Source organism: Eubalaena glacialis, chromosome 13 (assembly GCF_028564815.1).
Source record: "Eubalaena glacialis isolate mEubGla1 chromosome 13, mEubGla1.1.hap2.+ XY, whole genome shotgun sequence".
Classification (NCBI taxonomy): domain Eukaryota; kingdom Metazoa; phylum Chordata; class Mammalia; order Artiodactyla; family Balaenidae; genus Eubalaena; species Eubalaena glacialis.
The window spans coordinates 28,331,521-28,402,298 of NC_083728.1; the positions used below are offsets into that span (position 1 = coordinate 28,331,521).

The window sequence follows — 70,778 nt, forward strand, 5'->3', positions numbered from 1 at the left end:
GCCCCTTTTGCCCAGTGAACTTCTATGCATCATCCTTCAGACCTTGGTTTAAACTGTCACATTCTCAGGGAAACCTCTCTTGACCCTCCAGACTCCTCTCTGTCCGGGCTACACTCTGCCAGGGCCACATCCATACCTCTCCTTCAGCAGCTCTGGGGTCAGTTGCAACGGGACATTTGTCGGTGGCTCGTTATCGATTAATGTCTGGGCCCCTCCTTGGCTCCATGGTGGCAGAGCCAAGGGTTGCTTGCACTCACAGTGCCTGGCACTCCATAGGCACATCATAAATTTGACAGTACTTTTTAAGGAAAATAAGAGGAGAATGAAGAATAGGAGGTAGAGGAGGAGGAAGGAAAGGGAGAGGAAGAGAAAGAGATAGACATAGAAGCTAAGAAGAATAAAAATAATTTGCAGATGGTAAGATCTGCCCCACATAGAGAGGCATGGCCTGGTGGGATCCTCACCCTCAGACCCAGAGGGCCTGACCCAAGGGAGGGCAGGCAGAGAACTGGTTTTGGAAGGAGGGAAGTCCTTCCTTTGGGGCCCAGAATTCTGCCCCACAGAGAGAACACCCTTCTCTCCCTGCAGTGTGCCTTCCAGGCCATTCTTCTCTGGAGCCGACCACCCCACTCAACACTGTCTTCCTGAACACCCCAGGAGCTTAGGCATGTACCCACTTGGTTGAAACGTGGAATCTGGAATTGGAACGGTCCAGAGAGATTACCTAACTCAGCCTGCTGTGCAGAGATGGGACACTAAGGCCCAAAGATGGGAAAGGTCACATCTGCTACACAGTCAGTGGCAGATCCAAGGCAAAAACCCAGCCTCCTGACTTCTCCACCAGGCTGCCTTCCCCGAGAACAGAGAGCTTCTTCGAGTCCAGAGCATGGCTAGTTTAAGAGGTAGCTACACAAGGATCACATACTTGGATCTCCGAAGCAGAATGTCCGCAAATACAATCTCTCGGGGTTCCCAGATCTGAAACTGGAGCTGTTCCATCTCAGCCCTTAATATGGGTATTTCCTCCTCAAAATGGTCTATAAACTGAGGAGAGCAGGGGAAAGTGAGAAACGAAACATTCCCCAACCAAAGGGAGAAAAGGGCAAAATGAACAAGGATTATTCCTCATTCATCTATGGAAATGGCCTGGGCTTTGTCACTTTTGTCACTGGGACTTCTGGACTCCAGAGGTGGGGGGGGGCCTCGCTGTGCAGGGCAGGGCTGGCTCACAAGTTACTGACGATGTTTGATGGTGCTGGAAAGGGTGAGGGGATTGTGGAGAATGGAGACAGGTTGCAAATGGGTGGCAGCGCTTGACAGTGAGAATTAATGGGGGCTGGTGGAGATGATGAAGGCCATTCACTCGGATAACTGATGAAGGTGCAAGATAACGAAAATTACCGCGAGAGGGTGGTGATGGTGGACTTCATTAACACTGGTCGTGAGTGATGGTCAATGACAAGAATTAAGAGGTGAAGACCGGGGTTGGGTAGTGAAATTAAAGTGATGGTCGTGTGGTGATGCTTGGTGATGTTGCTGATGGGTCATGGCTGCTGGTGTTGGTTAATGAGGCAAACCCTAGGCCAGCACGAATCCCCTTCTCAGATGAATGACAAGTGGCATTAATGTCACTGCCAAGGAGGAAGGCTAACACCAGAGTCAGAGACCTCATGAGCGCCAGATCAGGACAAGTCTGACTCCCACAGGTCCTGGGGACCACCCACCCTCCTGCTCTAGCACAGGGGTGACGACCACCTTTGCTGCCCACTCACTTCTCGGAACTTGTCCATGTATTTCACTATGGCCCGGCCATTCCAAGTCTTCCGCAGGAGCGCCTCCTGATGAGGATGCTGGACTTTCTGCAGAGGAAGGAGAGGTCTGGCCCCCAAGTCTGGCCCCAGGGGCTACCATGCACTGGGTAGCATGGTGGGTGTGTGGGGAGCCTGGAGGCAGAGGACAGGGAAAAAAGCAGGGCTGGGGGCAGGACCTGGATACCTGCCACAGTGGCTGGCTACTCACCACCACCAGAGACCTCAGAAGGTTTTTTTTCTTATTCTGAATCTGGTTGGACATAGACGCCAGGACCATTCTGCACATCTCACTGAGGTCATCCAGCTCATCCTGGGGGTCAGCAGGAGGGTGTTGGCCACCAGCCCTGCCTCCCACATGGTCTGGCGAGGCAAGGCCATGGGCTCACCTACCTGCTGGCTGTCCTTCACCTGCTGCAGCTGGCGCACAAGGTTGGCAACCTGGACCGACTTGATGGCATACTCACGGTCCTTGTAAGTGCTCACGAAGCTCACTTTCTCGTGGACCTTCTCGATCTTGGCATCCAGCTGTTCCACCTGCTGCTCCAGGTCTGAAGAGATCAGGAGGGACAGAAGGCAGGATCCTCCCTCAAGAACCCCTCTGGGGAGACCCAAGAGGCAAAGCTCTCCAGAACCAATGAATTGGGGTCTGGGCTGAAGCAAGTTCACACAAGGCTGGGAGGTGGTGGACAGTTAAGCCCCTAGAGAGCTCTTTACCTTCACAGGAGAAGAGGCAATGCTGGGTAGGAAAGAAACTATCCCAGTGCAAGATCCCTAGGCAAGCCCCGGCTCTGCCACTGACACTGCATGACCCTCACCAAGACCCTCCCTCTCTGGACCTCAGTCCCCTCATACACATGCTCCCAAGGCAATGAGCCCAGTGAAATGGGCAACACTGGCTCCCAAGACATGACCAGGGCAGGATTAAGACAGTCTATCCTGCCACCCTCCATGGAGGGGATCCCCAGCGTCTGAGGCTGCCTGACACACCGCCCCTCCCCTCAGAAGGCTTCTAGTCTGCTCAGGGGAAAGAAACCACAGGCTCAGCAGGTCTGTGGCCAGTGACCTGTCCCAGCCACTGACTCCCAGAGGGACCCTGGCAAGAAAGAGGGAGGCTGGGATTGGATGCTGGCTCCTAGCTGTATAACCTTCAGCAGGCTACTTCACTTCCCTTACCCTCAGTTGTCTCATCTGTAAAATGGGAGAAAAGAAAAACTTCCCTGCCTTACAGGTAGTCGGAATGACGGAGAGTGAGCCCATAAAAACAAAGCACATAGGGCCTGCAAGTGCTAAGTGCTTGATAAGTAAGCTGTCAGCTGTGCATCTTAGCAGTCCCATCGGCCTCAGAAGGGATGTGATGGGCCTGATGGTTTCCGAAAGGAAGGTGCAAGGGGAATGCCCAGCAGCTGACCTCCCCAGAGGGCCAGGCGAGGGTCAAGGAGTCAGCCCCAGGGATTCTTACTGTGTATCTTGGATTCCTCCTTCTCCTCCCATTCCTGAAGCTCACACTTCATCTGGTGCAGCTTCTTCTTGTTTGAGTACTCCCAGATGTCAGCGATGGTCTGTGGGAGTGGGGGGTGGGGAGGGGGGTCAGCTCACCCCAAGCCTCCACTGGTGCGGCCAAAGCACAGACAGTCAGAGGACTCAGCACTTCCTCAGAGGAGTCTCCAAACCCAACCCCACACATACTGTGTGCCAGGCACAACTCCTCTTCGGGGTGGGTGCTGTTGTGCCCCAGTTTTACAGGGCTCAGAGGTTAACTCAAAGTCTTCCAGCTAATAAGTGCTGATGGGGATGAGTCCCCACCCCCAGTCTGATTCCAAAGCCCAGGTAGGTGGGCGGGGGGGAGGGGGGCGCGGAGTGTGTAAGAGATGTATCCTCCACATGGAGGAAGCAGCTTGCGCAACGGGCCGGGAGAGGCCGGGAGAAAGCAGGAGAGGGCGCCCAAGCGCTCAGGAGGGCGGCGTCGCGGGCTGGACCGCAACGCAGGGCAGAGGCAGGGCTGCGGGGCCACGGTGGGGGGCTCACCGTGAAGACGTCCTGCTGCTGCAGCATCACCCGCACTTTCAGAGCCGAGCTGTCCTCCATGTCCTGGATGGTCTTGATCAGTTCCCCACAGAGCTTGGTGAGGAAGTCCTCGTGGTTGCAGAGCTCCTGGTGCGCGGTTCGTCGGTTCCTGAGCATCGTCTGCAAGCGGAGGAACAGGGAAGGGGGGCAGTGTTCCGTGATGCGCGGAGCTGGCCGGAACCTCCGGGAGCCAAGGGACCACTTCCCTCCCGCCGCAATCCGCCCCCTTTCGGCCTCGACTGGTAAATGCCACCCGAGCTGGGCGGCGGTTCCCCATTGTCTGCGGGTCAGAGCACCTTGAATTATTTCATCCTTTCTGAAACACCCATTTTCCCATAATTTTACACTCTGAGGTGGGGATATATCTTACAGTTGGTGGCGTGTTACAGTCTAATTGACAAATATTTTATTAGTGGGTAATTAAGATAAAGGTACGCCTTATTATCAATGGCTTCTTAGAATCGATGAACTATAGTACTAGCAATAATAGAAAACGCCCAAGTAGGAAAGAAGATGGCCGAGGAGACGGGCCTTGTCTCGAGAAGAAGCAGGAGAGGCAGAATGGATGATAATCGCTACCATTTCTCGTCAGGCAGCTGAGCTGAGTGAGGACTGTTTCATACAACACAACAGCCCCTGGGGAAAGAATGAGCCTCTAAGGGATTAAGGGACTTGCCTAAGGTCCCCCAAGCAGGTACACATAACCTACAATAATAATAACAACAAGAACAATTGCTGAGGGCTCCTCACTCAGCAGGTGGCTCAGGGTATCAGCTTACCCTCCAACAACCCTACGTTCCCCAGCTCTATTTTACTGATAGGTGGGTGTTCAGGCAGGTTACATGACTGCCCCAAAGTTGCACAGCCAGGAAATAGTGGCACCGGAACTCGAAAGGCAGACTTCTGACTCCCAATGTCAATCTTTCCACTACACTAAGAAGAGGAACTGAGTAGGCCTAAAGCTGCAAGGCGTGGCTGAACCTCACAGTGATCAAGACTTGGATGTTAGGCCTCGACACACCTTGGTTCAAATGCCAGCTCTGCCACTTCCCACCTAAGGGAACCTGGGCGAGTTAGTTAGCCTCCCAGAACCCTGCTATACTCATTCTGTAGGTTAAGAAACTAATACCAGCTTCAGAGAGCTGCTGCTATAAAAAACAGATGAGGTAATATTCACAATCAAGCCGCTTAGTGGCACACCTCACACACTCAGTGACTAGTCACCGTTGTCACCGGTTCTCACTCTCCACCTCTGCCAGGCTATGCGCTCTCTTCTTTATTCCTTCTGTTCTTCCTCATTTCTCTGTCCTTTGCTAGAAACTACCTCTTCCTAGCCCTCAGCTCCCATATTCCTCACACAATAATGAGTAATAATGCAAATGCATAGAGTACTTATTATGAACTCTAAAGTATGCTAAGCACTTCTCATGCACTACCTCACTTGGGACTATTATTATCCCCACTTTAGGGAAGCAGAACTTGAGGGTCAGAGAGATGCAGTACCTTACCCAAGGTCACACATCGCACAGCCGTTGTCCTTGAAGTCTGGGCTCCTAGCCACTCCACCATCTTGCCTTCACATCTCCAGACCAAAACATCTCCAAATATGGCCCACAGGGACCAGAAGCATCTTGTGAAAAATGCCAGTCTCTGAGTCTCGGGCCCACTGAGCCCCACTCAGTGATTCTGATAAAGTGTAGAATTAATGACCTCTGCTCTAGAAATGGATCTTCCCTGACCACCAGCTCTAGGGTAGAAACCCTGCTTTGTGTTGGTCCTGACCCTTACCCAATTTGTAATTACAAAATTACAGTTTGTAATTATGTCTCCCCTTTTCCCAATTTATTTTTCTCCTAGGACTCATCACTACCAAACATAACATGTTTTTCTTATTATCTTGTTTCGTGTCTGTCTACTCAACTAGAATTTTACAGCCAGGAGGGCAGGGGCTTTTGTTGTTTTGTCACAGCTGTATGTATCTCCAGCACACAGGACAGTGCCTGGAGCTCCATAAGTATGGGTTGAATAAACTGATGAGTACTATTCTTTGGGGGTTTTAATTCATTTATTATGTGTCTCCCCACTAAAGTATAAGCTTCATCATAGAACATATTCTAAGGGCCGTGTTCACGGCTGTGTCCCCAACACCCGGCTTGGTGCCTGGCATATCGTAGGCATTCTCTCAGGAGTTGTTGATCGACTAAGTGACTGTCCTAAGGCTGAGGGGCAGAGTCAGGATCCTACTTCATATCCAAGAACAAACCAACTGAGTCATTTCTGCTCCCTTGCTCTGTTTCCCCCTTGTCCCCACAGCCTGTTCTGCACTCAGCAGCAGCAGCCCAAGGACTCCTGTGAAAATCTAAGTCAGATCATATCCCCACTCTACTCAGAATCCGCCAGGGTCTTCCTGCCTTACTCTACACAAACACAAAGCCTAATCATGGACTACAGGGCTGTATACAAGCTATCTCCTTCCCCCCACAGCCCACCATCTTTCTTCCTCATCACCTGGCCCATCACTGACCTCACACCAACCTCAGGGCCTTTGCACTTCCAGTTCCTCGGCCTGGAACATTCCCCCTCAGATGTCACCACCTTAGCAGCCTTCCCTGACCACCCTCCTAAAACAGTCATGGCCACTCCCTCCTCTGTGCCTCTTTAGCCCCTAACCTTATTTTACACTTCTTCATAGCTCTTACCCTCACTACACGTATTACGTTTTTATCTGTCTTACTTATTGTCTGTCTCCCCCAGTAGAATGTGAGCTCCCTAAGGTCAGAGGCCACATCACTGGTGAATCCCCACACCTAGAACAGGCTCTGGCACATAGTAGGTGCTCAAATATTTGTTGACTAAACAAATGAATGATTGATTACAAGAGACAGTATTAGGAACTGGTTAGGAGCACAAGTTTTAGAGCCAATTGTCCAAGTTCATGTTTCAAACAAAAACACATAAACCCTTCTAAAGTCAGGATAAAAATAACATCAGAAATATGAGTTCCTACTTTACAAATGCAGGGCTGCCTCTAAACCATTTTTGCAAAATTGAAGGTTAAAGGAAAAAAAAGGTTTCAAGGCAAATACATTTTTCCCTATTTCTTTATATAACAGTCATTGTTCATTGACTGATCATATTAAAAACTTTCCTGAAGAAGTTAAGAGTTCTTCTATAGTATTTTGTAGTATTTATAGTATTTGGTATTTTACTTTCTCCTATGGACACAAAAGCCCCCTCTTCTTCTAGTCATTTCAAATACTTTGAAACAATGTTCAGAAGCCATAAAAAAATAATGGATGGTAAGAAAATCAATTATCAAAAGTTCTATTAGTTGATGTGAAAATTTTTAATAGTAAGCTCCTAAGCCTCGCTTTAAGATGCACTGTATTCCATGAAAGGCTAATTTACTGGAAATTTTAAAATGAACAAGCCACTAAATTGTGTTCCTAATGCAGTAAAATAAAAAGTGATTCTGCTCAGAGGGAGCACGGTCCTGCCAACACTTTGATCTTGGACTTCTGGCCTCCAGAACTGTGAGACAATAAATTTCTATTGTTTTAAGTCAAAAAAAAAAAAATTAGTGATTTGTTTCCCTGGGATCCTCCAAAGGTGAACAGCGAGTTGGTTTTATTTGTTCTTTCATAAATGTTCATATATTTCATGTTTTAATGCACTGCAGTCATTAATGTTAAAAAAAAAAAAAAAGTGATTCTGATCATTTTCCTGAGTCGTAAACACAAAGGCAAGGGACTTCCCTAGTGGTCCAGTGGTTAAGACTCTGTGCTCCCAATGCAGGGGGCGCAGGTTCGATCCCTGGTCAGGGAACTAAGATCCCACATGCCTTGCAGCGCGGCCAAAAAATACAAAAACAAAGGCGAACTGCTGTTTGCCTAACTGGCTTTGACCCCTGGTACTGCATTTTCTAGCTGCGTGGTCTGTGTCATCTCCCTGCACCTCAGTTTCCCCATCTGTAAAAGAGGGATGATGATAAGCGTGCCCACGGGGTTGCTGTGAGGAGGAGGAGTCAAGTCAGGCATCCATGAAGTGCTCAGTGCATGTTTGCTATCACCATCCCCCGCCCCCTGCCCTGGGCCCTGGTGCCTGTGGAAAGATGCCCCTCATACTCTCATTAGTCGGATTTTGGTCTGTGTCTTCCCCAAGTCCAATTTTCCTCTGCGCAGTTCTAGTGGATTCCTCGGCTGGCTTGTCATCCACAAGGTGGGCTTGGATTGCAGCCCTAGGGTATAGGAAAGGACAGAGAGAGTGTGAGGGTAGAGGCAGATCTGGGGTCAGGTCCCAGGGGATGCACCAGCCATGAGAGACCCCAATGCCATCCACTCACGTCCTTATAATGTACGACAGTGAGACTGAGGAATGAAGCTCACATCCATCAGTTAGCTCCCAGGCCCCACTCTGAGCCTTGTTATTTCTTTTTTTTTTAATTTATTTATTATTTATTTTTGGCTGTGTTGGGTCTTTGTTTCTGTGCGAGGGCCTTCTCTAGTTGCGGCAAGCGGGGGCCACTCTTCATCGCGATGCGCGGGCCTCTCACTATCGCGGCCTCTCTTGTTGCGGAGCACAGGCTCCAGACGCGCAGGCTCAGTAGTTGTGGCTCACGGGCCTAGTTGCTCCGCGGCATGTGGGATCTTCCCAGACCAGGGCTCGAACCCGTGTCCCCTGCATTGGCAGGCAGACTCTCAACCACTGCGCCACCGGGGAAGCCCTGAGCCTTGTTATAAAGGACAGAGAAGCCTAGGAGACTTCCACATACCACAGTGACTGTGGGATTGAACAGAGGGGAGGAGAGGGGTAGCAGCAGGAGATGGCCAGACATCCCCAATCTCTCCCACCAAGCTGGCCGGTGGCAAGCTCAGAAGGGGTAGAGGTTAACAGCAACAACTAAAGAACCAGACAGCCTGGGTTTGAATCTGGATTCTGCCTTCTACTAGCTATATGACCTTGGGCAGGTCACATGGCCTCTCTGTCCCTCAGCTTTCCCATCTGTAAAACAGAAATAATCATCATGCCTACCTCACAGAGTTGTAGTGAAATTAAATAAGAAGTTACTATAAAGTATTTGGAATAGTGCCTAACCCATATTCAGTGCTAAATATAAATTACTAGTTGTCACTGTTATTACCAATGACCTGAGAATTGGGATCAGGACCACAGCATCAGATAAAGGCACAGGAGCTGTGCAAAATGCTAACCAGCTGTCTCCAGAATACCTGTAAAAGCTGTGGTCCTGCCAGATGAGAAGTACACGAAAATAATTCAGATCAGAAAAAGGCATTTGGAGGGCATGTTCTGAGAATCCCTGCTTCCTCTCCACGCGTCCTGCGCAGTTATGAGGCAAATCACATAGATCATCACAAACGCTGCTGCTGCCTTGTCAGCCCCCGCCAACATCTCTGTTGGAGGTGCAACCCAGTTCATTTTTGAAAAATATTATTTCTTTTATGGATCAATATCCTTAATTTAGTATTAAGTGTTGAAGTGACAAAGTAAATTAGAGTAATTTTGTGTTAAAGTTATGAATTATCTGTATGTATCTGGTATTTAATTGCATTGTTTGAGAGATGGAGTGATTAATAGATTAATTTTGTGGTTCTAATTTAAAATGTGTAAGTGAGATTTTGATTTAGATTTGTTTTAAGTTGAAAGGTTTAATACATTCTTATTAAATGTGTATAAATTACCACAACTTTTAAATGAACATAAGATTATCCATATTTAGAAGTTTATTTATTAGATATACAAGAATTACATTAAATACCCAATGGTTCTATTAATCAGAACAAGTGAACTTTTTGAAAATGAAAGTGAATATATTAAATTTTAAAGGTGGCTTAAACGATTTAGGAGAATTTAATTAACCAACTCCAAAACCCCCTTCACAAGGGTTTTTAAAAATTATAACATTTGTAAGCTGAACTTAAATACTTAGGAAGATTTGTCGCTTTAATAAGGAGTATTTCTTTTCATTAATGGTGGTAGCCCTGATTTATCTTTTTTGTAATTAAATTTTTTATTTTTAAATAAATTCAGATTACATTTACTTAAGAAATAATGCAGAGAAATCCTATGTTCCCGTAACCCAATTTTTCCCAACCGTAACATCTTGCAAAACTAAGTACACTATCACAACCAGGACATTGAAAGACAGAACAGTTCCACAACCACAAGGATCGCTCATGCTGCCTTTTATTGCCACACCCACTTCCCTCCCCTTCCATGCTCACCCTACCTCTGTCAATCACTAATCTGTTCTCCATTTCTACAAATTCTGTCATTCCCAGATGGTTATACAAATGGAATCATACAGTATGTCACTTCTGAGATTGGCTTTTTTCACTCAGCATAATTCTCTGGAGATTCATCCAGGTTAGTGAATGTATCAAAAGTTCTTTCCTTTTTCTTGCTGAACAGTACTACATGCTATGGAATGGATGTACCACAGTTTGTTTAACTACTCACTCATTAAAGGACATCTGGATTGTTTCCAGTTTGGGGGTATTATGAATAAGGCTACTCTGAAACTTTCATGCACTTTTTTTTTTTTTCACTTTTTTAAATTGAAGTACAGTTGATTTACAAGTTGTCTTAGTTTCTGGTGTACAGCAAAGTGATTCAGTTATACATATATATATATATATATATATATATATATATATATACTTTTCATATTCTTTTCCATTATAGTTTATTACAAGATATTGAATATAGTTCCCTATGGTATACAGTAGGACCTTGTTGTTTATCTATTTTATATATAGTAGTTTGTATCTGCTAATCCCAAACTTCTAATTTATCTCTACACCCACCTTTTCCCTTTGGTAACCATAAGTTTGTTTTCTATGTCTGTGAGTCTGTTTCTGTTTTGTAAATAAGTTCATTTGTATCATATTTTAGGTTCCACATATAAATGATATCATATGATATTTGTCTTTCTGATTCACTTCACTTAGTATGGTAATCTCTAGGTCCATCCATGTTGCTGCAAATGGCATTATTTCATTCTTTTTTATGGCTGAGTAGTATTCGTGTGTGTGTGTGTGTGTGTGTGTGTGTGTGTGTGTATACACACCACATCGTCTTTTTTTTTTTAACATCTTTATTGGAGTATAATTGCTTTACAATGGTGTGTTAGTTTCTGCTGTATAACAAAGTGAATCAGCTATACATATACATATATCCCCGTATCTCCTCCCTCTTGCGTCTCTCTCCCACCCTCCCTATCCCACCCTTCTAGGTGGTCACAAAACACCAAGCTGCTCTCTCTGTGCTATGTGGCTGCTTCCCACTAGCTATCTATTTTACATTTGGTAGTGTACATATGTCCATGCCACTCTCTCACTTCATCCCAGCTTACCCTTCCCCCTCCCAGTGTCCTCAAGTCCATCTTCTACGTCTGCATCTTTATTCCTGTCCTGCCCCTAGGTTTTTCAGAAGCTTTTTTTTTTCTATAGATTCCATATATATGTGTTAGCATACGGTATTTGTTTTTCTCTTTCTGACTTACTTCACTCTTTATGACAGACTCTAGGTCCATCCACCTCACTACAAATAACTCAATTTCATTTCTTTTTATGGCTGAGTAATATTCCATTGTATATATGTGCCACATCTTCTTTATCCATTCATCTGTCAATGGACACTTAGGTTGCTTCCATGTCCTGGCTATTGTAAATAGAGCTGCAATGAACATTGTGGTACATGACTCTTTTTGAATTATGGTTTTCTCAGGGTATATGCCCAGTAGTGGGATTGCTGGGTCGTATGGTAGTTCTATTTTTAGTTTTTTAAGGAACCTCCATACTGTTCTCCATAGTGGCTGTATCAATTTACATTCCCACCAACAGTGCAAGAGGGTTCCCTTTTCTCCACACCTTCTCCAGCATTTATTGTTTGTAGATTTTTTGATGATGGCCATTCTGACTGGTGTGTGGTGATACCTCATTGTAGTTTTGATTTGCATTTCTCTAATGATTAGTGATGTTGAGCATCCTTTCATGTGTTTGTTGGCAATCTGTATATCTTCTTTGGAGAAATGTCTATTTAGGTCTTCTGCCCATTTTTCGATTGGGTTGTTTTTTTAATGTTGAGCTGCATGAGCTGCTTGTAAATTTTGGAGATTAATCCTTTGTCAGTTGCTTCGTTTGCAAATATTTTCTCCCATTCTGAGGGTTGTCTTTTGGTCTTGTTTATGTTTTCCTTTGCTGTGCAAAAGCTTTTAAGTTTCATTAGGTCCCATTTGTTTATTTTTGTTTTTATTTCCATTTCTCTAGGAGGTGGGTCAAAAAGGATCTTGCTGTGATGTATGTCATAGAGTGTTCTGCCTATGTTTTCCTCTAAGAGTTTTATAGTGTCTGGCCTTATATTTAGGTATTTAATCCATTTTGAGTTTATTTTTGTGTATGGTGTTAGGGAGTGTTCTAATTTCATTCTTTTACATGTAGCTGTCCAGTTTTCCCAGCACCACTTATTGAAGAGGCTGTCTTTTCTCCACTGTATATTCTTGCCTCCTTTATCAAACATAAGGTGACCATATGTGTGTGGGTTTATCTCTGGGCTTTCTATCCTGTTCCACTGATCTATATTTCTGTTTTTGTGCCAGTACCATACTGTCTAGATTACTGTAGCTTTGTAGTATAGTCTGAAGTCTGGGAGCCTGATTCCTCCACCTCTGTTTTTCTTTCTCAAGATTGCTTTGGCTATTCGGGGTCTTTTGTGTTTCCATACAAATTGTGAAATTTTTTGTTCTAGTTCTGTGAAAAATGCCAGTGGTAGTTTGATAGGGATTGCATTGAATCTGTAGATTGCTTTGGGTAGTATAGTCATTTTCACAATGTTGATTCTTCCAATCCAAGAACATGGTATATCCCTCCATCTGTTTGTATCATCTTTAATTTCTTTCATCAGTGTCTTATAGTTTTCTGCATACAGGTCTTTTGTCTCCTTAGGTAGGTTTATTCCTAGGTATTTTATCCTTTTGGATATCCTTTTGCACTGGTTTTTGTGTGGCCATAAGTTTCACTTCTCTGGAACAAATGCCCAAGAGTGCAATTGTTGGATCATTATGGGAAATGTGTGTTTAGTTTAATAAGAAACTGCTACATTCTTTTCCAGAATGGTGACTCCATTTCACATTCCCACAAGCAATGTATGCATGACCCAGTTTCTCCTCATTGCCAACATTTGGTGTTATTACTATTTTTCATTTTAACCATTCTGATAGGTGTGCAGTGACACCTCATTGTGGTTTAATTTGCATAGCCCTAATGGATAATGATGTTGAACATCTTTTCATGTACTTATTTACCATGTGTATTTCCTCTTTGGGTGAAATGCCTCTTCATGTCTTTTGCCCATTTTCTAACTGAATTGTTTTTCTATTGACTTTTGAGGGTTCCCAATATATTCTACAAAGCAGTCCTTTGTCAGATATGTGGTTTGCCAACATTTTCTCCAAGTCTGTAGCTTGTCTTTTCATACCCTTAACAGAGTCTTTAAAAGAACAAAAGTCTTAAACTTTGATGAAGTCCAACTTGTCCATTTATTTCATTTTTCTTGTATGGATCCAGCTGTTCATGTAAAGTTAAAGAACTCTTCACTTGGCCATCAGTCCCAAAGATTTTTCTCTCCTATGTTTTTTTCTAAAAGTTTTACTGTTTTACATTTTATATTCATTTTTTACTTCATTTCTCCAGTGGTTGACTGTGGGTCCTGGAGCCAAACTGCCAAATATCACAGCCTGGATGTGCCCCTCCTACTTGTGACCTTGGGAGTTACACCTGTCTGTGCCTCAGGTTCCTCATCTGTAAGAGGAGGTGATAACAACAGCACTCACCTCATGGGGTTGTTGGGAAGATTAAATGAAGTGATAGGTGTAAAGTGTTGAGAACAGTATCTAGCACATAGCAAGTGCTTGGTATATGGTAACTGCTCTTGTTCTGGTTGTGGTTGTGTCTGTTACATACCTCACCGCTTCCCCAGTGAAAGAAAAGGGCAAGAGTTTCCTTGTAGATGCTGTTTGAATAGGGTCTAGGACCAAAGACAAAAATTCTGTCACTACCACCAGGTCTTGTGATCATCACTTTATATCAATGACTCTCAACAGGGGTGTTTTAGATACATTGGCAGGGGGAGATCTGTGGGTTCTCATTGGGGGCCCAACTGGCATCTATAGGTGGGGGCCAGAGACACGAGACATCCCCCAGAACAGGACAACCCCATAGAACATAGAATTCTCCTGTCCGGCATAACTCTCCTAAGTCCTACTAGATATGACATAGGTAAAACCCCTATTTATAACAATCTGATCCCAGAACCTGACTCTGTTTTACATATAGCCACAAAGAATATTTTTCAGGGTTTTACTATAACGCTGAATTTTCCAAGAAAGCAGCTACAATCAAGGGAAAATTGTGCTTTTTTTGTTTAGAACTTTACCAAGAGATGGGCACCACTTTGGAAATCTCAGTTGCAATGAAAAATCCCTCTTGGTATTTTATTTGAGTCCCTGATTTCCCACCGTGTGTCACTCTGCATTTGCAACTGTTATGTTCACCATGACTCCACATCTATGAGTAAGCTTCTGATGACTTTCTAATGTCTTCTAGTGGACTCTATCCTGAGCATTTACATACTGAAATATACTTTATTTAACTATAAATAACTTTCCATTTCCTTTACAGTTATGGTAATAAATTAATTTTTAAAAATTATATATGTAGGTAGGTTATATTATCTATGAAGTTTATTTCAGGATACTAAAGGAATATTACAAAATATTTGTAATATTTGTCATTAAAAGGAGTGTTGGGTCTGAATAACAATGCTTTACACAGATCTTCTCATTTAATTCTCACAACAATCCTATCAGGTAAGTATTAGTGTCCTCATTTTACAAATGAGAAAACAAAAACTCATTCATCTCTCTCAGTTTCCCAAGAGAGTAGATGGCAGAGCCAAGGTTTGAACCCATGTCTGCCTGAGCCAAGGCCTCAGAACTCCCCTGGAAGGCATGACAGTGATGTGGCAGAGATTATCCCAAGTTCACCAAACCCTGTTTTCTTTTCCTCCTGGACACACAGCTGGATTATATTTCCCATCTTCCCTTGTGGTTAAGGGTAGGCATGTGACTGAGTTATGGACACTGGAATATGAGTAGAAGTGATGTGTGTCACTTCAAGTCTGTGCCCTGAAAAAGAACTACCCACAGATTCATCCATACTCTTGCTCTCTCTCTTCTCTCTCTGCTGGATACAAACGTACCCAGCAGAGGAATTCAAGGCCTTAAAAAATGTCATTGCCACAAGGCGAAGGAGCCTAGATCCCTGAATGATCATGTGAAAAAGATTACTCCCTCCCCGCTAGATCCACAAACGTACTTCGACATAAATGAGAAATACGTTTCTGTATTAATACTTGAAATCTGGGGATTGTTTGTTATAGCAGTTAGCCTACCCTGATATAAATGTTGTCACCAAGGGCCAAGAGCATCCACTCCATCCTGCCCCCAACTCCACCAGCACCCAAGTGCCTCTGCCCACCTGGCTGGACGGTAGTCCAGGTCTTCATTTTGCTTTTCTTAGTGTTGACAGTTCGTGGGATTGGAGGCAGAGTAGATGGCTTGGCTTTCTGCTTGGACTGCTGCCATGGAACATAATCCTACCAGACATAACACAAATCAGTCACACAGCTCATGGGCTCAAATCCCAGCTTCCCCCCTTACAGATATCTGTAACCTTGATCAAGTGGATTTACCTCTCTGAGCCTCAATTTTCTCATCTGTAAACTGGATCTAATTATAAAAGCTACCTCCACAGGTTGGTGCAAAAATTCCAAAAGATGATATTTGTAAAGCATGTGGTAAGTGTTCCGTAAGTGTTAGCTATCACTTTTTCAGCAGCCAGCCAGAATTTACTAAGCACATCGGCTAGGAGGTGCTAAGAACTGTGAGAAACAGAAGGCATGGAAAAGACCCAACAGGAAAGCAATCAGAGATAAATAGAGAGCAGTATAATACACCCTTACATCCTGATAGGTGGTGAGAAAACTGAGCTTCAGAACCACGCCCTGGGTCCCACAGCAAATGCGTGACAGAGCCGGGCCTGGAGCAAGCTGACTGCAAGCCCAGGGTCAGCAAGCCCCACCCACATACCTTCCCTAGCCCTCCTGGACTCACCAGAACCTGGAACTGGGGGACTGTGGAGCAAATCCCAGCGTGGTTGAGTCTGGAAAGTGTTGGGGCGGGAAAGAACTCCCATCATTCCCAACCCACGGGATGCAAGCAGCAAACATGAAACTGGCATGGGGTCTCGAAGCCGAAACCTCACCCACTAGGGACACAAGCCAAGCAGGAGCTGGAGAGCTCGAGGGAGAGGCGGCTCTAGGGAGATAAGGGCGGGGGGGGGGGGGGGGAGGGCTGGGGGGAGGGCGGGGTCAAAAGACCTTGGGACAACACCCGGCGAGGACCCAGCCAGAGATAGGTTGGGCGCACGCATGCGCGGTCCACCGCCCCTCCATACGCCTTTTACGTACTTCGGCAAGACGCGCGCCATTAGGGAGAATGGAAGAAGAGTCCGGAGGCCTTGGGGACCCGATCTTTTGGGATGCCTATTTGTTCGGCTTCTCCAACTTCCTTGTCTCAGCGTGGGTCGCGCGGTAACCAAGGCCACTCAAACTTCCCAGCGAGACCTGCCGCTTTCTTGCCTGTCTTGGTCTCCAAGGAAACGGACGCAGACTACCGAGCGCCTAGAGGAACTAATATCGCAAGGGAAAAAGTAGCGCTCTCCACATTTTTCTCATCGTGGTTTCAAATTCCCCTCAGCTGGCCCAGCCTATCATGCTAAAGAATTATGTCATATTTCTCCTCTCAGCAAACTCCTTCACTTCCTTCTCCATCCTTACTCTTGGCTAATGACGTTGCTTCCTATTTTACGAGGAAAATCATGGGGCTCAGTAAACTCACAATTTCACATCACTTCATTTACCCACCTACATGCCTCCCTCCTGAGACTATGTGTAAACTGCCTACTGACACCGATTCCTACAATTGTGCACTGAATCCTGTCCTCACTCATTTTCTCTAAGATATTACCCGGGCAATTCTCCCCGTTTTCTCCATCACCCTTTCCTCTGTATTATTCTCATCGCTTTACCAACATATTTTAATTTCTCCTATTAAAAAAAGTGACCACTTACCATCCAGCTACCCTCCCGTTTCTGCTTCACTTTACAGCAAAACTTCTAGAGAGGTTTGCCAACTGTTTCCCATTCCTTTCCGCCTGTTCAGTCAGGCTTTCACTCTCCACCTCTCCTCTGGAACTGCCCTTGTCAACGCTACCAGTGACCTCCGTTTTGCTAATCCCCACGGTCACCTCTCAGTCCTCATCTTACTCAGCCTGTCTGCAGCATTTGACACAACGGATCACTCCCTCCTTGACACACTTTCTAAACTGGTGTCCAGCAAACCACTCTCTTGTGTTGCTTCCTACCTACTTCTCTAATCCTTTCCTGGTTTCTCCTCTTCTCCCTTTACTCCCAGGTCGCCCCAGGACTCAGACCGAGCCCTCTCTTTTTCTCTGTCCATTCTCACTACATTTGTGCTCCCTTCCGGTCTTGTGACTTCAGATGCCAACTCTAGATGCCTCCCAGACTCACTTCTCTAGCCTCTCCATCGAATTCCAGACACATACATCCAACTGCCTACTCAACATCTCCACTTGGGCGCCTAAGAGGCAACTCTAACACTGAATATTTCCCCAAAAGCATTTTTCCCCAACTCAAAGTGGCAACTCTCTTTCTGGAGTCATTCTTTTTCATTCTCCACCCCCACTCTCCCGCACCACATGGCATGAGGGATCTTATTTCCCCCCACCAGGGATCAACCATGCTGCCTCCAGCGCGGAGCCCTAACCACTGGACCTGGACCTCCAGGGAATTCCCCCGCAGTCATTCTTAACTCATCTTTTGACTCATCCTCATCCCACAACCAAATCTGTCAGCAATACCTTCAAAGTAATCTGGAATAAGACCGCTTACTACTACCACCACCCATATAAACATATACCCCACTTTCACTCTGGGACTACAGTACCAGCTTCCACCCTTACCCCACTCCAGTTCTCTCTCCACACCCCAGATTTGCTAGATAGAGCACAGATTTTAAAGTGCATTCCAGTTTAAAAAATAAATTGGAGGGAGCAAATAATTTGAAAGCACTCACACTTCAATAGGGGAATGTTACTATAGAACACAAGGCCAGAGCTCCCAACCTTCTCCCCCTCTTAAAAATCATAGGAAAATGTTATAAATAGCACTGCACGCTGTGGTCAACAGAAGGGACTGCTATGGCAAAAGCAATCAGCATGAATACTCTGGCCATTTAAGACCCTCCCAGCTGCCCCTAGGGCTGAGGGAATCACTATGTCAGGCACCCCATTTGCAGAGCCACAGCACTCCAGCAGAGAAGCTCTGCCAGGAAACCGATAAGAAGTAGGAGGTAGCAATATGTGGTAGACCTGGGGGGTTGTCTACCCAACAGCCATTCCTCCCCTTCATCCCAGCTAATGGACCCTCATCTTGTTCAGGTGCTCACTTGCTTTAGAGGAGGCAGGTCCCAGCTCCAGCCCCAGTTCCAGCTCCAGTTCCAGCTCTGGTAGTCATGATTGGTCTGAGCTAGGCTTGGTGGGCCCATTTCCCTTGCCATTACAGGTTTGGTCATAGGCATGGGATAAAAGTCTGACCAAGGAGACAGGGTGCGAAGTCTACTCAGCAACTTTGGGGAAAGACTGTCATCACACTTTTATAAAAAGACATTGCAGAAAAACATTCCCTTGTCAATTACTAGACATCATCATATCTGTGTGACATTGCTGGAATTGTGGGACTGTGAGGAGAGTTAGCTGAAGAGGACATCCTGGAAATGGAAGAAGAAAGTTAAGAAACCTGTTCCTTAATAGCAATGCTGAGTCATTAAATTAACCAATCCTGTCACCTATCTAGAAAGTACTGAAGATTAAATAACAAATCACCTTACTGAGTGTGCCATTGTGAGTTGAGTTTTCTGGTACTTTCAGGCCAAAAACATTCTAATGAAAGCTACATGTGAAAGAACACCATTGAATTCACTCCCAGGTCTCATCTCTCTGTTGTCTTCTTGTTGCACATGGATGCTATTCTTCAGTTGTCTCTGTTCCCTCTTCAAATCGTATCCAGTCTTAAGTGCGAGCATAACTTCCTGGGGTGACTTGGAGTTGCCAGGCCAAGCTTGGCTTTGCAGACAAACATGGCTTCATGGGGGCTGTGGCAGATAACCTTGTGGTAAGTTGAGTTTTTCATCATCTGAACAAACTACAGACCCTGGGGCTAGTGCTGTGTGTCATTGCTCTGCATCTAAGCAGTCAACAGTGCACTGGGTTGAATGGTGTTCCCCCCCAAATTCATGTCCTTCCCAGAGTTTCAGAATATGACCTTATTTGGAACTAGGGTTGTTACAAATGTAATTAGTTAAGAGGAGGTCATACTGGGAAAAGGCTGGGCCCTTAATGCAATATGACTAATGTCCTTATAAGAAGATAAGAGACCCAGACACAGTGAAAATGCCATGTAACGAGAGAGGCAGAGATCAGAGTGGTCCGTCTACAAGCCACGGAGCCCTGTCATATTCATGGGCCATCTTCAGCTTGGCCACATCTGTGTGAGCCCTTGTCAGTCTGGATGAAGAAATATCATCAATACTAGTCTGCAAGACTCTGGGTTCCCTGAGCACAGTGAAGATGTCCAACAGGGTGTCCTCCTGGACCCACTTGGTGGTGAGAGGATATAGGAGGACAAACTTAGTCAAGTAGTCCTAAAGAGCCAGAATCAATGTGCATAGCCTGATAGGATTTGCTTGCATGCTGATGAGATAGATTTGGCATCTTCAGTTGAGCATCTTGGAAACTATCAGTTTGGACCCCAAGACATACTCTACAAGGTGCTCCTTTGCTGGCAGGGTCTGCTGAGAGTCCAGTACAACCTGACGATATCACAGAAGGTGCTCTTGTACCTGTGTTCCAGCTCACTCTCCATGCACGTGCACCAGCCACACCCAATGCCAAGACAGGTCTCAGAAAAATGTCAAAGAGTTTGTCCACGTGGACATAATACTGGGCTTCTGATCATGTCCCCTTCATGGACTCTACCAGCTTCTCATTCCCATGGAATAGGCTGATGTTGATCCAGGGCCAGACCCTGAGAGTCAAGTGGCTCTTTCTTCTCTTGGCCTTGGCCTCCTTCTCCTGAGTCAGCTGGCTACACTGCTCTTTCATGAAGAGGTTGCAGTTTATAGACTTGCTTTCCAACATCTGTTGCAAATACTGAAGTAACAGCTCACACATGTGGCCCCACGGCACCCAGCCTTTGTAAGTCCACTATCTTCTCCCTCTGGGACATGATTATTATGCCAGAGAATAAGCATTTAGAGGAAGGCTCACAGCCCAGAGAGTGTAGACATCCATGCTAACATTGCACTACCGAGTGAGAAGGAAACAAAAGAGAAGCAGCAAAACTCACAAAGGAACAATTTCACTGGGGAGGGAGTAGAACATGGTGAGTCAAACATGAGTCAGGGTTCCAATCCCAGCTCACCCTTAAGCAAGTTGCTTCATTTCTCTGAACCTCAATATATTCATCAGTAAAATAGGCATAATAATGCCTACTTCACTGTTTCGTTTTAAAGACTGACTAGCACCATCGTGGTAAAGGCTGCTAATGGCTTCCAATATCCACTCTACCTTCTTCTGTAGTATTAGAATTTTTACTGGGCACATGGGCTGACCATTTCACGATCTCATTTCCATGGATGGACCTAGAGATGATCATACTAAGTGAAGTAAGTCAGCCAGAGAAAGACAAATATCATATGATATCACTTATATGTGGAATCAGAAAAAAAAAAAAAAAGATACAAATGAACTTATTTACAAAACAGAAATAGACCCACAGACATAGAAAACGAATATATGGTTACCAAAGGTGGGGGGGATAAATTAAGAGGATGGGATTAACATATACACACTACTATATATAAAATAGATAACCAACAAGGACCTACTGTATAGCACAGGGAACTGTACACAATATTTTGTAATAACCTATAAGGGAAAAGAATCTGAAAAAGAATGAATATATGTATATGTATAACTGAATCATTTTGTTATACACCTGAAACTAACACAAAATTGTAAATCAACTATACACCAATAAAATGTTTTAAAAATTTAACCAAAGAAGTGAAAGATTTGTACAATGAAAACTACAAAACACTGATGAAAGTAACTGAAGAAGACACACACATGGTGTGTGTGTGTGTGTTGGAGGGAGGGCAAAGTTTTCCCAAAGTTAGGAAGACTATTTAAAAATAATTATATGGATAACTTCTCTATGTGGAGGAAACCCCAGGGGAAATACTTTTATGACTGTAACAGTTGAAACCAAGTTTTTTACCTGAACAAATATTGTAATAACGTATGATGGAAAATCTTTATCAACAGGCTCCTAATAGCAGTAGTACCTCAATGTGTCTAATTAAATAAGTTTCAACAGCCTTTCTTGTCAGTATCTGGCTATCAGAACTTGGAGGACTTTCTCGTGTTAGGCAGACTCTATAAAGTGATGAGGTTAATAGGTGAATCCTGTCCATCAGGCGGTGGGTGTGGCTCTGTTGTCCTGAACACAGTCTTTGATTTGTATGTGCTAGTTATTTACCTGACGACCTCACCATAAGGCCCTCCTTGATTCTGGGTCCCTAAACATTGACTGACAGTTTATAGTTTTGTCTCAATTGTCAATATAAAAATAGCCCAATTATCACCTATCTTAACAAATGTTTTTAACCTGAAATTTATCTGAGTATTGAGTCTCAATATTGATTAGTACCACCTCCCTGATAGAAACACCTACTGGTCTATTCTTATAAACACACCCAGCCCTTTCCTGTCCTCCCAGATCTCTCCCAGAAAACAGAATAATGTCTACATGCAGTTATTTTTGCTGGAGATTAAAATTTTTCAACAAAAGTACATTAATATGTCTATATGTCCAGAAAAATAACTTCTGGTTGAATATCATTGCATAATTTCTTTATAATTGCTTAGGCTCTAATTAGCAATGATTTAATAAAGTACATTTGAAATGTATCTGTTATAATGAAACCTTTTAGTTTTAAGGAAAAATTTTTAATGAAATATCAAGTGCATAATGTAACAGTTTTCTCTGGACCATGTCACCCTGTTAAAATTGCTGTATTGTTAATTAATTAAACAGGTGTAATCAGCATCTGCAAAAAAAAAAGAAGGAGCCTAGCTTGTGTGCTAATACAACCATGAATGTAAGTTGTCAGTAAACAGTAACTTTGATGTAGGCATGGTTATCTCCATTTCACAGACATAAGGCAGAAGCACATAAGTGGCTAACCATTTAAGCTTTAGAGTTGGGTTGATAGGGGTTCAGATTTTGACAATCACTAAGCTACTACAAGCTTTGTGACACTGGGCAACTCACTTCCATGATCGAGCCTAATTTCCTCATCTGTGAATAGGAACAATAATTCTAACCCACAGACTTTTTTTCTCTCTTGCTCTTCAGAACCTGTTCTTTCAAAGTCCACCTCAAATCATGCCTCCTCCCCAGTCTCCCAACTAGCTTTTTAAAAATAGCGCAAATTCCAAAACTCTGTCCATAAGAACCCAGACTGAGATGCCAAACTGACCAATTCTGATAACCCTCTATGGTGATAATCTGCCAGAAATGAGTAAAGGCTGCCATCTTCAGATGGCTTCGGTGCCCATCTGCACTGCTTTGCTCGCAGGATACCTGCCTGGCCCCGCAGCTCCTGGTTCAGTGATCTCTACTAATAGACCAAAGTGACTGCTGGAGCACTGCTGAGGAGAATGGCTGACAATTTTTGAATAAATTCAGTGAGAAATAAATATAAATGTTCAGTCTTTTATCCAATTCACAGTGCTGATAGTGATCATCAACAAGAAATAAAAGTAAAAAGAGAATATAGAAAACCTGGATCTGCAAAAGTTGACTTGAGAAAAATGGCATTGATGGAAAGAATGGCCATACCCATACCAACAAAATCTTATGATAGAAGAAGATATGGTTAGTAAAATTGAGATGGAGCCAGACCCCAGTCCACAGATCAAACCTTTTCAAAACACAAACAGGTATCTTAATAGTCAGAAACAAAACAAAAATGCCTAATATATGTTGGTTACATGAGGGGTCCTGTCTAGTGCAGTAAGACAAGAAAAAGTGTAAGATCTAAACAGAAAAAGAAAAAAACCTTCGTTATTTGCAGACAATATGATTGTCAACATAGAAAAGCAAATTGATTCCAAAAGCCATTGGAAATCTTAAAAGATTTCAGCATTGTTGCTAGATATGAGTTCAATACAAAAAATTCAATTGTGTTTCCTTTAAATACCAAAAACAAATATGTGATTTCTAAAGATACCATTTACAACAGCAACCAAGGCACCTTGGAATAAATCCCCCCCCAAAATTATACAAAGTCTTTAGGAAGAAAACTATAAAATGTTCTTGAAATTCATAAAATAAGACTTACATAAATGAGAAATCCAGGAGGGTCACTAATGGGGAGAATCAGCATTACAATGTGGCAATTCTGTATAAATGCAATGCAAACCCAATTAAAATCCCCAAAAGTGGTTTCCTGGAATTTAGTAAGCTGGTTCTAAAATTTATACAGAGGATCCAAATATAGCTGAGACAACCTCGAAGAAGAAGGAGAAGGAAGAATGTTTCCCATTAAAAAAAAAGAAACTAGAGTTAGGCTTCACTTTAAAAACAGGAAAATCTGGCCACAGTGGGAACGATAATTAGCTGGAGTTGACTAGCAGCTGCCCCTTCAGGTAGAATATGTGCCCTCCAGTTCTCCCAGCACTTTTCCTTATTTAAGGTACCTGCCTTGTAGATATTTGATTGTGTGCTAGTTACCTGGGGTGGGGAGTTCGGGTGAGAGGAATAAAAGAGATTATTTAAAATACATGGGTTCTGTTTGGCTATGTAAATACCCTCACCATGGAAAGATCTGAGCAGGCAAGCAGAAAGAATAAAAGAGTGGAATGTGTGAAACTAAGACTTTGATGCTTCTGGTTAATGATCCCAGTACGATCCTGGGGATGTGTGGCAGAGAAGGGATGGATGAGAGCACGTCAGGAGTTATAAAGTGAGGGAATCGGAAGGTCCAAATAGCACAAGAGTTGGAGATGCTGTCTTCCTGAAACCAGTACTGGAATCGGAGTAAAGGGAAAGATCTTAAGAACTCACAGGGACTCCCAGATGCTAAGCAGAACTGCAAGAGAAATAGGAAAAAATCCAACACCGGCAGTAAGGAAGAATAACCTTCCCTGGAATCCCATTGTGGACTAAGCTCTTTGACACAGGTTATCTCCTTGGACCCCCCTCATTCGTCCTCTGAGAGTAGATATTAATATCCCTTTGTTATGGATGAGCAAATTGAGCTATGAAAACTGAGGTCATTGGCCCCACGTGACAAAGCTGAGATTTGAAGCAGTCAGATTCAAACTAGGGTCTCCCTGACTCCACAATCCTTTTCTTTCACTAAACCCAGAAAGATCACTGGAGCACCCTGAAACACAAGCAGCTATGGTAAAGAAAACAAGATGACAAAAGGTGGCATTAACCCCACCCCCTCAACTACCTAAATTTTATCAATGCTTCTGAAGCACCAGTTGAGACAGATGAGGGAGGAATAAGGATTGTGTCCAGTGCTAACTTTAGTTAGGGAATCTGTGTGAAGGGCGTTTCCTGGAGAGTCTGATCCAAAGAGTCTATCCAAAATGTCAGAGCAAAGAAGTAGAAGAAGTATAAGCCACCTACGCGTGGAGGCTGCCTGTTAACTCTGCCACTTGGCCAAGTGATTTAACTCCCATCTCCAAGCCCCTGCCTCCTGTAAAATGGGTATAATTACAACATTGTTTTGGAAGATTCCATGTGATAAAGCTTGCGGTGTGCTTAGAACAGTATCGAACACTTAAGCGCTCACTGTAATTGTCATCATGAATATGATGGAGGTCTTTTTAAAAAATAATTCAGTATGACTTACTTGGAAATGTATCAAAAAATAAGGAGTGATGGATACAGGCGTAGTGTGATAAGCTATAGTAAAATTTTAATGAAAGATAAAATAGTTTAAAAGTTAAAATGTTCACTGCAAAATTCTTTCCACTTTTTGTATGTTTGAAAATGTCCATAATCCAACGTTGTAAAAATAATGCATTGTGATCTGCTTTGGGAGGAGGAAGGGCTAAGTTTTGTCTTTCTTTTTTTAATAGAAAAGGTACAAAAATGAAAACAAAATGGGCGAAATCTTCCTCAACTCTCTCCCGCCTTCGGGCTGTGGGCCGTTAGTAAAACTGCTTGAATGAAATCATCGAGGACCGCTTGCGAAATACCAAATCCTCGAGAGCGAGGCCCAAGGCTGCCAAACCCTCGCGAGCGACAGGGACGCGCTCCAAGCTCCGCATCCCACTTCGGTGCCGAGGAGGTAGGGTTGGAGCGAGCACTAACGGAAACGTGGCCAGGCCGTTACCAGGGGGTTCCCAGCCCGCGGCCGCTGACCGCCGAGCGCCGCAAGTAAATACCTTAGCGGGGCGGGGGAGAGAAGCGTCGAATTTCAAAAAAAAAAAAAAAAAAAAGCCCAAACCCCCACAGCCCCGGGCGGGCGGGCGCGCGCCATGGGCGCCCTTTGGCTGCGGGAGCGAGTGGAGGATGCTGGGAAGGAGGTAACATGGCCACCGGCGGCGGCGCGGAGGAGGAGAGGAAGCGGGGGCGGACGCAGCTCCTGTCTCTTGCGCGCCCGGCGGCCCGGGCCGAGGAGGCCGAGGGCGGCCACGAGAAGATGGGCTGGGCCCAGGTGGTGAAGAACCTGGCCGAGAAGAAGGGCGAGTTCCGCGAGTCGCGGCCTCCGCGGCGGGAGGAGGAGGGCGGTAACGGCGCGCGCGGCGGGCTCAGCGCCCCCGCGGGCCTGGCGGCGCCTGGCCTCGGTGACTTCCCCCCGGCCGGCCGCGGGGACCCGAAGGGCCGCCGGAGAGACCCGGCCGGCGAGGCGACGGACGCCCGCAAGAAGAAGGGCGCAGCCGAGGCGGGCAGGAGGAAGAAGGCCGAAGCGGCGGCCATGGCGGCCCCGGCCAAGCCCGACGCGGCCGAAGACGCGGCCGAGCGGCCCCCCCAGGACGAGCAGGCGACGGCGGCTGGCCCCGCGGCGGGCCCGGGCAAGGGCCGCTTCCTCGTGCGCATCTGTTTCCAGGGAGACGAGGGCGCCTGCCCAACCCGGGACTTCGTGGTGGGCGCGCTCATCCTCCGCTCCATCGGCATGGACCCGAGCGACATCTACGCGGTTATTCAGATCCCTGGCAGCCGGGAGTTCGACGTGAGCTTCCGCTCGGCGGAGAAGCTGGCCCTATTCTTACGCGTCTACGAGGAGAAGCGCGAGCAGGAGGACTGCTGGGAGAACTTTGTGGTGCTGGGGCGGAGCAAGTCCAGCTTGAAGACGCTCTTCATCCTCTTCCGGAACGAGACGGTGGACGTGGAGGACATCGTGACCTGGCTCAAGCGCCACTGCGATGTGTTGGCCGTGCCGGTGAAAGTGACCGACAGGTTTGGGATCTGGACCGGGGAGTACAAGTGCGAGATCGAGCTGCGCCAGGGGGAGGGCGGGGTCAGGCACCTGCCGGGGGCCTTCTTCCTGGGGGCCGAGAGGGGCTACAGCTGGTACAAGGGGCAGCCCAAGACGTGCTTTAAATGTGGTTCCCGGACCCACATGAGTGGCAGCTGCACACAGGACAGGTGCTTCAGGTGCGGGGAGGAGGGGCACCTGAGCCCTTACTGCCGGAAGGGCATCGTGTGTAACCTCTGTGGCAAACGAGGACACGCCTTTGCCCAGTGTCCCAAAGCGGTTCACAATTCCGTGGCAGCTCAGCTAACCGGCGTGGCCGGGCACTGAACACCCGCCTGCCTGCCAGGGTGAACACAGAGCCAGCTTACCCCTCTTAAGTGCCAAAACTTTTTTTTAAACCATTTTTTATCGTTTTTGGAGGAGATCTTCTTAAAACTACAAGAGACATCTCACTTTGCCTTCCTAAACTGAGTTTACTCCATTTCAGCCTTTCCTGAATTTGGTGACTCTGTCATCAGTAACGACTACCGACCGAGAACTGTAGTGTGCAGATATGTCTCCCCTCCCTTTTTTAAAATTTATTTTCATTTTTGTATTTGGAGATTTTTTTTCTGGTACTTTTTACTCCCCACTTCTTGTCTTCTCCCCGGATTTTCATTCTTCCGGCTGCCTTGCTCATCTTTATGCCCCAGTGCTAGGTAGGGGCCCAGCACATGGTCGGCACTCCATCAGTGTTTGTTGAATTGAGAACATTGTTGACCCTGGCTTCTGTCAGGGTGTCTATCTTTTGCAGCTCATCCCGTCCCCTTTTAATTTGCTGCTTCTAATCTATGTGGTCTGAGAATTTGTGAAACCAGTGTTGTTAGAAGTGTATGTAAACTGAGTCAATAAGCTCTGAATGGCGGCCAAGGGCCTCTCTTATGGCATTAAAATGCATGGACTTTGTGACAGCACTTTCAGTGGCTCAGAAACCATTCTTCACAGAATCATGGAATCTAGAATTTTCCTGCTGGAAAAGACCTAAAAATTGGTTTAGACCAATCCACTGGTTTTCCAACAGATGAAACAGGACCAGAGAGGTTAAATGACTGGGTCAAAATCACATAGCTGTCTGGTGCCAGAGCTAGCCTAGAGTAGAGTTCCCTGACCCCAAGCCCGGTGCTCATTCCACTACCTCTCACACCTCACAACATTTTCCTCAACACTTGAGGGCCCAGAAAGTCTGCTCTTTCCAGAATAATGAGCCCAGAGGAATGCTAAGAAATCATCTGGGGAAGGAAGCAGAAGATTTGGCAGGAGCTTCAGAATACTTGGGAGATACGGAAGGGACAAAGGAACATAATCCAGGGTGTACTCATTGCCCCCTGGGGTACCATATCTGGATTAAAGTGGCCCTGCTCCTTTGTGGCCTTCCCCTTCCCCGTTCATTGCCACCAGTGAGAAATAGAGGTGCTCCTGAGTAAAGAAAGGTTTACATTTGCATCTTAGCCTCAATAGCTAGCGTCCCCAGAGAAGCAGCTGACTGGAGCTCATCTGCAACCTCCGGACTCTCAGGAGAAAAACGGAATTCCAAATGAGCTGTTAACTCTAAAATGTACTTGGGAAATAGGCCAAGCTAGAGGGCATTGGGTCTACTAAGTGTTATCAAGTTAAAGTAGAAAAGACAGTACACTGCTTTTCTTTTAGTTTATGTCTTTCCTTTATGTTTTGCTATTTCCTTGTGGCTTAGAATGTAAAATCGATTGTTTAAACTTTTGTTCTGAATAAATATTTATCTTTTGTATTGATAACACTGCTGCACTATTTCCTTTCGAAATGTTAGATGCATAGGTTCACAGACCCTAGTTCAACCGAGGCTTCCCACACTCCATTTGTTTACTCTGCATATACATTTCCAGCCCTGCAGGCAACACTTAACACCTACTGTGTTTTCCCAGGCCCTTGGGAGTTGTTACCTAAGCCTTTGCATCAAAATCACTTAGCATACTGTTAAAACTAAAGTGTTAAGTCCTAACTCAGTTCCGAGCAATCGGAATCACTGGAGTGAGTGAAATATTTTTAGTAAGCACCCCTAGCAACTCTGTTGGGCAGCCAGGTTTGAGACCACAGTTCTGAATAGTACTAACATGACTGAGAGGGACTGCCCTCAGGAGATTACAAACCAGTGGGAAAAACTGAGGTAGGATGTCAGTTTCATCATCTTAACAGTTACTGTAAGTGTACTGAATTGGATACGAAGTATTCATGGGCTTTAGAAAAAATGCCATCTCTTCCAACTATAAGGGAGGAAGAGAGAAAGGGTCCAGGAAATTTCCCATAGAGCTGACTCACTCCTCCAAGCTAGCCCTGGAGACTCCAGACACAACCCTCTGAGGGATTTTCTAGCTCTGAGATGATAAGATGATGTGATCCTAAGAATTAATGTTCCCAGTGTATTGATTCTCTGACTCAGTGATTTGAGGGTATTTCCAGAGCTCATCTGGTACAGTTGAGGCCTGGTTGGCTCTTCAGAATCCTGCCTTTCAGAGCCAGCTCAGCCTTTCTCCTTCCTGTCTCCCAAGGCAAACACAGTCTTCCCTCCTCCTTCCTTCCCTCCCTCCCTCTGTCCTCTCTCTCCCCCTCCTTTCCCCATCCTCTGCCACGGGTTTCCCTCCCTCACAGTGCTGGAGGCCTGACGTGGGGGGAAAAAGCCTGTATTCATCATAGTCCCCTCCCCCTTCCTCCTAGCAGGCACTGTGCCAAGGAGCCTCCTTGGAAGGAATCTTCCCTCTCTCTGCCCCTCCCCCCCAACTCTACTGGAGAGAGCAGAGGAAGAAACTGTTTCCCTGCCCTTCCCCTCCCCGCCCCCCCATCCGCTCCAGGGCCTCCAGCCTGGCAGTCTGGGGCCTGAGCCACGGGCTGGAGCAGAACAAACCTCCCCCAGCTTCCTCTCCTGATCTAGCAGCCCCCAAATTACAATCCCTCACTGTTCATGGGCTCCTGGGAAGTGTGTCGAGATCCCCAGCCTGAGGCTGGCTGACTAGCTGACGTTCATTCGTTCAGCTTACAACAATACTGAAGGCCATTAAGAGCCAGACCCCACACAAGGCACTCTGCATACACCCGTGAATAAGACTGTGCACTTGCAGAGAGAGCTACAGATAAATAATAAGGAAGCAATTTTTAAAATAATATTAAGTATTTTTTAATGTTCTAGAAAAGAGTATAGAATTGTCTCAAATGCAGCTCTACTAGAAGAGATGATGTCTGGACTGAAACCTGCAAAATGAAGGAGTCAAGTGAAGAAGGAAAAGATATTCAAGCAACAGAAGCAGCCTGTGCAAAGACCTGGAGGCTAGAGCACAGGGTGTGTTCAGGCTGGCTGGAGAGTCACAGGAAGATGTGGTTGGGAAAAGGCCAAGAGGAAGTGACAGGGCTTGTCAGTGTAATAAGAGGCTTGATTTTGTCCTAACACCCTCCACTCTGGCCGCCTTCATTCCATTCATTTAACACTCTAACACTCGTATGTTAAGCACCAACTCTTTCAAGGCAATGGATTGCAGCAAAATAGTCAAGTCCTTTGGGGCTGGAATTCTAGAGTTACACAATATATAATCTGTAATAATGCATTGAAAGAAACATACAGAGTGACATGTTTAATAAGGAAAACTGATCTGTTCTTGGGGGGTCAGGGATAACTTCCCAGACAAAATGTTTGAACTGAGATCAAAAGACTATATAAGAAGTTAATTGAAAGGTGGGGGTGGGGGTTAAGTGGTGGTAAGGGTATGAGCCTAGGTTTGCGTAAGGATAACAAGTATAACAACCCTATAGTGGGAGGAGGCACAGTGGATTCTAGAAACCAAATGAAAGCCAGTGTTTAGAAACAAACCACTCTAAGTATTGAGGAAAGTGATGGGCTCTAGGCTGGATATTAGGAATGATTCCTAGAACATCATGGAACTGACCTACCAGGGGAGCTACTACCTCTCTCACAGAAAGGAGCCAGGAGGCCATCACTGGAAAGGCTGAGTTTGAGGACACACTGCGGAAGCTGCCACTCAAGGACAGGATGCCAGTGCCAATGCTACTGCTAGAACAGTGGAATGTCAAGCCCTTGAAGCCAGAGATCATACACTAGAGTCTCCACAACCTTACTTAAAAGCAAAAACAGCCAAAATTGTTTGACTTCTGCCTACTACCACCTTCCAAACCTCATGTAAGTGTACCTAATTGCTGGAGCCCTAGCTGCAAGGGAGTCAGGAAATGCTTTTGCTTTCCAGCATGAGTAGCACAGAAAGCACATTAACAGTGGGAATGGGAGCTGTCTGCCGACCAACCACATCTGGCACAGCCAGTGTGGCTACAATGCAGAGAGGGGGAGGGAGATGATGGTACAAAATAAGACTGGAGATCTCTTGGGGAGGTCTGGTCAGCCATGTTTAGAATTTGAGTCTAAGAATGATGAGGCGCCATTGAAAAATTTTTGAGCAAGGAAGTGACATGATCAGGGTTATATTTTTAAAAGACCATTCAGGATACTTTGTAGAGAATGGGTCAGAGAGAAGCCCAAGTGTAGAGAAGTCCAGTTTACCAAGGTGACGGATGAGGGTACCTTGGACCTGGATGATGCAGATAGAGAAAAGCAGGCAGGGTAAAGAGATTTTTAGGAGGTTAAGTCAACAAGACAGACATAGGCTGGAGGAAAAGTAAGTACCAAGGATGTCACCCAGGTTTCCAGCTTCTGCAATTGAAGAGATAGTGGGGCCACTCCCTGAGGTGTAGAACAGAGGAGAAAATCCAAGTTTGTGATGAAGGTCTTCAGTTTGATTTTGGCTGTGTTGAGTTTGAAGTCCCTGTAGAGGATGTCTAAAAGAAGGTGTGGGATGGGTGGTTCAATATCCACAGGCCTTAAATTCTAAGGAGAGCTCTGGGCTTGAGATATAAACACAGGTGTCCTATAGCAATGGTTTTCAAACTCTTTAACCACATTCCACAGAAGGCATACATTTTACATTGCAGCCATCCAACATATACATATGTATACTTATATATAAATAAACAAGTTTATATATAGAAACAAGTTTATATATAGAAAGAAATAATATTATCTCTGTGGGTGGTGTGCTCTGATATTTTCTATTCTATTGCTTCATTCTTTTATAAATGCTTATATGACCCAATAAGTTGATTTTATAATCTCCTAATGGGTCATGAGAAAAAGCATAGGGGAGAAAGATTATAGCAACTCGGACCATACCTTATGCAACTCTGACATGTGAGAGTTTTCCCTGATGGAAAAAGATATCGTGACAAACTAATAAAGGACAGCCAGAAAGGGAGAAGGAAAACAAGAGTGTAGAGATACATAAACCAAGGGAGGATAGTTGTAAGTGGCAAGGATTAACTGTATTGAGTGCTGCAAGAGGTCAAGTAAAATTGGCCTTGAGAAATGTCAAGATTCATAAGTCAGGATTGAAGAGTGCCCATTGGATTGAATAATGTGGAGGTCATTGGTGAAGACCTTTTAGAGTGCTGGGAGAAAGAGGTGGACTAAGGAACAAGTAATCTTCCTAAAATGCCAATCTAGCACTCTGACCCTTTTACTCCCTCTGGGGCTCTCTACTGCTCTAGGGAGTCAGCCTAGCATACAACTCCTTTTGCAAGAGGCTTCTGGGCCCCTTTGGGACTTTATTCTCAGCCAGAGTGCCCATTTCCCTACTTCATGTCAACTTCAGGTATGGCTGACAAAGAGCAACCAGAAGGAGTTCAGTATGATGGAGTGTGGAACGGTATAAGAGGAAGCTAAGGAGTCAGATCATACCAAGTTGAAGGTGGAATTCCACGGGAGCGTTACCAGACGTGGGCAGAGCCAGTGGATCCATACAGCACCACTTGCTTGCTTGTCAGAGTGACTAAGAATATTTGGGGGAGGACATGTTTCATGAAAATAAACAGATATGTTATGGAGGAGAATGCAAACTTTGCAGAGTTTTAAAATAAAACATGGACCAACATCTTTGGAAAGCAGTTTGTTTGGTACTATCAAAATTTTAAATTTACATAATCTTTAACACAGCAGTCATAGGAAATGAATCTATAGCTAAACTTGGACAGGTGCACAAAGATGTTATATATCAGATGTTACGTATGTTCACTGATGCATTACTTAAGGTACCAAGGACTGGAAATAACCTGATTATCTATCAGCTATGTATCAATAGTAGTTAGGCTATGGCACATTCAAATAGTGTAACACTATGCAGCTGTTAAAAAGAACGGCTATTAAAAATCATCTAAGACACATTTTAAAGTGAACAAAGCAAGATATGGTATGCTACTGTTTACATTTTAATTTTACTTTTTTCAGCTTTGTTGAGGTGTAATTGACAAATAAAATTGTAAGATATTTAAAGTGTACCATGTGATAATTGATATACATATTACATTTTAAAATGATGGAATATATACATATGCTTATTTATGTATAGAATAATCTGGAAGGATATTAGTGAAACTGATAACTGTTGCTTCTGAGAAGAACTGGATATTTGGGATTGGGGCTGGAAGGAAAATGTATTTTCCACGGTATATCCCTGGGGGGTTTCTTTGGTTTTGTTTGTAACTGTTTCATGTATTATCTCTGGCAAAAAAAAAAAAAAAAAAATTAACAAAAAAAAATGCAAAACACAACACAAGACTTCAAAGAAATTCCTGTAGACTCTGTAGAAACAGGAGTCCATTTCCTCTATCTTTAAAAATAAGACATTTTGATGGGAAAGTTTAAAACTCTAGAGCACCCAAGCCAACTCACTGGTCTCCCTGCTTCCAAGCTTGGTCTCCTTCCACCCGGGAAAATCGTCCCCAAAACAAAATTTGATCACATTAAGCCCCAGCTTAAAAGACCTTCAAAGACTTTGTGTCCTCCCTGGGGCCCACCAGGCCCTGCCTGGCCACCCAGCCTCCTCTGGGCCTCACCCCCTCACCCTGGCTGGGCTCCTGCTAGTCATTCCAGGAATTCACCCTCCCAGACCCGTGGTTAACCCTTACCTTCCCTGGCGCTCAACTCTAATGCCACTTCCTAACGGCAGCCTTCCCTAACCTTCTAGACAAAACCCTCTTACACTCCCCTCCTTTTAGTGGTCACTGCAGGTACAATGATATGTTTATTTATGCCATGGTTTGATTAATATCTGCCTCTGTCTCTCAATTTTGAGCTCCCAGAGGGCAGAGACCAGGACTTTTTTTGCTCTTGGTTAGAGTTCAAACATTTCACACTGTGCCTGGCACATAGTAAAAGCCCAATAAATATTTATTGCATGGATGATCTAGAAATTACTTGGCTGTGGTTACAGATCAGGATATGTACCTCCTTATCTTTTATTCCTTTTTTTAAATTGAAGTATAGTTGATTTACAATGTTGTGTTCGTTTCAGTTATACAGCAAAGTGATTCAGTTTTACATATATATATCTTTTCAGATTCTTTTCCATTATAGGTTATTATAAGGTATTGAGTGTAGTTCCCTGTATGGTAGGTCCTTGTTGTTTATCTATTTTATATACAGTAGTGTGTAGCCTCCTTGTCCTTTGTAAATGACACTCAAAGTATCCCTTAGCACACCTGTCACTGACTCTCTACTGAATAAGGGCTTATTCATTCATCTTCAAAAAGCAAATTCAAATTTTGGGATTAACAGATACACACTACTATATATAAAATAGATAGACAACAAGGACCTACTGTATAGCACTGGGAACTATATTCAATAACTTGTAATAACCTACAATGGAAAAGAATCTGAAAAACTTATATACATAACTGAATCACTTTGCTATATACCTGAATCACGGTAAATCAACAATACTTCAATTAAAAAGTAATAAAAATAATAAATAATAAATATAAAATAAAAAATAATAAATAATAAAAAAATTTTTAAAATCGAATTCAGGGCTTCCCTGGTGGCGCAGTGGTTGAGAATCTGCCTGTCAATGCAGGGGACACGGGTTCGAGCCCTGGTCTGGGAAGATCCCACATGCCGTGGAGCAACTGGGCCCGTGAGCCACAACTACTGAGCCTGCGCGTCTGGAGCCCGTGCTCCGCAACAAGAGAGGCCGCGATAGTGAGAGGCCCGCGCACCGCGATGAAGAGTGGCCCCCGCTCGCCGCAACTAGAGAAAGCCCTCACAGAAACGAAGACCCAACACAGTCAAAAATAAATAAATAATTTAAAAAAAAATTCAATGTAAAAAACAAAACAAAACAAAAATCGAATTCACTCCTTCAGTCTTCTCACTTTTGGTAAGGGTTTCCTTCAGCCTGGAGGTCAGGCCCATCCTCCCCTATTCCTCTGAGGGCATATCATTGAGACTTAGCCTGCATGTCCCCCGCACTGTGAGGCACAGTGGATTGTGAATGCCTAGCTTCAACAAAACACTCCCTTATCCCTGGCAAGAGTAGCTCTGGCCCTGAGCCCTGCCCCTCCTCAGGGGGTGGGGTGGGAATCTGTAGGCACAAGAGGAACTGCCCACCCAGAGTCTGTGCCCTCCCTTTCCAGACCATTCTCTGAAACCCCAGAATTCCCTTCCAAAATATCCCTAAGCTCACTTAGAACCTTCGTGGCCTCATCCCTGGGTTCATCTCAGCTGAGGGCAGGCTGCACTGCCTGATGCACCCCTTACAGACCTGAGGCTTATGTCTCAGAGTAGCTGTTTGCAAGAGACAGCTGCATGTGGCGGCTGGGGTGTCCACTCATACGTGCTGGGTCCCTCACTGATGGGATGGGAGGTAGCTGGACAGGGGTTGGATGCCAGGGGGTAGCCCTCCCTGGGCCAACACACCCTGGCACAGACCTCCAAGGGTCCTGGAATTCTAATTTGAACCTGGCTCTTCCAGGTTGTTGTGAAAGTAGATCCGTCAAGGAGGAGAATATAACATATTTCATTTAACACCTTAGATTGATGAGGGATGTATCACTTCTAACTACAGAGACATGTGGTATATGGGCCTCCGATTGAACTCTTGTCCTGGGCACTACAAATGCCCCTGTTTGGTTGTACCATTTCTTAGCTCAGACAAGAAATGTAAGCTCTCTGGGCCTGTTTCCTTACCAGAAAAATGTGTTTAATGGTAACTGCCTTATCAGGGCTGATGAGAAAATGAAATAAAAATTCATGTAAAGGGCTTGGCAGAGTGCCAGGCCCTCAGTAAACATAGCTCTCATCGTTATTTTTTCCTTTTTGTCCTCTGGCTAACATCTCCCGTGATTTTCTATATGACATCCAAACTGGTCTCTTTTGTAAGATTTCCACACTGCTCCTCCCTCCACATAAGGATAACCCGCTATTCTCTCCACCTAGTTAAATCCTACCCTGTCTTCAATTAAGGTAATAGCTGCTGGTGACTGCAGTTTACTAAGTTTCAGGCATCGTTTTAAGAGGTTGACATGCATTATCTCAACTCAGTTCTGACACCAACACAACGAGGTGGGTACTGTTTATCATTCCCCAAATACAAGGACACTGGTATCTGGAGAGTTGAAGCACTGGCATCTGGTAAGTGGCAGGGCCATTGGGAATGTGAACCCGGTCTTACTACAGAGATAGGTCTCCCAAATGCCTAGTCACGATCCTGTTGGCCGCCCCCTCCGTCCTTACAGTGCGCCGGCGAGACCTCTCTCCTTCAAGCCCCCATACTGAAGGCTGTCATACCCCGTCAGGTCTGTCTGCGGACTTTCGGCCTCAAAGGGCGGGCACTTGTCTCACGCCACGTTGCCCACATCAGGGATCCTCCCTCCTTCTCTCCTCATTCTTCCTCCCTTCCTCCCTTTCTCCCTCCCACTAAGTATCTCGTTCCTACTCTGTGCTAGGCTTTGTGTTCGTTCACATGCAAAATGTTACCAATGGAGAGGTCAAGGGAGGATGGAATTATATGTCATTCTTCTCTTTCGTCTTTAACGCCTTTCTGTTTGTCTGATTTTTTTCCAGTGAGCACGCAGGCCAGGTTTCTCGAACCCAGTTCAAATGCTGCTTTGCTAGGTTGGTTTGGTCGGAGGAAAGCCCTGTCCCCTTAACTCCCAGCCCCCACGCCTCCTCCACCAGCCCTCAAATCCAGGCCGCCCATCCCCCCTCCGGAAGGGGGGAGTTGGGAACGAACGCCGAAATCTGAGTGGCTCTTTCAAGCCTCCGTTGCCGTGGAAACCGGCAGCACAGGCCTTGGCGGTCCTTTACACCATCCTGCAGCGACGCAGCCAATGGGCTATGAGCTCCATCCCAGGCGTCCCCGCCCCACAGCTGCCCGGCAGCCCACCAATGGGCAGGTCCCTTGGCTTAGAGTCCTGCCTTCCGCTCAGGGACACCGCCAGTGAGCTTCGGTCTTGCTCTCCCTCCAGCTTCAATGAAGCAGCAAGACTCGATTTTTCAAAAAAAGGAATTATCCAAATTAGAAGGAACTAGCAGTAACGCCTCTGTCAGTTGCAGCCTGAATAATCTTTGGCTGGTATTTTATTTAAGGAGAGCAAAACTGTTCCAATTAGACAACAATATATGTCGTTCTCTACTAAAACAATTTTAGGCAATGAAAATTTAGGCAATGGGGTTGATATCTGCTCTACGTGGATTTCTTTCAATATAGGTATTTTCATTTAATTTAAAATGATCAAGAAGCTGGTCATCTTTCCTTGTTTGTATTTCAAATGCATACAAATGAAAGACGCTGAGTCATTGAGACATTGACCTAAGTAATTGGTAGCTGACTTTTATTGGACAAAACATATTAAAACTGTAGGATAAATGAATATTTCTCTTAATGCATTGAAGAAATTCCATTTTTAAGGCAGACTATGTAATTGCTTTAACACTCTAAAGTCTAAATAAACTAAATATGTTTTTAAAACCCTGTGCCATCTTTTTAAAAATGAACTTTATTTTTTAGAATAGTTTTAGATTTACAGAAAAATTGCAAAGATAATACAAAGTTCCTATATCCCCAACCCATCCTGTTTCCTCTATTATCAACATCTTACATTAATATGGTGCATTAGTTACCATTAATAGTTTATTCTGATTTCCTTAGTTTTTACTTAATGTCCTTTTTCTATCCCAGGATCCCATCCAGGATGCCACATTGCATTTATCTCATGTCTCCTAGATTCTTCTTGGCTGTGGCAGTTTCTCAGACATCAACAGGACTTATCACTGTTGGTGTTGACCTTGATCACCTGGCTGAGGTAGTATCTGTCAGGTTTCTCCTCTGTAAAGTTGCTCTTCTTTTACCCCTTTTCGTGTTCTCCTCTTTGGAAAGAAGTAACTATGCTTAGCCCACACTTAAGGAGTGGGGAGTAATGTTCTACCCCCTTGAGGGTGGAGTATCTATGTAAGTTATTTGGAGTTTTTCTGCACTGAAGATGTGTTTCTTTTCCTCTATTTATTTAGTCATTTATTTACATCAATGGACTCATAGATACTTATTTCATACTTTCAGTTATAATCCAGTACTGCTTAATTTTGTTGCTCAAATTGGTCCAGATTTGGCCTCTGGCAGCTCTTTTAGTTGGCTCCTGTATCCCTTTGACATATTCCCATCTTTGTGTGTCTTTTGTTGTTCTTGAGCACTTTACCTTCTGGCACTATATGTTGCCCCAGACTCATCTTGTATATTCCCTGCCCCCAGTCCTAGAATTAGCTGTTTCTCAAAAGTCCAGATTCCTCCTATTTCAACTAACAGAACAAAGAAATATATGTGTATATGCTAACCTGTGTACATAAACATATCTATGAATATTTCTGTACGTAACCATCTGCATCTATATTAAGCTAAAGGTGAGGTCCTATTTATATTTCCAGCTCTAATCCATTACCACATGAATCATTCTAGCCTCCTCCCCTTGCTCATCTGTAAATTCCCACTCCAACAATGAGAAACCTGGCTCCCACCATTCACCAGTAAAAATGTATAGCAGCATCAGCATTGTTAACCCATACCCCTGTGGGAAACATTATCAACTTTATGTACACTTTCTTTTGCTTTTAGTTTGACAGACCCCGCTCGTTTCTAAAGTTGCTTAAGTCAAGCTCCTTTCCCCCACCCCCTTTAATGAGGCTGTTTCATACATTTGTAATACAGTTTGTTTTGTCACATTCTGCATTCCATTTTGGGATTCTCCCAAGTCATAAATGATTTTTTAATTTTTCATGCATTAAGATTTGCTCTTTCTAACGTATGGGTTTTGACAAATGCATAAGGTCTTATATCCACCATTATAATATACAGAAGAGTTTCACTGCCCTAAAAAGTCCCCTGTGCTTCACCTATTCAACCCTCTCCCCCCCCAAACCCTGACAACCATTAGATGTTTTTGCTATCGCTATAGTTTTGCCTTTTTGTACATTTTCTTTTAAAGAGAATACACACAATAGAGTACTTTTGTTGTTGCTCCTGTTACAACTCATTGACTTTTTTTTTTTTTAATTTATTTTTTTGGGCGGCGCCACGCAGCATGTGGGATCTCTGTTCCCCCACCAGGGATCGAACCAGCGCTCCCTGCAGTGCCAGCGCGGAGTCTTAGCCAGTGGACTGCCAGGGAAGTCCCACAACTCATTGACTCTTTACCATGCTCCATATCCTGAAATATTATGCTCTCCCATTTTGCAGACGAGAAAACTGAGGCAAATGAGTTGTAGTAACTCCCTAAAAACTCGTAACATTGAACAAAGTTTGACTTCAAATACTGGGTGCTTTGATTGTTTAAAGCCCCAGTATTTCCATGCTTGACTTCTGAGTCACCTATGGGAGTCCTCTATATTTATCCAATAAGGTGGGAATGACTTATTTCCCAGTTTCCCCAGGCAGTCCCAGTTTATTTCTGTTGTTCCAGCATAATTATTAATAGTGTCCCCTTTCATGATATAGAATATGGTCACCTCCAAAGGAAAAGTCTAATGAATTTCAGAGTCAGGTTGTGGGAATTGTACTCTAGGAGATGTGGAGATGTACCGATGGGGTGTGATGTGAGTCACCAGATGGAACCCACTGTCCAGATAAAATCAGCTCCTCCATCTAGTCACCGTCCCCTTCCTTCCCCCAATCTGATGATTCCCCAATTCCATCAGCCCTGCTGGTGCTGCTAAAATGCCCCTGATGCTGTCCTCTTCTCCCCATGAACATGCCTCCAGGTCTGGTCTCTCCTTGCTGCCTTGTGCTTCTCTGAGTCTCAAACTACATCTTATGGACTGGCAACCCAGAATTCCGTCAGGATCTTTAAGACTTTGGGATTTCACAGAGAATTTTAAAAAACTCCTCTCACCCCTGAAAAAAACTATTCATTTTAAAATTTGGAGATGGACAAAAATTGCCAACTGTTTATTTTGCCAAGTAAGGATGAGGAAAACCTCCATCTTCTCTATTAGTACTGCCTCTTAGAAATATAATGCAAGCTATAAGTGTTATTTTAAATTTTCCAGAAGCCACATTTTAAAAAGTAAAAAAAAAAAAATTAAGAGAAACGGGTGAAACTAATTTTAACATATTTTATTCAACCCAATATATCCAAAATGTTATAATCTCAAAAATATTAATGCGATATTTTAATTTTTTTTGCTAAGTATTTGAAAACCAGTGAGAATTTTGCACTGTAGCACATTTCAATTTGCAGTAGCCATATTTAAGTGCTCAAGAGCCCCATGTGCAGTTCTATAACATTATTCAGTAAAAGAGCCCTGTAATGTACATACACACACACACGATCATAATCTTTGAATTTTTCAAAGAAGACATTTAGATGAATCAAGAAATGAATTACCTTGTTCTTATTGCTCTCCCTCTTTATTATGAATGTCTTTGAGGACCGTGCTGGTTCAAAGACTGATGTTTTAGAGCTAGACACAGTTGGGGTGGGTGGAGTTGCATGACGGTGTCTGTGACAGCCACACCCACACCCGATTTGGCTCCTTCCTCCCTTCACTGAACAGGTATTGAGAGTCTGTGTTGTGCCAAGATCTGCTAAGTGCTGGGGAGAGTGGAAATCAGGTGGGTCCTTTGATCCCATGGAGCTTCTGCTCTGCTGTGGTGTACCAAGTGGGGCTCTGCAGGCAATGAAAGGGTGTATTGTCTGCAGAGAATTTGAGAACAATAAAACTGATTGAACATCTCTCTGCATTTTATTATTACCATGTGCCCGCAATTCTAAACCATGTCAGTGTTAAGACACTCCTCTCTGAAAATCAAGTTGTTGGTCTACCTTGAGTCCTAATGATATATTTGTAAGCTTCGAATCAGCATATTTTAATCACTTGTACACTAATAAACATAATCGCCTACAAGGAAGATAATTCAGAGCACTCCCAGCTATACATTCAGCCCCTAACACACACCAAGTCAGACACAGCTACACGCGTTAGTTTTGAGAATAAGTTCGTAACAGTCCAGAATTGTTCAAGCTCGCTTCCTGAGTACTTGTGTCTCCAGCCCCTTTGGTACAACATATGGCTGTGTTTAAACAATAGATTCAAAATAAACAATGATAGCATAGTGATTAGGAAGCTGAAGAACCAGAACTTGAGTTGCTTCAATTCTGTCATTCTATGTGACCACTTGAAGCTTTTGTATTTTAAAATTTAAAACAGTGAAACAAAGAGTGAACGGCCAAGCATGGTAACAGCAAATTTTATTATTTAGTAAAATAGTATTATATATAATATTATTATTTAGTAAAATTGTTTTACCGAATTTGAATCATATATATTTTTTAATAGATTTATTTTATTTATTTATTTAATTTATTTATTGGCTGCGTTGGGTCTTCTGTTGCTGTGCCCCGTCTTTCTCTAGTTGCCACGAGCTGGGGGGGGCGGGGATGGGGGCTACTATTCGTTGCGGTGCGCGGGCTTCTCATTGCGGTGGCTTCTCTTGTTGCGGAGCACGGGCTCTAGTCGCGCAGGCTTCAGTAGTTGTGGCACACAGGCTTCAGTAGTTGTGGCTCCCGGGCTCTAGAGTGCAGGCTCAGTAGTTGTGGCACACGGGCTTAGTTGCTCCGCAGCACGTGGGATCCCGGACCAGGGCTCGAACCCGTGTCCCCTGCATTGGCAGGCGGATTCTTAACCACTGTGCCACCAGGGAAGCCCCTGAATCATATATTTAATATTAAAATTGATTCTTATTTTTAAAGTGATTTCTTATTTGTTTTTAAACTGTAATGTAATTAATGGAATGGAATGGAATTATTATTGCAACAGACCACTGTGTGGGTGTGTTTCTTTTATTTTTCAAAGAAATATAGTAATATAATTGAAAAGTATGGATCAAATACTCTTTTCCTTTTTTGTACTGTAATATTTATTTTTACCGACATGATTATGTATACAAAGTTCAATAAAAGAGTATTGTCACCATCTGCATTTCTTTTCTGGCCATTATCATTAGTATTATTCATTGTATTTCATGACTGCTGCTGAAAATAATGTCATTTAAAGGAGCCATCTGTTCTGAGTGTCAAATGAGCTAGGCAGGTCACTGGTGCACTGAAGAAAAGGAACATGGGGTTAGGAGAGCTCTAAGGAGGCAGACAGAGGCAGGAGTGCTGGAAAGGGTGAGGGAATGGACTTCACAACACCCTGTGTGGGGAGGCTTGGCTTGTTCCACAAACTGAAATGAGACTTGTGTGACTAGAGAGTGGATCAAGACCGAGAAATCGGGAGAGGAGTTCAGATAGGTGAGCAGGGGTCAGACCAAGCTTGGCCTAGTGGGCCAGGTGAAAGACTGGTGTTTATCTTGAGAGTAATGGGGAAACCACTGGTGGGTTTTAACAAGGGAAGATGCACAATCAGATTTTTGACTGAAAGACACCATCACTCTGCCTTCAGGGAGGAGAATGGAATGGAAGGAGATCTGGTGGGTACAGGGACCAGAAAGGAGGCTGGGCAGGTACCCAGATAAGAGATGATGGTGGCCTGGACCAGTGGGGCAGCAGTGGTCAGCATATCTCCAAGAACCTTACCATCTATCTACCACAGTCTGGATTGAACAGCTCAGTGGTCAGCCAAGCCTTGAACTCCTGTGGCCTGCAAGGTTTAGACTCTGGGGCACCCATTTGAAAGGACTCAGGATAGTCTGTGTGCACTGATAAATACCACATCCCAGTGGCAGACCGGAGTTTTGGGTTTTGGGTTCCAAAATTTCACTTCCTTCTCTGGGCTCCTGGAGGAATTTGAGCACACTTATGATAGAGCACTGACTTTCATTTAATAATAATTATTGAGCACCCACTGTGTGCCAGGCACTCTCCTAGGGACAGAGCAGGAAAAAAAAACAGACAAAAATCTCTGCCCTCTTTGAGCTGGCATTCCAGTGGAGGGGAGATGGGCAAAAAACAAGTGAACAAATAAAATAATTCCGGAATGTGGTGAGTGCTATGAAGCAAATAGAAAGGGTGATGAGTTAGAAGAATGCAAGCAAAAATTAAGATGTCTAACAATACCAAACTTTGGACAGGATGTAGATGAAGAGGATCTCTTCTATGTTGCTTGTGGAAAAGTAAATTGGTACAACTTTGAAGTTTCGAATCAGCTTATAAAAGTTAGCACTCACATATCCTCAGATGCAGCCACCACACTTCCCATAAAATACCTGGGAGACCTTCCTGCACTTGAGCACCAGGAACACATTTAGGATTGTTAACAGGAACACTTGTTCATAAGAGCAAAAACCTGGCGATAATACAAATGTCCAGGGACAGGACACTAGATAGAAAAATTGTGGTACATTCCTGCAGTGGAAAATGAATGAACCCCACACAGATGCAATAATTTAGATGAATCTTACCACTATACTATTGAGTGAGAAAGTAAATACCAGAGTATTACATACAGCATGATATCCTTTTTTTTTTTTTTTCCTCTTTATGATACCCTTTTTTTAAAGCTAAAGGCAAGAGAATATATTTTGTTGGGTTTTTTTTTAATGTTTATTTATTCATTTGGCTGCACTGGGTCTTAGTTGCGGGATCTTTGTTGCTGCATGCGGGATCTAGTTCCCTGACCAGGGATCAAACCCAGGCCCCCTGCATTGGGACCACAGAGTCTTAATTACTGGACCACCAGGGAAGTCCCAATGAAAATATTCTAAAATTGATTGTGGTGATGGTTGCACAGCTCCCTTAATATGTCATTGAATTGTATACTTTAAATGAATGAATACTCTGGTATTTCAATAAAGCTGCTAAGCTTTTTTTAAGAGTAAGGGAAGACTCAGGATAGACATTACATCAGGTGAGGGAAAGCAGAGGATGGGATGGGAGAAAAGTTCATAGGAAAAGGTGGGGTATTATCCATGTTCCAGTTCCTGTGTTGGGTTGCTGATTTCACTGGTTTTTACTATATTATATATAAATAAATATATACAAACATGAACTGAACCAATCATGGACAATGATAACAATGTCACAGACCAACAACTCTGTGTACCTGAGATGCAGGGGAATGTGGGTGGGCGACAGCAGAGAGTGGTCAGGGCAGGCGTCTCTGGAGAGTCCATGTGAACTGAGGCTAGAATGAGATGGACCAGCCATGTGGGGATGGGGGTGAAGAGTTTTCCAGGCTGAGGAGACAGCATGTACAAAGGCCCTGAGGTGGGTCCAAGCCTTCTGTGTTTGAGGAATATCCAGGAGGCCAGTACTTCAAACTCTAATAATAGTAATGGCAGCAGCTACAGGGCCACAGTAAGACCTTTGAGAAGCCCTAAGCACTGAAAAGACGGCAGTTCCCCTCCTATGTAATTTAAAATAAAACAAATATTAAGTAGGAAAAGTGTAAAAGTGTTAGAAAATTTTTAAAAAGCTTTTATTTTTCCCAGGATCACTACTTTGATGCCTTTTTTTTATTATGTTGGTGTTTCTAGGTTGGTGGTGCCCTGAGTCTCTGATAACTAATATTTGTTGTGCATTTACTGTGCCTACATCCATTTATCCCATTTAATCTGTAAAATAACCATATGAGGAAAAAACTGCTTTTTCCTATTTTAAGGACACGCAAAGGAGGCACCCGGATATGAATACAGGAATTCTGACTCCACTGAGCAATGAACCGTACAAGCTATCGTTGTTAAGATTCAAACTCGGGGGTCTCCAGATCTCAGCGTCCAATAAGTCGCCGGAGAAACCATTTGGTCGGGAGCAGAGCCTTCTCCTTCCGAGTGCCCTGTGCCTTTAAGAGTCGCCCCCTCCCGCCGGCGAAGATCCAATTTCCCTCCCGGGCACCCAGAGCAAGCACCCCGCCCCCAGCGTCTGCGGAGCAGCACGCAGGTCCTCCCTCCCCCACCCCACACCCTCCGGCTGGGCTCTCCGCGCCCGCCCGCCCACGGGTGGGTGAGGTCTACTGCCTGAGACACGCACCTTCCAATCCGGACACTGCCCACTATGCCCCAGCAGAATGCTACCCTAGAGACCCCCATCCCGACCCCTCCCAGCTCCTGATTCCGTGGAGGGACGCTTCAGCGCCCCCACCCATCGCCCGGGCCCACTGCGCGGTGAAGGTGACCTCCCCCAAGGGGCAGCACACGCCCAGCAATGCCCGAGCGGGCTCACACGTGGTGAGATGGGAGCGCGCAGCCCCTCCCCGCCACGCGCCTCGAGCGTGCGCCTCGGACCCGCCCCTTGGCCTGGCTCCGCCCCCGTGCCCGCGCACGCTTCTCCAGACCCGGGAGGGGCATCGCGCCCTAGTCTGGCACCAGGCTGGTCTAGGTGTGGCGTGGGACCTGGGAATGGGGCACCCACGCATCTTCGAACCTCGCCTGAGACGTGTGAAAAGCGGAGAGTTCGTCCTACTCAGGACCCTCGGCTGGTTAGGCGAGGTGCCCCGGCCCCTTCGTGCGCTGAGGGAAGAGAGAGCTGGGACCGCGAGCCTAGGATTCGAGCCCTAGTCTGCAGATCTTTGGTGTTTCCTACCTGGAAAGTGGGCGTCATGTGCCCTTCTTTCTCAGGACTCTCGTGGTGCCTCAAAAGAGAAGAAAAATATAAAAGGGATTCGGTTCATTGGGCCCATAAACATTTGTTGAGCGCCTATATGGCTGGATACTAGGCAGGGTCTACATCAATGATACGATGAGGTTGTTGTCCCCTTAAGGAGCTTTCCTGAGCCTAGGTCTCCTCACCTTCTGTTCTGGGGCGACTAAAAAGACGCCCCCGAAAGAGGAGGGAGCGGAGGTCCTACCTGGCGGCAGGTGTCACTGAGTAAGCTAAAATTTCAAAGGCAACGCGGGGCGGGGACAGGCTTTCTGGAGCCAGAAGGGAAGCACGCTCGGCGTCCCCCACCCCACTCTCCCGCTAGTCCCCAGCCTAAGAAAAGAAACCGACTTCATCCGACACCCCCAATCCCAGCCACAAGACCGCCCAGCCCCGCAGCACGAGCCCCGCCCCACTTCGGCAGCCAGCGATTGGGAGATGCAAATACCAGGTTCTCTGCCCAGCAACGGGTGACGCGCCGCCCGAGCGCGAGGCGTGGCCCGGCCGCAGCCCAAGCGGGCACCTCGGTGTTTACACGGGGCGGCCCCGCGCGCGCCGCAGCGGCCCGCAGACGGAGAGGGGGAGGGGTGGCGCGCGCGCCGGCGGGGCCGCGCGGGGAGAAAGACACTGGAAGGCGGTGGGGCGGAGAGAGGCGCGCGCGGGCCGCGGCCGAGCAGGAGGCTGCAAGGAGAGCCCGCGGGGGCCCTGGGAGTGCAGTTCCTCAGCCCCCGCAAAACAATGTGTGGCGTGCTGCGGGGCGCAACTTGCCGGAGGCGGCGGGGGCGCGCCGAGCCCGCCTGAGACCGCGCCGCTGACCTTCTCCCCCCGCCGTCCGTTGGGCCCGAGCGCCCAGCTTCTCGCTCCCCAGCTCGCGGGGGCCGGGCCGAGCTGCAGGGCGGGGCCGCCCCTCCGTCGCTGCTGCCTCCTCCCCCACCCCCAGCCGCTGAGGATGCGGACGGCCCCCGGCGGCGTCTAGCGGCCCCGGGCCCAGGCGCGATGGTGCAGCAGCGGGGCGCGAGGGCCAAGCGGGACGGCGGGCCACCGCCCCCGGGGCCCGGGCCGGCCGAGGAGGGGGCGCGTGAGCCCGGCTGGTGCAAGACCCCGAGCGGCCACATTAAGAGACCGATGAACGCGTTCATGGTGTGGTCGCAGCACGAACGGCGGAAGATCATGGACCAGTGGCCCGACATGCACAACGCCGAGATCTCCAAGCGCCTGGGCCGCCGCTGGCAGCTGCTGCAGGATTCGGAGAAGATCCCGTTCGTGCGGGAGGCGGAGCGGCTGCGCCTCAAGCACATGGCGGATTACCCGGACTACAAGTACCGGCCGCGCAAAAAGAGCAAGGGGGCGCCCGCCAAGGCGCGGCCCCGCCCCCCCGGCGGCGGCGGCAGCCGGCTCAAGCCCGGGCCGCAGCTGCCTAGCCGCGGGGGCCGCCGAGCAGCGGGAGGGCCTTTGGGGGGCGGCGCGGCGGCGCCCGAGGACGACGACGAGGACGACGACGAGGAGCTGCTGGAAGTGCGCCTGGTCGAGACCCCCGGGCGGGAGCTGTGGAGGATGGTCCCGGCGGGGCGGGCCGCCCGGGGACAAGCGGAGCGTTCCCAGGGGCCGTCGGGCGAGGGGGCGGCTGTCACCGCCGCCTCCCCGACTCCGTCGGAGGACGAGGAGCCGGAGGAAGAGGAGGAGGAGGCGGCGGCGACGGAGGAAGGCGAAGAGGAGACGGTGGCGTCGGGGGAGGAGCCGCTGGGCTTTCTGTCCAGACTGCCCCCCGGCCCCGCCGGCCTGGACTGCAGCGCCCTGGACCGCGACCCAGACCTGCCGCCCCCTTCGGGCACGTCGCACTTCGAGTTCCCGGACTACTGCACCCCCGAGGTTACCGAGATGATCGCAGGGGACTGGCGCCCGTCTAGCATCGCCGACCTGGTTTTCACCTACTGAGCCCACCGTCAGCGGGGCGCGCACGCCCCCAAACCAGCTGTTTACATACAGGAATCAGGTATTGGGGCCCCTCGGAGGCCGAGGCTGGCACCCCATCTCCCGCACAGCCTCCCCCCTCCTAGACGTGCCCAACCCCCTTCAAATCCAGACATGCCCTTCCCCCGCAGACACACCCCAAGGCAGCCCAACCCCCACCCTTTCTCCGACATCCAAGCCCCTCCCCATCTTACCCCCTCCCGCACAGCCACCAGCAGCCAGCCCCCCCCACTCCGATACACCTCCCGTCCTCTCCAAGAGACCTGTACCCCTCCCCCATTTTGCACACGCCCCTCCTCACGGCCGGAGGACACGCCCCTGCCCTTGCTCCGGACTCCCTCCGCCTTAGCGTGGCCCGCCTCCTGTCTTGTTTGGGGGGGCGCTGCAGCTGGGCGGCCCCGCGCCCTCCTCCCTTGCCCCTCCCTCCCAGGGAGGGGGAGGGGCCCGTTCCTTTTCCCCGGGAACACTGGGATCCGCCCCCTTCTCGCGCATGCTTAATGCTTCTTGGGAGGAGGGAGCTGGTCCCAGTCGAACCTCACGCCCCTGTCAGCCGATCCGGGAAGAAGGGGGGCGGATATAGAGCGATCCTGAGAAACCTTTTGATCCAGGAGCCACGGCTTCCGTTCAACCCGACGGGGCGTCACTGCCTTAAATGGGAGGAGCACTCGGAAGGGGGAGAAAGAGACTAGCCGGCCCGGAAGGGTTGGTGTGGAGCTTGGAACTCCCAAGTGGCATAGCCCCTTTTCCCTTACGGGGTCGCCCAACCCACGTGCACCCACCCCTCACCGACTGCATGACTGCCTCTACAGCTTGTCTTGGTTCCAAGAAGCCAACCTTTCTTTCCCCCGCCTGGGAATTGGGGGCAGGGTCTTTCTCTGGAAATCCTTCGGGAGAGAAAAAGAAAACTCAGAACCAAGACACGTAACAGTTTGTTTGGGGACAGGGTCTTTATGCTCCACCCCCCCCCCAAGTGCCCTTATCACCTCAGGGCACACTCCCAGCCTGGGCTCCTTCCTAAGCCCACCGCCCCTTCCTGTCACCCAGGTCCCTCTGCCTACAGTATTCAGTGGGAGAAACTGAGACACGTTGGTACTAGGGGGTTGAGACTGAGGCATAATAGCAGATGAAGTGGCAAGAAGAGCCCCACTTTTCAGCAGCTGGCTTCAGAGAGACCATCGACTGGGCCAGTGAGACTGAAGGGAGGGTCAGAGCAGTCTTGGGCCGTTTGCGCCTAGCGCTGCTGCATCCAGTTTGGGGTGCCCTCGGAAACCCTGCCCCTGATGCTGTTACCCCTCTTACTCCAGCTCCCCGCTCAAGCCCTGCCCCTCCGGCCTCCCCACGCCCCATTTGCCCTCACTACCTGTATCTCACCGGCGTGTGTTCACCCTCCTGGGTGTGCACACACTCTCATTCACACACACAAATCTCAGGAACAAACGGTCCCAGAGTCCTCCGGGACCCCTGCCCAGGGTCTCTGCAGGTCTCTGCCCCACGCGTTCCCGTCGCTGACAAAGCCACCAGCTGCCTCCTTTAAGCTTGGTGCTCCGGCTCTGGGCCTTTTTGCGCGCGCGCTCTTTCTCTCTTTTTCTCTTTTTCTCTCTCTCTCTTTCTTTTTCTTTTTCTTTTTTTTTTTTTAAAGAAAAACAACAACAAAAAAGACAATGAAAAATCCCAGAAAACGTCATGTGAGTGAAGAGATGTCACTGTCTGTGGTCTTGGAGAACTAGTCTCATAGCTGAGGGGAGGGGGCACTGGCACCCACAGCAGGACTTCTGCCAGGACTGAATAAAGTGTATTTGCCCCATCTCGCCCTGTGCTTCTACATGTCTTTGCCTTTCCTCAACCCTCCCCAAACAGTTTGGCAGATTCAAGTCCATGTGACTTAGCACCATGCAGGAAGAGCTGGGGGTTCCAGGGCAAGGAGGCACCTGGCCCCTCTAGGCCTCTCTGCTCCCTCTATCTCAGGACTCCTGGTCTTCATTAAGGATGGCAGACTCACCCCTGCAGAGGCAAGGCAGGTGACATGAATGAGAGAGTCTGGGTGGACACTGGCTTCATGACCCACTTCAAGGGGAGCAACTGCTCACTTCCTGCCGGTTGTGACCCTGTGGGAATGCAGCCCACTGTGGCCAGGGGGCTAGATTTTTCAAGAGAAGATGGAAATCTGGATGTTTCTGTGAACATCTGAATTTCAAAATGAAAGCTGAGTGAAATATTTTTAAATCCTTGTGGACCAAGTGAAACACGTGTGCAGGCACACCTAGTCCAAGGGGGCCAGTTTGACCCTGCCCTTAAGATTAAGAATCAGGGTTGAGCCACAATACCTGGGCTCAAACCCTGGCACCACCACTGAGCACCTGTGTGACCTTGAGCATGTTAACTTCACCCTGACTCTTCTTTGCATATGTGTAACGCGGGGATGATGATAATACCTGCTTCACAGGGTAAAATGAAGTTCAAGGTGAGAAGCATTTAACATGGTGCTCCATAAATTGTATTATTCCATTGTCCAGAGGAGGAAACTTAGGGTCAAGGTGCAGAAGCAACCTGTAAAGGGGCTTCAAGCAGCCAAGGTCAGTGACAGGGCCCCAAATTTTGGTTTCTGTCTCCTGGTGAAGTGTTAACTTCAGGGTGCTTGCCTCTCCCTCCCTGTTTGAATCTGCAGATGGTGTTAGGCTGGCAGCTCAGGGTGTGGAGTAGTGGGGTTCGTCCCCATGCCTAGCACATAACTGGCCCCCAGTGTAGATGCCTTGAATGACTGAAGAGCAGCAGAAGCCACGGTGATTCCTGTCCATGAGATTCTTACCTGTGTTTTGGGAACTGAGACCAAGACTTTTCAAAACTTTTGTCCCCCTACACCTTTCCGCCTAATTCTTCCTCTACCAGATCCAATGAATTCCTAAGGTTGGACAAAGCCTGTTTCCCCAGTAAGAACCAAGGCCAAGTGTGCAAGTCTCATTCAGAGGGTATTTGGGGACTGGGATACCCATAGATGCTTTAAAAGAGGACTAAAGCAGGTTTGGGAGGGCTGGGCACCTATAGAAAGGGGGCTTGGGGCAGCAGGAATTACAGTGAGCGCTTCCTCTTGGCCTCTGATTGGAAGCAAGATTGACCACAAATCAAAACAAAACCTTTAAGAAAGAAAAGGTGGAAGAGAGCCACTTCACCCAGGGCAGCCTGCATCTGGTGTCCGAATGAGCACAGGTGTAAAAGCCTGCCACTTCAGTTCAAGGTGGGACAGACACAGGGAGTACCTGCCCCCCTCCCATGTCCTCACCCCAGGGCCCCTCCAGGGTGGCTGAGGCTTTGCCTGGCCAGCAGCGCAGTTTGGCTTCCTGAACCCAATTCTGTCTCCTCCCTCTTCTTTTCACAGGTGTTTATGCCTAATAAATATCTTGCACCCCAAACTCAGTCTCAGTGTCTGCTTCTGGACAACCCAGTCTGCAGCGGAGGGTGGAAGGGGCTGGACAAAGGGAAGGGGATCACTGGCCCAGCAATTGCAGCTGGGCATCTCTGATGCCCACTCCCTCAGGAGGAGTCTCGTTTCCACCAACACCATCAGCCCCAACCTCGGGGCTGCACGCTTTCCACCCTTTCCAGTCGGCCTCAATTAGAAACTCCGACCTCAGCCTACAAGTCACTCAGGGCCCTCTGCTGATGTCATTCTCATTCGCAGTCCCTCCCCTGGCCTAAGCTGGAGAGAGAGAGGCTAAAAGTCTGTGTTTGCCCTTCACGATGCCCTGGGAGGGGGCAGGGCAGGGGACGTGTAAAACGCCAGGCCTGAGACGGTGCTAGAGTACTGCAGGCCTTGGGCAAGTGCCTCCCTTCGCGGGCCTTAGTTTCCCCCGGGTGATGTGGGGGAGGAGGAAATACGAATAGAAGAGAGACCATTTATTGTTATTTTGGTTCCTTCCATTTCTGAAGGAAATGGATTCTGACCTGTGAAAGGTGGGGGCGAGACCTGCTTATGTGGACTTTGGGGACTCCTAGTGGCTGAGAGGAGTAGGACGCATTGCCGGCACGCGGTAGAGAGGTTGCACGGTGTGTCCCACTCTAATCCCCCTCCATTCATGCTCTCTGATTCATCTCTGGGTCAGGTTCCTGGCCGGGGCTATTTGAGCTATCTTGGTTCCAGGGCTTTAAAAACGCCTATACGCCTAAACGCCATCTATTCCTATGTAACGAAATGCCACAAAGTTAACCGCTTAAAACAACATGCATTTATTATTTCATAATCTCTGTGGGCCCGGAGTCCGGGCATGCCTCAGCTGGGTTCTCTGCTCAGGATCTCTCAAAGCTGCAGTCACGCTGTTCGCTGGGCTGCATTCCTTTCTGGAGCTCAGTGTCCTCTTCCAGAATCACGGGGTGGCGGGCTGAACTCAGTTCCTTGTGGTTAAAGGACTGAGGCCCCCATTTTCTTCCTGGCTGTCAGCTGGTACCACTCTGGATTCCTAAAAGCCACTCAGTTTTTTTCTTCACAGGCCCTCTCTCAGTGTGGAGGCTTATTTTGTCAAGGAGCAACAGGAGAATCTTTCTGCACCTTCAAGTCCCTTGGCTCAAGGAAGGCTCTCTTTCAAAGGGCTCACCCAGGGAAATGGTCCTTTTGATTCACTAAATATCAACTAATTTAATCACATTTGCCTTGATCACATTTATGAAGTCCCTTCACCTTTGCCAATAATGTAAGCTAATCACAAGAGTGACATCCATCAAGCTCCCGGGTCTTACCCACACCGAGAGGAAGAGGTTATGTTGGGCACGCACACCAGGGGGTGGGAATCTTGGGGGCCATCTTAGAATTCTGCTTATCATAGCTGTAGCTTCTCAAGCTTATAGCTCTATCCCGACACTGCCAGACTCATTATGTCTAGCTGCCTTCTTGTCATCTTCACTGGGATATCTAATCGGCACCTGAAACTTGGCATGTCTAAAAATGAAGTGTGGTTTCCCCAATCCTCCCAAGCCTGCTCCCCCACCCACATCTTCACTTCTTCACATATTACTTTAGCTGGCCTTTTAAGGCCAGCAAACTTGACTCTTCTTTTCCTCATAGCTTCATATCCCTTATAGCCTATTGGTTCTATCTTCAAAATGTGTCCTGTGTCCTATCACCTCTCACCTTTTCCATGGCCACCCTCCTGGTCCTGGCCCCCATCATCTCTTGCCTGGTATCCTTTACCAGCCACCTCACTGAATTCCTTGCTTTCTCCTTTGCCCCATTCAGTCTTGTTACCCACAGAGCAGCCAGAGGAATCTGTTTAAGCTATAAATCAGACCATATACCGTCTCTGCTCGAAACTCTCCAATGGCCCCCGTCTCATTCAGACTAAAAGCAAAAGTCCTCAACAAGGCCTGTGAAACCCTGTGTGATCTGGCGTGTGGCCCACCCTGGGACTCATCCTTGCTACTTTTTCCTTCTCTCACCATGCTTCAGCCACCCTGGCTTCCTTGCTGTTCCTCAAAGCTGCCAAGCACACACCCACTGCAGGCCCTTTGCACATGCTGTTCATTCCGCTTGAGATGCTCTTCTCCCAGGCTTACTCTCTCACTTCCTTCAGGTCTCAGCTCCAATGTCACTAACTCAAAAAGGTCTTCCCTGACAGTTCATATAAAGTATCACCTCCCCTTACGCTATCCCCTTACTTTGCTTTATTTTTCATAATAGCATTTATCACTATCTGGCATTTATCATATAAAGTTTTATTTTGTATGTATCTCTCCAATTACTATGTAAGCTTCATGAGGAAGGAATGGCCTCTGCACTGGGCTCCATGCCTTAGCTCATTCAATCACTCATTTGCTCATGCATGCAACAAACATTTATTAAGGGCCTGCTTTTCCACGCTCTGTGCTAGGTGCTGGGTGTACAAAGGTGAAAAAAACAGACACGGTCCATCCTCACTGAACCCTCAGGTCTGGGGAGCAGAAAGACCCATAAACACAGGGGTGGAAATGCATTGATGGAGATGGACAGTGGGGCTGGGGGGACACAGAGGAGGCCCTTAATCCAGACATGGAGCAGGGTGTGGTCAGGTCACCTACTGGAGGAGGCGATGTTTAAGCTGTGACTGAGACCTCAGTGCGTTGTTGTGGTTTTAGGACACGGCTACAAGTTCTTTGACATTCCTCCCATAAATTTCCTTCCTCTTGAATCTGGGCTGGTCTTCGTGATCTACTTGTAACTACTAGAATGCAGGAGTGAGGCTGTAGGTTTCCAAGACTAGTCACTCTGAACCACCGTAAGAAGTCCAACAACCCTAAGACTGTCACATGATCAAGAAACCCCAAAACACGTGGAGGGACCACATGCAAGTGCTCCAGGTAATACAGGCACTGCCAAGGCTCCAGACACACGAGTGAAGAAGCCTTCAGATGATTCCATCCCCTAGGCACTCAAGTCTTCCCAGGTGAGGCTCAGCCACCATGGAACGGAGACAAACTGCCCGCTCTTGCGCTGTCTGAATTCCTGACCCACATGAGCAAAATGAAATGGCAGTTATTTGCACTATTCAGTTTTGGGGACAGTTTGTTATGCAGCAATTAAAACTAGAATAGTAGGATGAGGTAGATATGGGGGAAAGATAAAGCTTTCCAGACACCAGTGAGAGCAAGTGGGAAGACTCGGCAAGAGAGGCTGACATGGAAGGAAGTCGGTTGTGGCTGGAGGGGTTGGTGGGGAGAGAGGAGATAGACTGGCAAGAGCATGAAGGGCCTTGAAGGCATTTAGACTTTATCCTGGGTCTCCAGACTGCAGCTCAAGGGATCTTCTGAACACATAAATCTGACCACTGCTGAAAACTTTTCAGTGGTTCCCTATCACCTTCAGGATAAAGTCTAAAGTTCTTGGCCTGGCATTCAAGGCTCTTTGCAGTTGACTTCTTTACTGTCTTATAGACTCTTCTTCAGCTATCAGCTCTACCCAGTGAAAATGCCCTATCATGCCATTTGTCTTTGCTCTTCTTGAGAAATTGGAGGGACTTTGGGCTAATCACTTTGCCTTTTGAGGTCTCAGTTTCCCCATCTGTACAGTTAGGTGGTTGGACTAGAAGTGTTTAAGAGCATATCCAGCCTGGCTTTCCAGAAGCCTATGGAACCTGCCTGTCTAGCTTCTTCCAGGTTGCCTAGCAATGAACGCCAACACTCTCCCCCTTCCTCAGAGGTTTCTTAGCAACCCAATTTCTCACCCTCAATTGTTTTCAGGGTTTCCTATTAACTAAATGAATGTCAAGTTCTGCTTTTTCTCCTCCAAAATAATCTGAGACCAAGGAATCTCTTTGGAGACCTGGATGCAAACCCAGAATGGAAAGAAGCCTGGGTTTGAGTCAGTGGATGATTTGCTGTAAGACTTAAAGAAGTTACCTGACATCTCTGGCTTTTATTTCAGATTATGAATACCTATCAGGCACTTTCCCTATTCTCTTGTGTGTGTTTGAGTCAACTACTAAATTTATTCACTCTTTCAACAAATCTTTACTGAGTGCCTACTCTGTGCCAGGCACAGAGAAGAACTAAGAACTGTCCTAAGAACTGGGAATTCATCAATGAGCAAAACAGACATAATCCCTGCCTTCATGGAGCTTACACTCCAGTGGATGGAAACACACAATCAATAAACTGATAAATCTATACAATAATGTCATGTAATGAAGGCGGTAAAGTATGAGGAGAGGCTACTATTTCAGACGAGGTGGTTGCATCAGTCAAGAGAGGCTAGGAAAGCCAGGAGAGGAAGGGCAGAAAAACCTTGGCTTCTCCCCTTCTCCCACCCACCTCTGCCTCCCATTGGCTGAGCTCAGCTGGAGGCCAGCTGGCAAGAGAGGCTGCGAAATACAGCCTCCAGGGGTCAGCTCTCCAGAGCAGGGAAAGAACAAGGAATTGACTGGAAGGCAACAAGGTCCAGAGCTGCCTTGTGACCCTTGGGATGTCCACAGGTTTTTTCAGTTCACTTCCTGCCTATAAGCTGTTGGGGACCCTAGGATCTTTTTTTTTTTTTTTTTTGAACATTTTGATACTTTAACAAAAATTGTGGTAAGATATACATAACATAAAATTTACCATCTTAATCATTTTTTAGGTGTACTGCTCAGTGGCATTAAGTAGCCACATTGTTGGGTAACCACCACCACTGTCAAAACTAGAACTCTCTACTCAGAAATCCGATAACTGCCCATTTACCCCTCTCTCCAGCCCCTGGCAACCACCATTCTCCTTTCCGAATCTATGAATTTGACTACTCTATGTACCTCATATAAGTGGAATCATACAGTATTTGTCTTTTTGTGACTGGTTTACTTCACTTAACAAAATGTCCTCAAAGTTCATCCATGTTGTAGCATGTGTCAGAACTTTCTTCTTTTTTAAGACTGAATAATATTCCATTGTATGCATATACCACATTTTGTTTATCCATTCATTCGTGGACAGGCACTTGGGTTGCTTCCTCCTTTTGGCTATTGTGAACAACATTGCTATGAATGGGTGTGCAAATACCCCTTCAAGACACCCTGCTTTCAGTTCTTTTAGGCATATATCCAGAAGTGGAGTTGCTAGATCATAGGGTAATTCTATTTTTAATTTTCAAATTATTGCCATACTGTTTTCCATAGCAACTACACCATTTTACATTCTCAGCAACATTGCATAAGGGTTCCAGTTCCTCCACATCCTCGCCAACCCTTGTCATTTTCTGTTTTTGCTTTTGTTTTTTTGATAGTAGCCATGTTAATGGGTGTAGGTTCCTAGGATTATTTTGAGATTTGAACAGTCATGGGCTTTTTATCCCAGGCTTGTGATTTTTTTTAGGCAGACAGTTAACTCAAAAACTTAGGCTTCAGGACTTCCCTGGTGGTCCAGTGGTGAAGAATCTGCCTTACAATGCAGGGGATGCGGGTTCGATCCCTGGTCAGGGCACTAAGATTCCACATGCCGCGGGGCAGCTAAGCCCATGAGCCACAACTACAGAGCCCATGGACCCTGGAGCCTGCACGCCACAACTAGAGAGCAGCCCGCACACTGCAACGAAAGATTCCCGCATGCCTCAATGAAGATGCCGTATGCCATAACTAAAAACCTGACACAGCCAAAAATAAATAAAAATAGATAAATAATAAATAAATCTTAAAAAAAAAACCACTTAGGCTTCTTATCCATTTGACTATAGCCAGTTTCATGTACAAAACCATACCCACAATATATTTCAACACATAGTCCTTAGGTTTGCTTTGTTTCTCTGCTTTCTTACCCCAAGGAGCTCTTTTTTTTTTGGAGGGGGGCTTGTGTGGGGTTTTTTAAAAATATTTATTTATTTATTTGTTTATTTTGGCTGCGCCGGGTCTTAGTTGCAGCACGTGGGATCTTTTAGTCGCAGCATGCAGGATCTTTAGTTGTGGAATGCAGACTCTTAGTTGTGGCATGCATGTGGGATTTAGTTTCCAGACCAGGGATTGAACACAGGCCCTCTGTATTGGGAGCGCGGAGCCTTACCCACTGGCCCACCGGGGAAGTCTGTATGTGTTTGGTTTTTTTAAATTTAATTTTTATTTTTTATTGGAGTAACAGTGATATACAATGTTTGTGTGTATCTTTTTTATTGGAGTAGCAGTGATATACAATGTTTGTGAGAATCTTTTTCACTTATACATATACATATATATATATTCATCTTAGGATTCTTTTCTTAGGTTATTACATGCTGTTGAGTAGACCTCCCTTATTATACAGTAGTTCCTTGTTGATTACTTATTTTACTTTATTTTATTTATTTTTATTGGAGTATAGTTGCTTTACAATATTGTGTTAGTTTATACTGTACAACAAAGTGAATCGGCTATATGTGTACATATATCCTCTCTTTTTTGGATTTCCTGCTCATTTAGGTCACCACAGAACACTGAGTAGAGTTCCCTGTGCTATACAGTAGGTTCTCATTAGTTATCTATTTCATACATAGTGTCAATCCCAATCTCCCAATTCATCCCACCCCACCCCTTACCCCCTTGGTATCCATACGTTTGTTCTCTACGTCTGTGTCTCTATTTCCAAAGAGCTCTCTTGATTTAATGGCAGCTATCAGGAATAATTAGGTGGTAAAGCCACACCCTTTATATGATCTTGGCCCTCAACCATGTTGTCCATCGGAGAAGTTTTACAGAGTATTTTCATCCAAACCCTTTTCAAATTCAATCTCTTACTCTAATTAACTTTAGCCCAAGATACTTTAATCAACAGAGAAGTTTTTTTAAATGGGTGTGAAGGCCCTTAACTTAATCTATGCCCTGAAACATTTTAATGAATTAATAGATTCTACTGTGCTCAACACCTCTTTAAAGCTCATTTCTTTCCATTTGGGGTCTAGAAGCATTAGAATTTTCCAACTCTGCAAGAATCTAAATTTCTGAACTCTATTTCCTTTTATTTCTGTTTGCAAATCAGCCCATTCTCTTCTTTTTTTTGTTTCTTAATAGATGGCACTGTCTTTCTTTTATATAAATTTATTTATTTATTCATTTATTTAATTTTTGGCTGCATTGGGTCTTCACTGCTGCATGCGGGTTTCCTCTAGTTGCTGAGAGCGGAGGCTACTCTTTGTTGTGGAATGAGGGCTTCTCATTGTGGTGGCTTCTCTTGTTGCAGAGCACAGGCTCTAGGCAAGTGGGCTTCAGTAGCTGTGGCATGCGGGCTCAGCAGTTGTGGCACATGGGCTCAGTAGTTGCGGCTCATGGGCTCTAGAGTGCAGGCTCAGTAGTTGTGGTGTATGGGTTTAGTTGCTCCGCGGCATGTGGGATCTTCCTGGACCAGGGCTCGAACCCGTGTCCCCTGCATTGGCAGGCAGATTCTTAACCACTGCGCCACCAGGGAAGCCCAGCCCGTTCTCTTCTGAGCTCATCTCACTCTTGAATATTCAAATAAATGCAGCCAAAGGCACCCCTGTAGTCAGCTTCCCAAGTCACTGCAGTAAAAGTGTTACTAAATGTTTTGGTTCTGTAGAACAAGGATTGCCAGCTCCCCTGCCTGTGGCCCCAACCACTAAGGCAGTGACACACAGTTTGGTTTTGGTAAGTACCCTACTTCTGGTACCAATTTCTTAATCAGTCAGAATAGGCTGGATCATGACATAGTAACAAATTAACTCTGAAATATCAGCAGGTTGACATAGTAAAGGCTTATTTTTTACTTAAACATATTCTGATATTGTGACTCTCCAAAGCAGCTTTCTCCACTCAGAGACTCAGCAATTCCTATCTTCTGATGCTACCATGTCAACATGTAGCTTCCACAATCGTCACGGCAGGAGGAAAGATAACTGGAGGGTCATGCACCAGCTCTTAAATGCTCTAGCAGTTCTGAAACACAGCCCCCACGTTATTTAACATCTCTCCTACTGAGAGTAGGGAGTATGTCTCCTCTTCTTAAATCTGGCCTCTGTGACTGACAGAATAGAGTAGAAGTGACACTGAGCCACCTTCTAGACTCTAGCCTTGAGAAACGTGCAGCTTTCACCTCTTCTTTCCTGGAATACTCATTCTTGGGATCCAGCCACCAGGCTGCAAAGAAGCTTGAGAAACTGTGGAAAGTCCTACAAGGAGAAGAACTGAGGCCCCCGGTCCTCAGACACAGGTGAGCTCCCACCTGACAGCCATTACCAGCTTGCCAGCAATGTCAGTAAGCCATCTTGGGAGTGGCTCTTTCCAGCCCCCAGTCAAGCCACCCCAGCCGATGCTAAGTGGTGCAGACTTCCCACTGAGGCCTGCCAGTTGCAGATTTGTGAGCAAAATAATGATCATTGTTTTTTTGTTTGTTTGTTTGTTTTTAATAGTGTCTATTTTTATTTATTTTTATTTTTGGTTGCGTTGAGTCTTCGTTTCTGTGCGAGGGCTTTCTCTAGTTGCAGCAAGTGGGGGCCACTCTTCATAGTGGTGCGCGGGCCTCTCGCTATCGCGGCCTCTCCCGTTGCGGAGCACAGGCTCCAGATGCGCAGGCTCAGCAATTGTGGCTCACGGGCCTAGTTGCTCCGCGGCATGTGGGATCTTCCCAGACCAGGGCTTGAACCCGTGTCCCCTGCATTGGCAGGCAGATTCTCAACCACTGCGCCACCAGGGAAGCCCCCATTGTTGTTTTAAGTCACTAAGTTTTGGGTTGGTTTGTTATATAATAACAACCAGAACAAATGCTTTGGCCCAGAAGTGACATGCATCACTCTGCTCATAGCTCATTGGCCAGAACAAATCCCATGGCTTTGTCTAACCTCAAGTGTGAAGCACATAGAAATTTGGTGAGCAGTGTATGTCTCTATCACAGTGATGCAATAAAACCTCTTTGATAAGGTGACATATGGGCAGAGATATGAATAAAGCCAGAAACTAGCTATACAGATATCTAGAGAAAAGAAAGAGAGGCAGAGAAGCAAACAGGTGCAAAGGCTCCGAAGCCTTGAGGTAGGAGTTTGTCCACTGTGCTGGGTTCATTCAAGGAAAAGCAAGGAGGCCAGTGTGGCTGGAGTCCAGCGAGTGAGGGAATGGAAGAGATGAGATCAAGGAGGGAAGTAGGGTTGTGGGGGAAGGGCAATTAGAGGCCACAGTAAGGACTGGTTTAGCATATCTATTGCTGCATAGCACAATCTCACAACTTACAACTTATAGCAACACCATTTTATTATCTTGCAAGATTCTGTGGGTTTATGGGATTCAGTGGGATGGGTCTTCTGCTCATGTGATGTCACCTGGGGGCTCAAGTGGGCTGGAACATCCAAGATGACTCACTCACATGATGCTGTCCAATACAGTAGCTGGTGCTAGCTGTGAGCTGCAAGTTTGGCTGGGGCTGTCGACTGGAGCATCTACATGTGGCCTCTCCATGTGTCTTGCGCTTCTTCTGCATGGGGACTGGGGTCCAAGAGGGAGAATTCCACAAGTGAGTGTTCCACAATGGGGGGAAATCTGGTCCTCTTGAAAGCCAGGTCCAGAGCTGGCACAGTATTACTTTCACCCCATTCTATTGGTTAAAGCAGTTGCCGGGTCAGCTCAGATGAGGAGGAGCAGAGTGACAAAGAGTTTGTGGTCATCTTTAATCCACCAGTCTTTCCCTTTTACCTTGAGTAAGATGAGATGCCATGGAGGGTTTTGAGCAGAGGAATGAGAAAATCTGGCTCACGGTTTAAAGGATCATTGTGGCTGCAATGTAGAGAAGAGACCACTAGGGGCAGGGCAAAAGCACTGGGGGGATGGGGATGGATGTGGGGGGTCTGAGATGGCAGTAGTCATGCCAAAGTAGGGCCCTGGCAGCAAGATTTGTACCACTGACACTTGGTTGACCAATATGGTGGCCACTAGCCACATGTGGCTATTTAAAATTAAATTTAGAGTAATTAAAATTATATAAAATTTAGAATTTGGTTCCTTAGTTGCAATAGCCACATTTCTTTCTTTTTCTTTTTCTTTTTTTTTTTTTTTTGGCCACGCTGTGTGGCATGAGGGATCCTAGTTCCCCGACCAGGGATTGAACCCGTGCCCCCTACATTGGGAGCACAGAGTCTTAACCACTGGACCCCCAGGGAAGTCCCTCTAGCCACATTTCAAATGCTTAATAGCTAAAGGTGGCCAGTGGCTCCAGTATAGGCAACACAGATATAGAACACTTCCATCTTTGCAGAAACTTCTATTGGATGGTACTGGCTTAGACCTTCTCATCTCTTACGAGTTTCCACATCTAAAATCTTTAACTACAGGATCCCACATTCTGACCTCAGACTCCCTTCCTTCCCATCCACTTAGTTTTGGACTGCATTGAGCTCTTCAGTCTGGATTCCCTGAGTCTTCTCCAGATTCATCTGCTCCCCTCCTGGGCTGCCTTGGCATCCTTCCCCAACAAGCCAGGATCCATCGTGAGGTCTATTATGGGATCTGCTCTCTCCCTTGCTCTCTGCATCACCCATCACCCTCTCCTCTGCCTCACCTGGAGCTGGGGTACCAGAAGCCTTCTTCTTCTCTCCCAGGTCTCCTGACACTGCCAAAAAAAGTCACAACTATGCAGACCCCTGTCTCCACAGCTCATGGCCTCAGAGCCATCAGAGCAAATTCAGATTCTGTCACATTGTGGCAGGCCTTGGGCAAGTGACTTACCTTCCCAAACCCAGGGTTTATCATCTGTAAAATGGGGATTATCAGAGCTCCTATCTCATAAGATTATTGAGAAGTAAAATTATCCTGGCACATAATAAATTCTCAATAAGTGATATCCATCACCATCATCATCATCATTATTACTGAGTGTTCCAAATCTTTACCACTCTTCAAAAAATTACGGTAAAATATATGTAACATGAAATTTATCATTAGCAACATTTGGTACATTCATAATGTTGTGCAACCATCACCGCTATCTAGTTCTGGAATACCTTCATCATCCCAAAAGGAAACCCATTGAGCAGTCACTCCCCATTCCTCCCTTAACCCAGCCCCAGGAACCACTAATCTGCTTTCTGTCTTTATGGATTTTCTGAGTCTGGATATTTCATATATACGGAATCATAGAACATGTGGCCTTTTTGTCTGCTTCACCACCCTTCGAAAGGGTGTTGAGCTAAAACCTTTCTATTTTGGCGGTCAAATGCTCTACCCTGGAGCTATACCCTCCCTAAACCTTCCTCTCTCTTAATTGATAATGCCTCTTGTTTTCCTCAAAACATTCAATTTAACACATTTCCTGTCACTCAACTTCCTACCCTCCTCACCCATAAACAATAAAAATAGTAGTAACAATAATAGTAGTAACAATGACAATAGTGTATTGAGTTCTTATTCTGTTCCGGGTGCTTTGCTAAGTGTTTTATATACACATCTCATTTCACTCTTATAACCCCTTTGAGACGCAATTGCTGATATTATCTCTATTTTACAGTTAGGGAAACTGAGGCTCAGAGCATTGAGATCATGTAAGCAGAGAGTGGCAGAACCAGGGATTCAGATCTGGATCTAACTCCAGAGTTCAACTCACAAACACCAACCTGCATCTCTTCTCAGTGGCCCTCCTCCTCTCCTTCCCCGGGTCTCAGAGGGTACTGGATCCTTCCTACGCTGCTGGCTCAATGCCAGACCATCCACCTATACGTTTGACCTCATCCCTTCCCATCACCTCCCCAACCTCAGCCATCCCGTCTCTCATATCATCGGAGCTGAAGCTGATTCTAACAGATGTGGAGTAGAATCATCTGGTTGTTTCTTTGTTCACTTGTCTGATGCTTGAACTGGGATGGCTCAAAGGCCAGGCTCAGTTGGGATGGTGGTGACTTCTGTGGGTTCTCCACGTTATTTTGGCTTCCTCTTAGCATGGCAGCCTCGAGGCAGGCAGACTTCTTGCATTAGCACCTCAGGTCTCCAAGAGCTAGAGTTCCAGGGGGAGTGCCTGTCCTTTCATGTCCTGGCCTCAGAAGTCAGAGCATCACTTCCACCATACTCTATTGGTTGAAGCAGTCATCAGCTCACCCGAGATACAAAAAGAGGGTACCTAGATCCCACCTTGCTGCAGGAGAAGTGCTAAGGAATTTGCAGCCATGTTTTAAAACTGCTGCAGTTTGTTTCCAATCTCTTGCTATTCCTGCACTTCATTTTACACCCCCACACACACACCAACAACTCTTGAATCCATTCATTTCTGTGCAAGCCCACTAGGCCAAGACATCGTCATCTCTGACATGGAGCCTCCTAACAGATTTCTTTCCTACCTCGCTTGAGCTTTCTATCCTGTTCTTCCCAGGGATCGACAGCCAGAGGGATCTTTTCAGAGTGCAGATCAGATCACACCCCTCCCCTCTTTACAACGCTTCCATGGCTCCCTACTACTCTTGGGTTGAAGTCCAGACTCCTTATCTTGGCTTGTGAGGCCCTGAAGGATCTCACGTCTGCCTGCCTCTCCAGGTTCATCTCCTGTCACATGGGAGGGCTTCAGTCTTGAGCTCTAGGAATTCCTCTCCCTCTCTCTCTCTCTCTCTCTCTCTCACACACACACACACACACACACAGAGTTAAATGGGTGTAGTACATATATAGCACTTAGAGAAGTACTTTGCTTACACTCAGCATCATATATTTGCTATTTTTATTAGTCTGTGTTCAGTAGGTGTTTACTGAGCTGCCTGCTCAATGCCAAGTGCCCTGTGAAGCTCGGGGATACAACAGTGAAGGAACAGGATGTGTCTCCACCTTGCAGAGTTTATGCATCCCTGTGTCCCCGGCCCACAGCCCGAGGAGAGACGGAACGGACACTCAGGGCACAAAAGCACGTGTGCACAATGGTGCCTGAAGAAGCTTGGAGAGGTGTGGTGACTTTGCCAAGCCCATAGAGTGAATGTGGGACAAAGCCAAGGCTGTGGGTGGACACACGACAAGGAATGAAGTAGACTCAGCTGCCTGGCAAGGGCTGGCTCTCCAGGGAGATGGGCCAGAGGACACGCTGTCCAGGACGGAGCTAGGGGTAGGTTGGGAGAGAGAACAAGGGAGGATCCTTCCAGAAGGGAAAGGACTTGTCTCTCCCAACAGCTTCTCTCCAACCCCAGCTCCCTTCTCAAGATAAGGGGCGCTGATCCTCAGCAAGGGGTAGGGGCTCAAAGAGGGAGAGAATGGAGAGAGGATGGGGGACTCAGGGAGAGGGTGAGGACTGCAGTCAGATAAGGGGCTCCTGATGCAAGCAGGAGGGGACTTCCTGGTAGGGACCCGGCAGGAGGGAGGTGGGGCTCAACGAGAGAGCCAGGAGTCTGTGAAGAGGATGGGGGCGCAGCCAGTAGATGAGCGTTTGTACACTGGGGTGAGGGCTCCATGAGGGGGATGGAGGCCCAGAGAGGAACGGAGGATACAGTGTGGAAATGAAGGCTCAGTGAAGTCAAGGGTCTTCAGTCAGAGGGTTGGGAGATTGAGGGGGTGATGGGACAGTCAGACGAGGAGTTTGAGGGACTGCATGAGTGGGTGGGGTTGAGGGATATGATGGGGTCCCCGCTAGGGGCCTGGGGTCTCAGAGAGAGAAGGGAATTCTTGGAAGGGGACCGGGGCTCGCAATCCTGCAGGGGTCCGAAATCTGCAGAGCCAGCCCTCAGGGCGGGCCGGCGCCCCCCCACCTCCGTGTCACCCCCGCCCCCCAACTGCGGCGCAGGCGCCAACACAACCTGCTTCTGCTCTGCTTGCGTTCCCGCTCCCGCTCGGCGGAGACTGCGGACGGAGAGGTGAGCTCAGCCTTGCCCCACGCTCGGCCCGACCCCCACCCCGCCTCCTCCCAGGATCTGGAGAGCCCCCACCCCTGCCGCGTCCCCAGCCCGGCCGTGCCCCGCTTCGGGCAGGACGGCGGCGCCCCAGCCCTGGTGTGCCTCGGGCTTTGCGAGGTAGGGTCTCAGGGAAGTAGCAGGGGCAGAGGTCTCGCCAGCCCAACGCCCGGAGACACTTCAGGGTTGGTAGGCTGGGCGGAGGCCTCAGAGGACAAGACCCCACCCACCTCTCTGCAGGAAACCCATTCCCGCCCCTCTTTGCCTCAGTTTCCCTCTAGGGGAAAGGATGCACTTAATCTCGACCGGGGAACTGGTGGTCGGCTCAGAAACAGTGTGCGGTGGGGGCGGGGGAAGCTGGCCTGATTTCTCTGGCCTCATCCCCAAAGACAGCGTCCCTTCAGGCCTGAGCTACACTGGACGCCGGAGTGCGCGGGTCTGGGGGTCTGGGAAGGAGAGCGGAGCGAGGCCCCATAAAGACGAGAGATTCCACCCATCTTCGGGCCCTCGCGCCTGTCACCGCTCGCCTCCTCGCCGCAGCCTCCACCCCTCGGACCCAGTAGCTCCCTCCTCTTCCCTCTCCCTTCTCACGGAGCCCCTCCCGCATCCCGCCTAAGGACAGCTCCCAATCAGCTCCTTGGCAACCCTGGTCCGGGGCTCTCAGCATCCTCTCCCACCCTCCCCCAGACCGCCGGTCCGCCTCCCGGCAACCCTAAAAGGAAGGGGTGGGGCCCGGTCGAGGGGGAGGCAGCGTCAAGGTCACCTTCCTGCTCCGATGCCAGCAGGATCGGGTGATGTATATTTGGAGGAGAGGGACAGTGAGCTGCAGAGGAGGAGGAGCTAATCCAGGCCTATAATCCCTGAGCTCCCTCCCCGCCCCGTCCCCTAGGATCTTCGGTTAATGGTCGTTGCACTGATGCCCACCGCCCCGCCGGCCGGGGTGAGGAAGCTGAAATCTCCCGGGGCGGTGCCCGCTCTGGCCACACCCTCTGCAGAGCCCCACCCCTCCCCCTCCCCCATTCCCTCGAGCGCCGGCTCTTTCCCCCACCTCTCGCCCTCTTCTTTCTCTGTCTTTCGCTTTTGATCTCTGCCTTTCCCCATTGTACGTCAGTGGGGGTGGGGGGGTATTGTCTCTTACCCCTTTTCCCTTTTTCCCCCTGAGTTTCGGGTGAGGGCTGCGGAGAGCTGTGATTTATAGACAGGCTTTAGCGCAGCACTTCTGCGTGCTGGTGTGGATCCATAGAATCACTTCCAACACACACTGTGGCTCTGTGTGTGTGTGTGTGTGTGTGTGTGGTTTGTCTGAGTGTCTGTCTCTTTGTGCTGTGTGTCTAGCTCTGTGTGTCTCTATGTGGTATATGTGTGCCTGTCTGTATATGTCTGTGGTGTTTGTGTGTCTGTGTTGGTGTGTGTGTATGTGCATCTATCTGTGTATGTCTCTGGTGTGTGTGTGTGTTTCTCTGTGCTGTGTGTTTGTGTGCTGGTGAGTCTCTCTACACAGGGATTTGAGGATCACATCTGGAAATGAGAGGGGACTAGAAATTTGTCTTATCCTTCAGTGTAAGCACATTGCTTCATTTTGTTTGAAGCTGCTCAGAGGGAGTGAGGGCCATCATGGGATTGGGGGGAGCCCAGTCCTTCCCCAGCAGCCCCCACCCCCTTTGCTTTTAGTCCTAAGGATGTTTGGATACACAAGTACCTTCCATTCCCTAGGCCTCAGTGTCTCCATTTGTGAAAAGAAAGGTCCTTAGATAGGTTTCTTTAGAAATCTAATGTTGAGCCTAAGAACACCTAAGCCTGAGGACCCCTGACTTTCACCTTCTGTGGAGTCAAGATTCCTTGGGACTTGGAGATTGTTGCCTTCTGAGGGGCAGCCCAGGGGAGGGATCTTTTAGAACCTTGCAGCTTGGGGAGCTCCACCCGATTGGACGAGTGTCAACAGTGACACTTTCAGCCTAGAATACCTTGAAAGGCAGGGAAATGAAGGGGAAGAGATTCAGAGAGGAGATGGGGATAAGAAGCTCTCACTCTAGACATGGGGCTCGAGAAGTTCAGGGTAAAATAATAATGAAGATATTACAGTAATAATAGTCACAGAAGCTATCATTTCTTGGCACTGGACACAATAACTGTATAAAGCAGGTATGATTATCAGCTGTGTTTTACAGATGAGGAAACTGAGGCTTAGAGAGGTGAAAACACTTGTCTGACATCACACAGACAGGAAGTGGTGATCCTGGATTCCAATCCAGGCAGCCAGGCTCCAGAACCCACAGTTCCAGCCACTGGGTGGCCTCCACAGTAAACATGCAAATTTATTGCCACCAACAAATTGCCAGGCTGTGGGCTAAGCACTCAGTGCCTTGGCTCATTCTCACTATACTCAGACAGGCCAGGCTTCCAGAAGGACAGGCTCTGCTATGAGTGTGAGCTCTCTAAAATGGGTGGAGAGGTGAAAGTAGCACAAAGATTCAAGGGGCCTTGGAGAGTCACCATGGGCAACCCTCACTGCCCCCTCCCTCTGTCCACTGCACCTGGCCTACCCCACAGGGACCCAGGATGCCAAGCTGCGAGCGTCCCTGTGGCTGCAGCCGAGGCCCCAACGTGGAAGATGGCAAGTGGTATGGGGTCCGCTCCTATCTGCACCTCTTCTACGAGGACTGTGCAGGTACCCCCCTCAGCGATGACCCTGAGGGGCCTCCTGTACTGTGCCCTCACCGACCTTGGCCCTCACTGTGCTGGAAGGTAAGGTGGGAGGAGGAGCAATTCCTGTGATTTCCTGTGGTTTCAGGGAGGAGGTGGGATCAGTGGATAGAAAGAAAAGGGGCTGCGTAGCAATTAGGAGTCTTGCATGTTCAAGCAAGAGGAAACCCAACTCAAATGAGTTTCAACAATAAAGGGAAAATATTGCTCATTTTATAGAAGAGACCAGAGGTTGGGTGCCTTCAGGCAAAGTTTGCTCCAGCAGTTCAAAGCATCACACTGAGGACTCAAGATTTCCTTCAGGCTCCCCATGGTACCCCCATCCTTGCAGCCCATTAGTTTGAGGCTCTCCCCATGTGTTCTCCAGATGACTGCTCCCAAGCTGACCCTCAATCTCTCACTCCACACCTTCCAAGGGAAATCAGAATTTCATCCAGTATTTCTTTCAGAAAAGAAACAATGCTTTTCACTTCCAGAAGTCCTGGCAAGTATTGCATTGGCTCTGATTGGGTCACTTGCCCAGCCCTGAACTAATTACTATGGCCAGAGGGATGGTATATGCTGACTGGCAGGAAGAAGGGTTCACCTCACTTAAATCTTCCTGTGGCTTCCCAAAGATATACTGGGGGACTGTTGCCAGGACAGTAGAAGATGTGAGAGAAACGAACAGTCAATGTCCATACCAGCCATGGAGAGCGGTCAGTTAGGGAGCACCATGTGAGTAAAGGCATGGAGGTGGCAGTGAGCTGGGTCCCTACAATGCTCTTTCGTAAATACTGTAGGAAGCCTGAGACAGAGGGTTCCTCCTCTCTGCTTTCAAAAGGCTTCACTCTAGTGGGAAGGCGAGGTGCCAACCTGCACAGTGAATGCACAACCTCAGGCCAGGTGTGCAGAGGATGGCAGGAGAGGAAATGCCCTCAGTGCCTGGGGTGATCAGGGAAGACTTCCAGGAGAAAGTATGTATTTTAAGTTTTTGAACATCTTCTTTTTGCCAAGCAGTGTGCTAGGCTCTTGGGGACACAGAATTTAAGACGACGTGGTCCCTGTCTTTGAGGAGCTCCTAGCTGTGGTTCATTTAGTCATTCTGCAAACATTCGCTCAGCTACTGCTGTGTACCAGCACCGTGCTAGGCATGGAAGACACCTTGGGAGCCCAAACAGGCAGTGTCTGATCTCATGGCTTTCCCAGCTCTCAGTCCAGTGTAGCAGGCAGACAGACATCTCTTACATAGTAACCAAGGTACACGTCCAGGTGTGCACCAAGGTGAGTGCACTGAAGAGCAAATGGCACAGCGTTTGCATGAGTGCAGAGCTGGGGACTTGACCGAGTCCAGGGGCATCCTGGAAGGCTTCCCTGAGGAGGTGAGGTTTGAGATGCATGTGATCTGAGGGATGTATAGAAGTTAACCCGACAGAGGGATAGAGGTAGAGGGTAGATGGGACAGGGGGATAAGATGGGACCCAAATGATGACTCAGGGGGACTCAAGGCTGGCAGAAGAAATCCACTGCTAGGTGGGAGCTGAAAGGGAAATTAATTCAGAGGCCTCAAGATTTCAAATAGAACATGACAGTTTGTGCCCTTGTCAATTAGATCCTAGCAGGCGTGTCTATGATCCCATCTTTTAAGGTTGGACCAGGGGGTTACCTTTAAGTCCAGTTGGGATCCAAGGTAATCCCTTGGCCTGGGGCCCCAGCTGACCCTGACTGCCTCCCAATCTGTCTGCTTCTCTCCAGATCAGCTTATCCTCAGGTACCCTGCTTCTGCTACTGGGTTTGGCAGCCCTGACCACTGGCTATGCAGTGCCCCCCAAGTTGGAGGGCATCGGAGAGGGCGAGTTCCTGGTGTTGGATCAGCGGGCAGCCGACTACAACAAGGCCCTGGGCACCTGCCGCCTGGCAGGCACAGTGCTCTGCGGGGCAGCCGGGATCTTGCTGGCCATCTGCATGTTCTGGGCCATGACTGGCTGGCTGAGCCAGGACCCCAAGGCAGAACCCTTGGACACTGAAACCGATGGCCACATGGAGGTCTTCGGGGATGAGCTGGAGCAGCAGTTGTCCCCCATTTTCCACGATGCCAGTGCCCGGTCTTGGTTCTCACCACCCGCCAGCCACTTTGGGCAATCCTCTGTGCAGACCATCCAGCCCAAGCGGGACTTTTGAGCTGCCCTCACGGCCAGAGGAGGAGCCAGGCCGGGGGTCTGGACCCTTCCTCCTCCCCACCACATCCCACCTTCCCATTGTCTCCCTAACTTCTCCCTTTCAATGGGGCCCCTTCCATCTAAGCCCCCAGAAAGCCCAACTCCAGGTCAGAAAGTCTGGAGCTCACATCTCTGTGTCCCCCTCCCAGGGGTAGGGCCCTAAGTCCTCCAAGATGCCAGCCTTCCCTGAGTCCCCCCAAAACTTCCCACCCATTCCTCCTTTCCAAAGCCATTCAAGGGCAGAAAACTCCCTCAACCTATCCCCACTCTTTCCTCTGTATGACCTTGGGCAAACCCCTTACCCTTTCAGACCATCAGTTCCTGCCTCTGCACTAATGAAGGGTTTGGACCAGATTCTAGAGTTCCATGACTTTCTTTTTCTCCCCAGGATATAAGTATTACCTTCCATAGGCAAAGATAAGGGGAGGGGTAGTGGGGTTATTCCTATCCACTGACCCCTCCCTCTGTCAGCTGCACCAGGAGGCCTCAGGATGGGTCCAAGTTGCTCACTTGGACCAGGATGGTGCGAAAACATTTACTCCTTACCGTATGTTTTCTATACATCTTGACATCAGAGCCCCCAGTCCACCCCATCCTGAACTATTACTAACCCCAGTTTACAGATGAGGTGGCCGAGGGAGGCTGGCAGTCTGCAGGAACTCGGACCCACGTCTGTAGACTCCTGGAACAGATCTTGTTCCACAGTGGGAGCAGGACCCCACAAATTCCTTGCTTCCAGGGGACCCCCAGGGGTGGCACAGGTTCGGCCCAGGGAGACTAGCTGATGCCTAATGGTCCCAGGTGGCTCAGAAGATACTTTGGACATGCATTTAAATGGTCTCTAAGAGCCAGGGGGCAGGAGAACCGGGATGTCTTTGCCCCTCAGAGTCCACCCGCCTAGAAACCATCACCCACAGGTCCTGACCTCACCCTGTACAAATGTGCCCTCCTGGAGGCACCAACCCCTCCATCCTGCAGGCTCCCCAGCCAGATGCATCATCTCTGTTCTCTACCACTAGGGGGAGCTCCAAGACAGCTGGAGAGAGATGCCCAAGGCTCATGCCTCTACCCTGCCCCTTTAGTCTCAAGGTGGT

At 47.2% G+C, this 70,778-nt stretch overlaps 4 protein-coding genes across 10 annotated transcripts in view; 3 read left to right on the top strand and 1 right to left on the bottom strand.

The window, feature by feature from the left end:
* C13H20orf96 (chromosome 13 C20orf96 homolog) overlaps positions 1 to 17,145 on the bottom strand; it is a 19,760-nt gene extending 2,615 nt beyond the window's left edge. Inside the window, exons 1-11 of one of the 7 annotated variants that reach the window (XM_061208211.1) lie at positions 17,085 to 17,145; positions 16,422 to 16,643; positions 16,066 to 16,114; positions 15,431 to 15,548; positions 8,000 to 8,112; positions 3,837 to 3,995; positions 3,271 to 3,370; positions 2,202 to 2,359; positions 2,020 to 2,121; positions 1,773 to 1,859; positions 926 to 1,044 (exon numbers count right to left, since the gene is read on the bottom strand). In XM_061208211.1, coding sequence (XP_061064194.1) covers positions 926 to 1,044; positions 1,773 to 1,859; positions 2,020 to 2,121; positions 2,202 to 2,359; positions 3,271 to 3,370; positions 3,837 to 3,995; positions 8,000 to 8,112; positions 15,431 to 15,548; positions 16,066 to 16,114; positions 16,422 to 16,441 — 1,025 coding nt within the window. In that variant the 5' untranslated portion in view covers positions 16,442 to 16,643; positions 17,085 to 17,145. Of the gene's footprint in view, positions 1 to 925; positions 1,045 to 1,772; positions 1,860 to 2,019; positions 2,122 to 2,201; positions 2,360 to 3,270; positions 3,371 to 3,836; positions 3,996 to 7,999; positions 8,113 to 15,430; positions 15,549 to 16,065; positions 16,270 to 16,331; positions 16,351 to 16,421; positions 16,644 to 17,084 lie in introns of those variants that run through there. The other 6 variants (XM_061208213.1, XM_061208216.1, XM_061208215.1 and 3 more) reach the window with 6 other exon arrangements.
* An 8,300-nt stretch (positions 17,146 to 25,445) lies between these two features.
* Positions 25,446 to 28,385, top strand: ZCCHC3 (zinc finger CCHC-type containing 3). Its single transcript, XM_061208359.1, has one exon. The coding sequence runs from the start codon at positions 25,708 to 25,710 to the stop codon at positions 26,920 to 26,922; it is 1,215 nt and encodes a 404-aa protein (XP_061064342.1). The 5' UTR covers positions 25,446 to 25,707; the 3' UTR covers positions 26,923 to 28,385.
* Positions 28,386 to 46,188: 17,803 nt separating this feature from the next.
* On the top strand, positions 46,189 to 50,934 carry SOX12 (SRY-box transcription factor 12). The gene has a single exon (XM_061209197.1). It carries the CDS (start codon positions 46,564 to 46,566, stop codon positions 47,500 to 47,502), a length of 939 nt encoding a protein of 312 aa, XP_061065180.1. The 5' UTR covers positions 46,189 to 46,563; the 3' UTR covers positions 47,503 to 50,934.
* A 13,517-nt stretch (positions 50,935 to 64,451) lies between these two features.
* NRSN2 (neurensin 2) lies at positions 64,452 to 69,646 on the top strand. The gene is given in 4 exon segments (XM_061209674.1): positions 64,452 to 64,643; positions 64,646 to 64,747; positions 67,334 to 67,528; positions 69,221 to 69,646. Coding segments are annotated over 4 exon segments (915 nt in total).
* Positions 69,647 to 70,778: the final 1,132 nt, after the last annotated feature.

Coding starts and splice junctions, on each gene's coding strand:
- SOX12 (XM_061209197.1), top strand. CDS start 46,564: ATGGTGCAGCAGCGGGGCGCGAGGGCCAAGCGGGACGGCGGGCCACCG.
- ZCCHC3 (XM_061208359.1), top strand. CDS start 25,708: ATGGCCACCGGCGGCGGCGCGGAGGAGGAGAGGAAGCGGGGGCGGACG.